We start from the raw sequence: 72,089 nt of genomic DNA, 5'->3' as shown, positions 1-72,089 counted from the left end.
TTGCAATTTATGACAATCTTGTTGCAGTGAACATGAATTTAATTTCACAAATCCAAGAACAAATTAAAAAAAAAAAACTAAAGGTGCATGAGTGATGATCCTTTGTATGATTGATTTTGGATTGAATTTGTTACGCACGGTGCGTACTAGAAGCAACTCTATGAGTGAGTTCCAACCACAAAATGAGCGTCATAGACAAGAATTGATGGAGTACTTGGTTCACACTGAACAATGTCGTGATATTATTCACATGGGACCAGAAGCTTTCCTTCAATTATGTCAACAAATACGGGGAACTGAACTTGTTAAAGATGCATATCGATCAACCGTGGAAGAACAAGTTGTGAGATTTCTACACATTATTGGGCATAATGTAAAGAATCGCAGTGTGTCATTCTTTTTCCATCAGTCTCGAGAAACAGTTTCTCGTCACTTTCATAATATTTTGAGTGCAATTTTAAGGTTGGAGGGGGAATTCTTAATTCAACCAAATGGAACGCTTGTAGAATTGCACATCCTTAACAACAATCGATTTTACCCCTACTTTAAGGTTTGTTTATTATAATATTATTTTAAATCATGTATAATGTTTTATTTATTTTGTGTTTAATTAAAGTTATGAAATTTGGTTTACATTAGGATTGTTTAGGGGTCATAGATGAGACTCATATACGTGTTAAGGTTGCACGTGCTGATGCACCTCGTTTTCGAGGGAGAAAAGATTGGCCAACCCAAAACATATTTGCAGCTTGTGACTTTGACATGAAGTTCACATATGTCCTGGTCAGTTGGGAAGGAACTGCCTTGGATTCAAGGATATTGAAAGACGCTTTGGTTGAGACGATCCTTTGATTATTCCAGAAGGTTAGTTTTTGGGATTGGGTGTGCACAACAATAAATAGGTTATAGTAGTATATACTAACGCACATTTCCACAATTTTTGTAGGAAAATACTATCTTGGTGATGCAGGTTTTATGTTAAAACCAAATATAATAACACCTTATAGTGGATACCATTTGAAAAAATATTTGCGAAGAGGGCCACAAAATGCTAAAGAGTTATCTAATCTTCGATATTCATCACTTAGAAATGTAATTGAAAGAACATTTGGGGTGTTGAAAAAATGATTTCCAATTATAGCTAGTGGGACTGAGCCACATTATGATGTCGATACTATGACAAAAATTGTTTTAGCTTGTTGTATTCTACATAACTTTATTCGCGGGGTCGACAATGATGAGTCTCTGATTGAAGAAGTAGATCATGAATTGTTACAAGAAGATGTACAACCAACCCCTACCCATGCTCGTGAGCATGATTATAGGGTAGGGTGTCATATTAGGGACACTATAACAAACAAAATGTGGAAAGATTATGTAAACAATTAATTTGATGAAATAATATATTTTTTGTTTTCTTCCAATGTTTGTCATCCTAACTTTATTTAAGTAAATTAAATGGATCGCGGGAAGAATGTTGCTCCAAATTCATCAGGTGGTTATCGAGAGTTCACTAAGTAGACGACGAAAATGGACCTAATTATGCTAAATTCAATGATTGAAGAGGTACGTCGAGGATCCAGAATTGACGGTAGCTGGACCACTCAGGGATATACTAACATTGTTATGGCTCTACACAAGGCTGAATTATCGGGTATTAAGAAAAACCATGTCAAAAACCGTCAAAAAAGTCTAAAGGACAAGTGGAGGGAAGTACATGATTTGTTTGGTGGATTGAGTGGTTTCGCATGGAACCAAACCAACAAACGTTTTGAAGCGAAGGACGAAGTTTGGAATGACTTAATCAAGGTACGATGATAAGTATATTTTACAACAAATACATTTGATTGCACATTGGACATAATGTACTAATATGTCACATGTATTTAGGGCCACACCATCTACGGCGAAATGGAGTGTCAATCTCATTCACCATTATAACCTAATGAAGGACTTGTGGTCTAATGAAAAAGTCACAGGAAGTCGGGTCTGGACAGCCCGTGACATCAATTCACCTCCTGACATAAGTAATTTCAGTGTCAACCTTAACGACAATAATATGGATTATATACCCGAGCATCCCAACTTTGAAGAGGCAGATGACTACGTCCCACGGTCACCTGCTCCTCATATTCAATCAAATGACACTCCTTCTGACACTCCCTCAAACACTCCTTCTATGCCTTCTGCGAGCTCTGCGGGCACATCCTCATCTTGAGGATAAAAAAGAAAAGGGTCCACCATGGACGAAATTGATGAACATTTTGCTTTGTTGAATACAAATCTTCAACAATGTGTTTCGTCAATGAAAGATGGAAATCATAATGCCTCTCAGTTGGTTGACATTGCTCGTGCACAAGCAACCGCAACACAAGATATAGCCGCGGAAATTAGACAAAGAAACGACTTATATGTTGAGCATGTACACCATCATCATCGCCATGCATCGTACCAATTCTATGAGTTTGATATTTGGGCAATGCTGGTGGAGCTTAACATCTAGGTCATGGATCAATGCTACGAGTTTTTGGGTAAGCATCCAGGAAGAGTTAAGCAATTATTTGGAATGCCATATGAGCGTCGTATGACAAAGTTGTTTGCATTTATGACTAGGCGTTGATTTCATATATTTGCGTCCACGTTACCTTCATGTCTTTAAATTACAAGTTGTCGTTTAATTTCATTTGACTTGTTGTGTAATTTGTCTGTCTATCTTTGTTATTGGATAATTATGATCAGAAGTTTTAGTATTCTACTTGAGGATTTCTATTATTGACATTTTTAAGGTAATGTAATATTTTGTTTGTCTTTTCTAGGGTAATGTAATATTTGTTGGGTTTAATAGTGCCAAAGTTCAAGAGGGGGGGTGAATTGACCTTTTAAAACTTCTTCGCAGAAACAGTGTTTAACCCAGTTTTACAGAAAATAAATCGATTTATGTAAAAATGAACAGATTTATTTCAGCACTGTTTTTGTTTGAAAAGCTTTTAATTCAGCAAGATTAATCACAAGATCATGCAGTGAAAATTTTCAGCAGCACACACACAAATATCTGATTTGAAAAACAGTGAAACACAAAACTGCAAGCTTCAATTTCAAGCAAGTGATTAAGGTTCAATTGATAGCATGCTAATTAATTGAGTGATCTTTGCACACAAGCTGTTCCAGTGGCCTTTAACAGACTATGAATGTTCTTCTTGATGTTAAGCAATTTTCCAGAAATTAAGAACACTTAATCACAGAACAGCAAGCTTCAACTTTTAGCAATTTGTTTAAGGTTCAATTAATGATATTGACAGTTTCTTGATCAGCCTATCACAATCAATCTGTTCCAGTGGCTTTTAGCAGATTTTATATGTTCTTATCAGATTAAAACAGCTTTTTCAGAAATCAAGAACAGTATGCACTGTGCCCAGAAAGAACAGATTTATTTTCAATTGAACAGATTTATTTCTTCGCTGTTTTATCAATTATGCAGAAACGAAATTGCAGAGAGAGAGAGAGAATGAACACAAGCAATTATACTGGTTCACTCAACCTGAGCTACATCCAGTCTTCACCAACAACAGGTGGAATTCACTAACACACAGTACAATCAAGTACACTTCCCACTGTTCTTGAAACCTACAAGAACTTAGGTACTCTTGCTGAAAAAACCTATTTCAGCACTCATACACACACATCCACTCTCCAAGAACACCTATCAAGAAGAGGATTCAACCAAACTTTTGCAAGTAATAAGAAGTGAAACGACTACACCTGATTGAGGTAACAAAGATCAGCCTTAAACCAGTAGGCAAGATTGCTAGAACAGTAGCTGCACCTCACACCAAGCTTTTGGAACCAAACCAAGAACAAGCACTTTGTGATTTTTGAAATCTTTGAAGAACAAATGCTAATCCTTGAAAACACTTAACTCTCTGCTGTCAAAACTTGTTTTTTGTAAATGTATAAACTGTTTGAATCGTTATTTAACTCAGAAACAAGTTTGCATTTTATAGACAACCAGCTTATAACAGAATTTTGAAAAACAGTTAAAGCTGTTATAAAATGAACAGATTGAAAATAAAATGAACAGATTTATTTTCAAAAGCAGTTAGAGAATCTGTTAAGTGAGGAGACTTAGTCAACCATTCTGGTGCTGAGATAAAACTGAAAAACGTTTAAGCATGACATGGCACCAGAGGCAAAAAGAGTCTATTCATTTACAGATGAACAGATTTATTTTTCAAAACGAAAACAGAGGAAGTTTAACTATTTGAAACTCAGTCGTTTTGAAAAGAAGAAGACTTAGTCAAAATACCTGATGCACAAAATCCAATTTTTACAAGACTTTAGCCAAGACATCAGTGAAGAAAATGAATCTGTTTATTTGGAAAAGAACAGATTTATTTTTATGCAGTAAAACGTGTTTTTGTGTAAAACATGTGAAAAACAGTTTTAGAAAACTTATGCTTGTTCTTATCACATGGCCAGTGATTATGAGGTGAGTTACCCAGCAAAAAGCTACTCTTAGACAACCTCTAAGCACTAACTAAGACACACTTAAAGCAAAGCACAAATACATGGAAAGTACATACAAGTCTTCATCAAACACTACATATAAGTCTTCATCAAACATAATCTTGAAGGGGCAGCAACCATCTTCAACAATCTCCCCCTGTTTGATGGAGACAAATCCCCATAGCTAACCTCATAGCATTGTTGCTTTAAGCACTTGTACTGCACCAGATTTTAAACCAAAATAGCACCTGCACTGCACCAGATTTTAAACCAGAAAAAACAGCAGTATTGCGTAGCATATGAATTGATTTAAAGGTGCAGAATTAACTCCCTGTTACAGCTAGCATCACCTAGCATGGTGAGCTATTTTTCTCCCCCTTTGGATTCATCAAACAGCATATAAGCATAGGGAATAAAGGGATATAAAGCAGAAACCACAATCATAATAGTTCAGAAACAAAAAACCAAATTGTTCAACATTACAGAAACTTGAAAACTGATAATGAAAGCATTAAAAACAGAAAACTACTAATCCTTGTAGTAAAGCTCTGCAAGTTGTGCCTGAACTCCTTCAATCTGATTATCAAGGTGTTGGAACCTTGCATGAGTAGCCTCAAAGTGTGCCCTTTGTTCTGCAGACATGACATCAAGACGGTACAGCACTTGCCTCTCAAACATAGACATTGGTTCTCCACGGTATTCTGGACTTTGATAGGCAACTATGGCATTTGCAGCAACTTCCTCATGTTCAGATTGGGCAGCAGGAGAGTCATCATCCATAGGAATAGCTTCATCCTCATCTTCATGTTCTGCTTGAGCGTCCTTCTCCTTGAGGACCACCCACTTGTTTTCAATTTTGTGAAAACCCATTTTGGTGAGAGTTGAAGTATCAATCTCACTTACAGCTTTGATAGGGTCATTTCTCTCATTTGTAACATCAATACCAAAGTAATCAATTAATTTGGAAACAAGAATAGCATAGGGAAATCTGTAATCAGCCAACCTTTTTGACTTGAGCATGTGTTCGTTGACAATGAACACCCAGTTTACCTTAATCTGGTTCATGATGCAATATAGGAGAATAAGATCCTCTTCATGTAAGACAGCATGGTTTGTCCCTCTAGGAATCAGTTGCCAAGCTATGATGTATGCAACTAGACGTGGAGTGAGGTTCAAATGCCCTGCATGGAATCTGTTTATGCTCTCTGTAGGATTCCTCATGCAACTTTTGTAATATTGCAGCTTGTTGAATTCTGAAATTCCACTGGTATTTCCTTTCCCTACTTTCAGTCCAGCATATTTTATTCCAGCCACAGAATTCCACACCTCACTTGTGATCTTCATCTTTGTCCCTTTCACATAAGAGACAACATTCTTCCCATCCAATGTGAGGTTAGTATAAAACACCTTAACCAAGTCAGGATAGACATTACCCGTTAATTCCAGCAACTTTTTCAGTTTCTGGTGCTTCAACACAGCCCTTGTTTCTACCAGTTTTTCAGATTTCAGCCAGTTGAAATCCAGCACCTTGGGTATGTTGATCTGCTTCCTGCTTGTTTCATGAATGTAGGCATTGATGCCTTCTTCATTTCCAGCGAACCATCCTTCTAACACACCTTGAGAAGTGGTTTGCTTTCCCTTGCCTTTCTGTTTTTGTCTTGAGGACGAGGCCATGGTAACCTGAATTCTTTTCTTGATTTCAAATGGTGAGAATAGAAAGAGAATGGCCAATGTGGGTAGCAAGTATTCACACAGATTTATAGCAGAATAAATGGATTGATATGGCAGTTATGAGAAGATATGCATGAAGATTTTATGCTTCTGAATTTTGTGCAGAGTATCTTTGAAAATAAGCACCAAATCTTTAGGGTCACGATGCATACACTCAAATTCTTATTGAGCACCCAAACCATCAAATCGGTTACATAACCATGACCAAAACTGTCAAAGGTACAGAGGTTAATGCCCTACTAAGTCAGTAAAGCAGTCAAAGATCAGAATTTCTCTCTCCTAGTCATCAATGCGTATCAGTGCAGAAAATAAACACATTTAATTGCGAATAAACAGATTTAATTTTTCACTGCTAGGTACAATTGACATTTAAAATACCCAATTCATTAAGCAGAAAATTAAACCTATCTTTGGCTAATGGTTTTGTGAACAAATCAGCAAGTTGTAAATCAGTACCAATGAACTTAATATCACATGTTCCATTAGATATGTGTTCTCTTAGAAAATGATGCCTTATTTCAATGTGTTTGGTTCTTGAATGCATGACAGGATTTTTGGTTAAGTTGATTGCACTTGTATTATCACACAGCAGAGGTATATGGTTAAGTAAGATACCAAAATCATTCAATTGTTGTCTTAGCCATATAGTTTGAGCACAGCAACTCCCTGCTGCAATGTATTCTGCTTCAGCAGTGGAAAGAGCTACACAAGCCTGTTTTTTGCATTGCCATGAGATCAAGCTTGATCCAAGCAAATGACAGGTTCCACTTGTGCTCTTCCTATCAATTTTGCAACCTGCAAAATCTGAATCAGAATAACCAGTTAAGCTTAATGAAATATTACCTGGATACCACAAGCCAACTTTTTTAGTTCCTTGCAAATACTTCAAAATCCTTTTGACAGCATTGTAGTGTGATACTTTAGGAGCAGACTGAAACCTTGCACACATGCACACTGCAAACATTATATCTGGCCTGCTGGCAGTAAGATACAGCAGTGATCCTATGAGTCCTCTGTATTTGGTTTCATCAACAGAAATTCCAGCTTCATCATGATCCAAATGACAGCTTGTTGAGAAGGGTGTGCTGATTGGTTTACACTTGTCCATTTCAAATTTCTTCAGCAAATCCTTGCAATACTTGGCTTGACTTAGGAAAATGCCATCCTTGAGTTGTTTGACCTGCAAGCCTAGAAAATAGTTCAACTCACCCATCATTGACATTTCAAACTCACTCTTCATGACCTTCACGAAAGCTTCACACAATTCTCCATTGTTTAAACCAAAAATGATGTCATCCACATATACTTGGACTAGAATTGAGTCATCTCCTTTCTTCTTAATGAACAAGGTCTTATCTGATGTGCCTCTGTCATAGCCTTGTGAGGTGAGAAAATCACTTAGCCTCTCATACCATTGCCTAGGAGCTTGCTTGAGTCCATAGAGAGCTTTTTGGAGTTTGAACACATATTCTGGATGTTGATGGTCTTCAAAACCTGGTGGTTGTGAGACAAATACCTCTTCATTTATATAGCCATTTAGAAAGGCACTTTTCACATCCATTTGAAATAGCTTGAACCCTTTGATGTAGGAGAAGGCAAGCAGCAGTCTAACAGCTTCTAACCGAGCCACTAGTGCATATGTCTCATCATAGTCTATTCCTTCTTCTTGATTGTACCCTTTAGCTACAAGCCTAGCCTTGTTTCTGGTGATCACTCCATGCTCATCCATCTTGTTTCTAAATACCCATTTTGTTCCAATTACATTCATCTCAGGTATTCTAGGAACAAGAGTCCAGACCTCATTAAGAGCAAACTGATTTAGTTCCTCTTGCATAGCTAAAATCCAGTTGCTGTCCTTGAGAGCTTCATTCAAATTCTTGGGTTCAACTTGAGATACAAAGGCCATTGCTTCACAGAAATTGTTCAAGGATTTTCTAGTTGACACTCCTTTCTCAATGTTCCCAATGACATTATCAAGTGTTAAATCTCTTGGGGTTTTCCACTCTTTTGGCAAACCTGCAGCTGCAGTAGATTCTTATGTAGCATGTGTATCAGCAGTATCAAAATGAATCGATTCATTTTGATTTAAAACAGATTTAAATTCATTACTGTCAAGGTCATCAGCAGTTTTAGATAGGCTATGATCAGTTTCATCAAAAACAACATGCATTGATTCTTCTACTATAAGCAACCTTTTATTGAAGACTCTATATGCATGACCATTCAAAGCATAACCAATGTGCACACCTTCATCAGATTTAGCATCAAACTTACCAAGATTTTCTTTGCCATTATTCAGTACAAAACATTTACACCCAAATACTCTAAGGTGACTCACACTAGGTTTTCTGCCCTTATACAATTCATATGGGGTTTTCTTAAGAATTGGTCTTATTAAGGTCCTATTTAAGACATAACATGCAGTATAAACAGCATCAGCCCAAAAATACTTAGGAAGCTTAGATTCATTTAACATAGTTCTAGCTAGTTCCTCTAGTGATCTATTTTTCCTTTCAACTACACCATTTTGTTGGGGTGTCCTAGGGGCTGAAAAGGTATGAGCTATCCCATGCTTCTCACAGAACCTCTCAAACTTAGCATTTTAAAACTCTCCCCCATGATCACTTCGAATTGATTTAATGCAGCAACCATTTTCATTTTGCAGAATTTTTGCTAATTTCTTAAAGGCGGTGTAAGCATCATGTTTATGTGCAAGAAATAAAGTCCATGTAAATCTAGAGTAATCATCCACAACAACTAAAGCATACAAATTTCCAGCCAAGCTAGCAACTCTAGATGGACCAAATAAGTCCATATGTAACACATCCAATGGATTTTTTGTAGAGACAATATCCTTTAACTTGAAAGAGGATTTGATTTGTTTACCTTTCACACAAGCATCACAAAGCCTGTTATCCTGAAATTTAATGTTAGGTAAACCAGAAACTAAATCTTTAGATTTCAATTTATTCAAGTGATTTGTGTGTATGTGAGCTAACCTCCTGTGCCACAACCAAGACTCATCACTTCTGGACAGCAAGCACTCATTTGAAGAGTTAGTTTCCATGATATTCAACAAGTAAATGTTATTCACTCTCTTACCAGTAAACAATGCCTTACTAGATGAATTACTTGAGATTGTGCAGCCACTTGACTCAAAATTCACTTTGTATCCTTTGTCACAAAGCTGACTTATGCTGAGAAGACTATGCTTGAGTCCTTCTACATACAGCACATTCTCAATGGTTGTTGAATTCCCTGTTCCAACAGTTCCTCTGCCCAAAATCCTCCCTCGGTTATTATCACCATAGGTCACATGTCCTTCTGCTTTGAGCTTTAAGCTGGTGAACTTTGTAAGATCTCCAGTCATATGCTTGGAACAGCCACTGTCCAAGTACCACTGGTTTTTCTTGCTCCCAATCTGCAAAACAGAATAAAAAATTCACAAATGGTACCCTTTTTCAGTATAGGGTCCAGCACAGATTAACACCTTCTCTTTGGTAGCCATTTAGCTAAGTTCTTAGGCACAAGATGTCTTCTAGAAATGCAAGACCTAGATGTATGACCAGATTTCATGCAGTAAAAACAGGTTACATGAGATGCCTTTTTGCCACTGTTAAAAGCTGAAAAAACTGATTTTGCTGGAACAAAAAAACTTGAAAGCTTTTTGACATTGGTTGTATTTCCAGGGGTATAACCAAGTCCATTCTTATTGAAAACAGCATTCTGTGATCCAAGGAGAGACTCAAGGTTTTCTCTTCCCTTGGTGAAATTGGAAAGGGTTTTCAGCAAATATTCCACTTGTTTTTCCAATCTTTTGCAGTTTTCACAGTTTTTAATAGAGGCATGCAAGCAAGTCAGTTCAAGGCTTACCAAATCTGTTTTGGCCTTATGCAATTCTTCCTCAAGTGTTTTTACTTTAGGTGCAAGCACATTATTTACCTTTTGCAGCTTATTGCATATTACAGCTAGCCTATTGGCTTCCTCATGTGTTTCCTTGAAGGCAGCAAGCAAATCATCATAGTTATCAGAATCAGCAGAAAAATTACTTACTGATTCAGAGCTTGACTCCTCATCCTTCATCATGAAGCACAAATTATTCTCCTCATCTTCTGTTGAAGAGCTGCTAGTTGAGGATACTTCATTTTCCTCCCATGAGATGTAGGCTCTTCTTCCTTTGTTCCTTTCAAATTTCTTGCTGACAGATTTGTCCCTTGTTTGATTGTCTGGACAATCTGTTTTGATATGCCCTGTTTTGCCACATCCAAAGCAAGTATATTTAGAAGAATTTGAATCATTGGGTTTAGGATACCTTCTTTTCTGCTGGTTCCTGTTTTTGCTTTTCTTCCTCAGGAATTTGCTGAATCTTTTTGTAAGAAGGCTGATTGTATCATCATCTTCAGCATCTTCTTTTTCTTCCTTGATCTCATCCAATTCAGTTGCTTTCAGTGCAAGCCCTTTGGGTTTTCTCTCTGTTGTTTCCTGCTCTTTAAGTCTTTTAAGCTCTAACTCATGCTCCATCAGCTTTCCAAACAATGCAGCAGTTTCCAGTTTTGACAGATCACGGCTTTCAGAGATAGCTGTCACCTTTGGTTGCCAGCTTCTGTCGAGGCACTTCAATATCTTTGTGTTGAGCTCCTCTCTGTCAAATTCTTTTCCCAAGCCAGTGAGGTGATTCACAATGTGGGTGAATCTCTTCTGCACATCAGCAATGCTCTCCTCGGGTTGCATTCTGAACAGCTCATATTCTTGGATAAGTGCATGTTTCCTTGACCTTTTCAAATCTTCAGTACCTTCATGAGTCACTTCTAAGATTTCCCACATCTCCTTAGCTGACTTACATTGAGATATCCTGAAGAACTCATCCATGGTCAATGCAGAGGTTATGATGTTCTTGGCCACAAGATCATGTTGGGCCTTCTTCCTTTCGGTCTCATTCCATTCTGATCTTGGCTTTTCAACTTGTTCATCCTTGACAACCTGCATTGGCACATAAGGTCCATTGACCACAGCTTCCCAAATTAATGCATCAATGGATTCCATGAAAATTCTCATTCTAACTTTCCAAAATGCATAATTCATTCCATTAAACATAGGTGGTCTATTAACAGCAGAACCTTCAGCAAAAAGCACATTGAACTCAGACATTATTACAAACAAACTTGATTAACATACAAGTCCTAGCTCTTGATACCAATTGTTGGGTTTAATAGTGCCAAAGTTCAAGAGGGGGGGTGAATTGACCTTTTAAAACTTCTTCGCAGAAACAGTGTTTAACCCAGTTTTACAGAAAATAAATCGATTTATGTAAAAATGAACAGATTTATTTCAGCACTGTTTTTGTTTGAAAAGCTTTTAATTCAGCAAGATTAATCACAAGATCATGCAGTGAAAATTTTCAGCAGCACACACACAAATATCTGATTTGAAAAACAGTGAAACACAAAACTGCAAGCTTCAATTTCAAGCAAGTGATTAAGGTTCAATTGATAGCATGCTAATTAATTGAGTGATCTTTGCACACAAGCTGTTCCAGTGGCCTTTAACAGACTATGAATGTTCTTCTTGATGTTAAGCAATTTTCCAGAAATTAAGAACACTTAATCACAGAACAGCAAGCTTCAACTTTTAGCAATTTGTTTAAGGTTCAATTAATGATATTGACAGTTTCTTGATCAGCCTATCACAATCAATCTGTTCCAGTGGCTTTTAGCAGATTTTATATGTTCTTATCAGATTAAAACAGCTTTTTTAGAAATCAAGAACAGTATGCACTGTGCCCAGAAAGAACAGATTTATTTTCAATTGAACAGATTTATTTCTTCGCTGTTTTATCAATTATGCAGAAACGAAATTGCAGAGAGAGAGAGAGAATGAACACAAGCAATTATACTGGTTCACTCAACCTGAGCTACATCCAGTCTTCACCAACAACAGGTGGAATTCACTAACACACAGTACAATCAAGTACACTTCCCACTGTTCTTGAAACCTACAAGAACTTAGGTACTCTTGCTGAAAAAACCTATTTCAGCACTCATACACACACATCCACTCTCCAAGAACACCTATCAAGAAGAGGATTCAACCAAACTTTTGCAAGTAATAAGAAGTGAAACGACTACACCTGATTGAGGTAACAAAGATCAGCCTTAAACCAGTAGGCAAGATTGCTAGAACAGTAGCTGCACCTCACACCAAGCTTTTGGAACCAAACCAAGAACAAGCACTTTGTGATTTTTGAAATCTTTGAAGAACAAATGCTAATCCTTGAAAACACTTAACTCTCTGCTGTCAAAACTTGTTTTTTGTAAATGTATAAACTGTTTGAATCGTTATTTAACTCAGAAACAAGTTTGCATTTTATAGACAACCAGCTTATAACAGAATTTTGAAAAACAGTTAAAGCTGTTATAAAATGAACAGATTGAAAATAAAATGAACAGATTTATTTTCAAAAGCAGTTAGAGAATCTGTTAAGTGAGGAGACTTAGTCAACCATTCTGGTGCTGAGATAAAACTGAAAAACGTTTAAGCATGACATGGCACCAGAGGCAAAAAGAGTCTATTCATTTACAGATGAACAGATTTATTTTTCAAAACGAAAACAGAGGAAGTTTAACTATTTGAAACTCAGTCGTTTTGAAAAGAAGAAGACTTAGTCAAAATACCTGATGCACAAAATCCAATTTTTACAAGACTTTAGCCAAGACATCAGTGAAGAAAATGAATCTGTTTATTTGGAAAAGAACAGATTTATTTTTATGCAGTAAAACGTGTTTTTGTGTAAAACATGTGAAAAACAGTTTTAGAAAACTTATGCTTGTTCTTATCACATGGCCAGTGATTATGAGGTGAGTTACCCAGCAAAAAGCTACTCTTAGACAACCTCTAAGCACTAACTAAGACACACTTAAAGCAAAGCACAAATACATGGAAAGTACATACAAGTCTTCATCAAACACTACATATAAGTCTTCATCAAACATAATCTTGAAGGGGCAGCAACCATCTTCAACAATCTCCCCCTGTTTGATGGAGACAAATCCCCATAGCTAACCTCATAGCATTGTTGCTTTAAACACTTGTACTGCACCAGATTTTAAACCAAAATAGCACCTGCACTGCACCAGATTTTAAACCAGAAAAAACAGCAGTATTGCGTAGCATATGAATTGATTTAAAGGTGCAGAATTAACTCCCTGTTACAGCTAGCATCACCTAGCATGGTGAGCTATTTTTCTCCCCCTTTGGATTCATCAAACAGCATATAAGCATAGGGAATAAAGGGATATAAAGCAGAAACCACAATCATAATAGTTCAGAAACAAAAAACCAAATTGTTCAACATTACAGAAACTTGAAAACTGATAATGAAAGCATTAAAAACAGAAAACTACTAATCCTTGTAGTAAAGCTCTGCAAGTTGTGCCTGAACTCCTTCAATCTGATTATCAAGGTGTTGGAACCTTGCAAAAGTAGCCTCAAAGTGTGCCCTTGATGAGTTTGGTTCAAGAGGGGGGTGAATTGACTTTTTAAAACTTTCTCGCAGAAACAGTGTTTAACACAGTTTTACATAAAATAAATCGATTTATGTGAAAATGAACATATTTATTTCAGCACTGTTTTTGTTTGAAAAGCTTTTAATACAACAAGGTTAATCACAAGATTATGCAGATAGATTTTCCAGATGCACACACACAGATATCAGATTGAAAAACAGTGAAACACAAAAACAGCAAACCTTAATTCCAATTCGTGTGATTTAGGTTCAGTTAAGGGCTTGACAATTAGTGAGACAATCTATCACACACAACCTGTTTTATTAGCCTTTAACAGATTATCAGTGTTCTTATTGAAACCAGACAGTTTTCCAGAAATTAAGAACAATGAATCACAGAACAGCAAGCTTCAACTGAACAGATTTATTTCTTTGTTGTTTTATCAATTATGCAGAAACAAATTGCAGAGAGTGAGAGAGAATGAACACAAGCAGTTATACTGGTTCACTCAACTGAGCTACATCCAGTCTTCACCAAAACCAGGTGGAAATCACTAAAACACAGTACAACCAAGTACAATTCCCACTGTTCTTGAAACCTACAAGAACTTAGGTACTCTTGCTGAAAAAACCTATTTCAGCTCACACACACACTCTCCAAGAAAACCTATCAAGAAGAGTGTTCAACCAAACTATTACAAGCAATGAGAAGTGAAACGACTACACCTGATTGAGGATACAAAGATCTGCCTTAAACCAGTAGGCAAGATTGTTAGAACAGTAGCTGCACCTCACACCAAGCTTTTGGAACCAAACCAAGAACAAGCACTTTGTGATTTTCGAAATCTTTGAAGAACAAATGCTAATCCTTTTTAAACTTTTGATTCTCTGTTGTAAAACTTGTTTTTGCAAATGTATGAACGACTATTAAACTCAGAAACAAGTTTGCATTTTATAGAAAACCAACTTATAACAGATTTTTGAAAAACAGTTAAAGCTGTTATAAAATGAACAGATTGAAAATAAAAAGAACAAATTTATTTTCAAAAGGAGTTAGAGAATTTGTTAAGTGAGGAGACTTAGTCAACCATTCTGGTGCAAAGATAAAACTGAAAATCGTTTAAGCTTGACATGGCACCAGAGACAAAAAGAATCTATTCATTTACAGATGAACAGATTTATTTTTCAAAACAAAAACAGAAAAGCTTAACAGTTTGAAACACAGTCGTTTTGAAAGATAGAAGACTTAGTCAAAATACATGATGCACAAAATCTAATTTTCACAAGACTTAGCCAAAGCATCAGTGTAAAAATGAATTTGTTTATTTAGAAAAGAACAGATTTATTTTTATGCAGTAAACGTGTTTTTTGTAAAAACATGTGAAAAACAGTTTAAGAAAACTTATGTTTGTTCTTATCACATGGCCAGTGGTTATGAGGTGAGTTACTCAGCAAAAAGCCCACTCTTAGACAACCTCTAAGCACTACCTAAGACACACTTAAAGCAAAGCACAATACATATGAAATGTACATAGAAGTCTTCATCAAACACAATCTTGAAGGGGCAGCAACCATCTTCAACACTAACAACGGGGATTGAAGAAGTACTTGATTATTCAAGATACTTTACTACAAAATGGAAAATGATGATGTTTGAAAATATGTTTCATGGAAGACCAGTCATATCTCCAAAAGCTATGCATTCTCCATTTTTTTGTTGCTCCAAGGTTTGAATTTCAAAACCTGTTTGAATTCCAAAACCTTCTGAATTTCCAACGTTTACAACCTTTCCTTGGAATGAAACTTCTGGTTTATGAGGACTTGGTTCGAGTGTTTTTATACAAATCTGAAGATCACACCTCTTGGTGACCTTGCCATTCAGATTTGTGGAAAGTGAATACACATTAATCAATTGGATTGGATGAACATTGTGGATCTCAGACATGACGGTGTTAAGTTAACCCCTAGAACAATCCCTGATTTTTTTCTTTGAAAATACAATAATAAATTATATAAGAGTTTTTAATCTAGGAATAATTAATTTATTAATACAATTATATAATTTAAAATGAAATATTTACATCTAAAATTCAAATATATAATTAATTTAAATTATAACTAACTTTTGTAAATAAATATAACTTCAAATTTAAATATATATCAATTAATAATTTCTAAAACATATCAAATAGAAACATATTCAACTTAAACTACAAACTTATTCACATAAACAACTGTGAAATAAATTAAACAAATTAAATTTATAATAAAATAAATACCTAAAAAATAAAGAAAAGTAGAATATAAATTTAAACCATAAATGTAAAGCAGAAACAAAAAAACACAAACAAAATATAAATTGAAAAAAGAAATTACATACCTGAACAAGAGAAGAAGAACACAACAAGGGAGGAAGATGAAACTTTATCTCAACAATTTCCACCAACAAAACACCTAAAAACACTCATATTTTATTAAAAAACAGAAGAAGAAAAATCACGAAAAACACAAACTGCAAAATCTAGAAAAAAAAAACTACGAACATAACCGATTATGTTATGTCTTAAAAATACAACTTAATCAATTAGCCAAAGTTTTCAGCATTATAATCGATTATGCCTTGTGTTATAAAACAAACCTAATCAATTATGTACATCAGTTTTATAACATAATCGATTAGGCACAATTTAACACACAGAAGATAATTGATTAGCCTAAAAAAAAGTAGATAATGATTATGTGTTCTGCTTAATCGATTATCAACTTATTTTTAGGGCATAATCGATTAAGTGTCCTGTGTTTTTTCATTGCTAATCGATTAGGCACGGTAAAAAATATCAAAATGACTAATCTGAGATTGAAGATGCATGTTCAACTCACTATCTTTCGCACTCTACTCACTCATGAAACTCTCCAAGGCTAGTGGAGCAATGCAAATGTGTGTTTTAATGCAATGTGTGTTTATGAGAAGCATGGTTATATAACAGCTCTCGTGAATGTAACTTATTTATGACCTAACCTACCCAGGAAATGCATTGAACACGTTCAACACGATCAAAGAGATTCCTTGTGCTAAAGTCAGGAATCTCTAAATGGAATAATTGTGGTGCATGGCATGGTAGTGCGATATTCATTGAAAAAAAAAAGTGAAGAAAAGCAAGGGCACAATGGTAAAACACTCATGTATTATGTGACTTTTTGTCCAATGTTAAGAGGGACCCTCACCCACTGACCTTTCGCTTTCACCATCGCTCCCCTACCTCTCCATTGCGTTGATTCAAACGAGGGGTGCACCCTCTCATCCGTCGTCAACTACAATGCACACCTAATCCAAACAGAGTGTAAAGGACTTTGATTCAACCCAGGTGTATTTTCAGCAATCACAAGTGTAATGAGGGAGGAGACAGTTGCCATCTTTAAAATATTTTACTTCGTGTTTTTTTATGTATAAGGTGTCCCTAACCTCATATTTTTATATCATTGTACACTAACTTCATATTCACCGTACCTTTACATGTATATGTATACATTCAAGTAAACTAATACACACACACACACACACACACACACACACACACATATATATATATATATATATATATATATATATTAAACGATCTAATGGTTGCACTTATGTTGTGTTTGGATTGAGGAATGGAATTGTGGGGATTTGAGAGAGTGGAAGTGTTAGGACTTGAGAAGAAAGTGTGAAGAAAGTTTGTGTGTTTGGATTAGAATATGTTAGAGTGAATGTGTGAGTAAATTTTATTGAAGTATGTGAGTGATGTGATGGTTGTGAGGCTATTTTGAATTATTTTTAATGGTGTAAAATGTAAGATTACAAATTTACCCTTGTGTATAAAAAAAATTGAAAATTGAAATAAGAGTTATTTTTGTGTAGATTTTAGTTAATTAAAATATTTTAGTTAATTAAATATTTAGTTAATTAAATATTTTTGTTAGTTAAATTTATGTATTTAGATCATTTTAATATATTTATGATTATTTCATTTGTATTATATTATGTTATATATATATATATATATATATATATATATATATATATATATTAAGTATATAATTTATTTATATAAAAATATTAATATTAATGATGATTTTCATTATTATTATGAAAATTTTAATATATTTTAAAAGTAAACGAGTATATAAAATTTAAAAATATTATGATATATGAATTAATAACATAAAAAAATGATATTTTATATTTCATGTACCATTGTTTATTTGAATTTGTATGGTATAAATAAAGAAAAAAAATCTAAAACTGGAAAATCTAGACAATCTAGAAAAAAGAAGAACATAATCAATTTTGATTTGCCTTAAAAAACAAACATAATTGATTATTCATAGTTTTTAACAACATAATCGATTACGCTTCCATTAACACACACAACATAATTGATTATGCTCGAAAAAAAGAAGGGAATCGATTATGCATTATGGATAATCGATTATGCACTGTTTTTATGGTTAATCGATTATGGATCATGTGTTTTCATATGGTTAATCGATTATACATTGTGGTATATGTAAAACATACCACATGTGTAAAATGTGAAAGAAAATGAGGGGCACATATGTAATCTAACGATGCAAATGTGGTTTCCTCTTCATTCCTTTATAAATATTTGCAAAGGTGATTATGTGAGTTGATTTTAAGATTGCACATTTTATGGGTTGCACTTTGTTTGAGTTTTTGTTTTAAGCATAATATGGTGAGAAACCCAAAGAAGATTCCCACTGAACACGAACTTAACCAAGTGGTTATGTAAGTGTGAAGGTTCACTTATATAGGGCAAAGAGAAAACACAATTATATGGTGAAGATGATTATGAGGTGCAAAATTAAAACAAGGAACAAGATAAAGAAAAGCAATGTAAAGGCCAAAATTAAAGAGTAGAGAAAGATATAAAATGGAATGGAAAGTGGCGCAAAGAAAAGAAAGGAAAATGTGAAGAGATGAAGACAACTTATGGAAAATGGAGTAAGGAGTCACGCCACTTGGAAGGGTGAGAGCTTCCAAGATGAGTGGTGAGGAGCCGCCACTTAAGGTGCACTACTCTCAAGATAAGGCCGAAGATAATTTAGGAGACAAAGCTCACTAATCAGTCAAGCAGAGTTTCTCTTCTTCATTCAAATTCAATGTGTGAAATACATGAGGCAATGCACTCTATTTATGGGAGAGAGTGTCTTGGAGAACAAGATAGAGGGATAAGGGTGTCATTTGTGAAAAACCTTCTAGAAGGTAAGTCAAAGAAACTATAACCTAGAAGCACTTGTCATGAAAGGTGGGTTTGGCACAAACCTAATTTATGCTAAGTACACCCCAATTTCTTCTATTTGAACCCCCAAAGTGAGCCCAATTTATTTACATAAACTTGTCTTTTAAAAATACCAGAAGAAAGTACATCTGATGCTCTGGCCTATGTCCAATTCTTCTTCTGCTGAGGTCCTTCTGAAGTTTGGTGGGATCTTGTCTTGTATGTTGAGATGGCTGACTTTATTGTGAAGTTTCTGTTGTGTCATTGATTATCTCATTGTCTAATTGGGTTATATCAGGTGAGAAGAACCACTTTGCCCCTATCCCTCCACTTCCACGCCCCCACATCCCTTCACATTCACATAAGCGAACAAGGGGTGCACCCTCATTTATGTCTGCATCAGCAACGCACTCCCTGATCCAAACATAGTGTTAGTCTTATTGATCCCTAGATTTATCTGCATTTTACATGTTTTTTAAAGTTTTATTGTAGTCTCAAATCACTTTTATATTCATGTCCTGTTTTCACTTAGTATAATTGCATTTTCATCGTCTAAAACTTCCTTTGTTTTTCGTTTCATTACTGTAATTTCATTTTTTCTTGTCATTTTAATTCCATTTTTTTTATTGTCATTAGTTTTCAATTCAAATTTTAAATTTTTCATTCAACCCTTTTTACACCTTTATTTGTGGGAACTCAAAAGTAGGTAAGGCAGGGTTATCTTGGAGAGATTTGAAAACTCTCCATTTCTTCTAAATTTTGGGAAATTATTTTAAAAATCACTCAAATCAGTGAAAGGCTAACAATAAGCTTTGGATTCCCTTTCCCTTGTAAGTCTCTTATCTAAACATACCCTTTGCATTATACATTGACTTTTGTTTATCTTCATGTATCTCTATTTATTGTGCATTCTTCCATATGACCAACTATTATCGAGGCTTCTGATTCATGACATGACGAAACATTCTTATCTGTGACTCTACAATTTGTTCCCCAATAGGTGTTGCTTTTACATTCTTTCCAATACATCCACATCCAGTCCTGATTCTTTTTTTCTTGTATGTCCTATGTAGCACATCATCTTCATCGATGCTACATTTAGGTTATGCTCACTACAAGAAAAAATAATTTTAGTGATATAAAGTATTCATCACTGAAACTTATAAATATGTCATTATTAATATCTTGTGATAATAATTAAATTGTCAATAGTGCACTTGTCACTATTATATTTGTGACAATAATTTTGAATGTAACTAAAACTAAGCTCTATTGTGACAAGAATACTTAAGAGTGACAACAAGAAAATATCATAAATATATAAGACAATAGTGATAAATTAATCATCACTGGTATCCCTAAACCTTAAAGATAAATTATTTTTCAGTATTATTAATTTATAATAATAATAATAATAATTAATATCCTTTTAATGTCAAATTTTATGTGATAATTATTTATTAATTAATTTTAATTATTAATGTTTTATTAATTGATTTTAATTATTAATATTTTATGGGACAATTGTTTATTAATTAATTTTACAACTTTCTATATTTATCACATTTGAATTGTTAATAGAATAAGAGATTCTATGAAAAATATGAAACTAAAATAAAAAGAGAATAGTAATTTTTTTTATCAACAAAGAATAAAATAAATAAAACAAATTATTTCATGATGTCCAACCTAATGCAAAGGATTAAAGGGATAATCCTTAAAACCATAATACAAATCATAACCAAAATCAGACAAACTATCCAAGACACCCTTAATCCTAGAAAGCTATAAACTGTACCAAATTCTTCTACAATTAGAGGGCAAAAGCTGTAAATGACTGGGATCCTACATTCATCACCCAATAAAAAAACCTTCTTAACTGACAACCCTCCAACATGTTTGTATTGAAAAGAAAACAACCAAATGGTGCTAGATGATATATGCTCTGGTTTGCTAGAAATAGTTCTCTAAAACCATGGCAGAGAGTTCTATTATGCTAGCAATTTAATGCAGCAAAAAGCACTAACTGCAGACATCACTTCACAACACCAGCAACAACCTACATGTTTCCTTCCTTTTACATACTATGTTACATTCACTGCCCCTGCTTAAACATTTCTTCTGCCACAACTCCAATCTTTCCACCTTTGGTTCCACCATCTTGTATTTATGTCAATCTTTCTTCCATTTTGACTTAGAATACGGGATATTGACGAAGTTCATCGGTGCTTTTGATCCAACCAGCTACAACAACCATACCAAAGTGCCCAAGTCCCTTTAACATTCTGCTACCTACTAAGTAACCTTTATTGCCCATGCTTCAACATGTCTCCTACCATTGCTCCATTCTTTCCACCTTTGGTTCCACCATCTTATCTTTATGTCCTTTCTTCCATCTGCTACACAAAAGAAAAACCCTTACACAACACCTATCTATAACATAACTTGTACATAGCGTACAAAATAAAAAAGCAGACAAAACAACACTCTGAACTAGCTTAATGATTATAGGCAATTTAGACAATAGTAGTTATATCTTGATTTCAGAGTAGAAGTAAGCAATAAATATTAGAGTAATAAATCGTAGAGTTGCCTATGAATAACCAATGTTTAAGTCACGAGTTGGTGAATTTTTCTTCAAACATTACGTAGAAGATAAACAAAGAAAAGACAAAACAAACTAGTTCCCACTTTTCAATTTTTGTCCCAATTTTAACATTTTAAATGCATTAATTGAATCATTGTTAGTATCAAGGGAAGACCAGAATAGTGGTGAAAAAAAATCCTTGCAGTCTGTTTCAGGCCAAAATGTTTACAGTCATTTTGCCTTGTGGTGGTGTTCTTGCAGACTTAGAAACAAAAAAAGTACATAGCAAATAGGAAGCAAAATTGCATATGTGGTATTTGGCTTACACTATATGATTTGGTGATTCTTACAACAATTTCAAAAGTTGTTGGACTTGTTCAACAGTGAAGGGATTATTTTCTTTTATCTTTTTATCACTCTTATTATTGTGAATTTGACCTCCATCATTTCTTAAAGTGAGATTGCAAGATTGGTCATTACTTTTCTCTCTTTCAAATTGATCATTTCTTTGCTTGTACCACGAAGGATACCCGTGTTTCGCTTAAGATTCATCAACTGTGTGATTCTATTTGTGACAATATGAGCATTGTGTCCCTTAATCATAACGTTTACCTCCACCTTTTCATCCTTTCCAATTATTGTTTCTACCTTGCAGTTTCCAACTCCCTTGATCTTGTAATTTCCAATTATTCTACTCATCAGTGTTGTTTCAATTTTGTTGTTTCTCAGTAACATTAATCACAACTCTATTCTCCAAATTTCCATTTCTAGTAAGTTGGTGTTCCTGTTAAATCACCAAAACAAACATACGATTAATGTTGGAAAGAGTTTCCATCAACAAGATTTCGATTTTTACAGCATTATAAACCTCGTTGAGTCATTTCAAGAAATATATAACATACTCTAAATCTCTATATTTGAGAGACTATTGAAATATCAAATTTGCATATACCACCACATTTGCATCTTGGTATAGGTCTCAAATATTCCAAATTTTCCTAAATAATTTTCAGATCTATATAAAATTGGGTAACCATTTTCTCACCTTGTTTGATGAAATGAATTTCTTGGAGTAAATCGGAGATGCGAAAATGGTTTCCTCTTGAAAAAGGTTCCTAAATCATCCCATAAACTCTTTGCAATGTCTATGTAAATCATGCTATTGACAATTTGTTTAGACAAGGTGCGATTATTCTAAGATAAAACCATCACATTACACCTCTTCCATGCTTCGAATAGAGGATCATTGCGCTTAGGCATGTTAATACTTCCATCAACAAACTTTAATTTATTCTTCGATTAGAGGGCTCTTCTCATATTCCTACTCCAATAGTGATAATTTTGCTCTTTGAATTGAAGGTTAACAAAAATAGTCCTAGGATTCTCAGTAGAATGAAGATAATAAATACTAGAAGGATTTACACAAAGGTCTTTGGAAACATTGCTCTCAGCACTAGAATAGTCCATAAAAAATAATAGAGCTTTTATTCAATGGATTCTATCTTTTACAAACACCATATAAAAACATAAATACAAAATAAGGACATCGGTAAGCACATATTACTGACAAAAATACGACAGACAAAAATCCATCGATAATATGCTTGTTGGTAAATTTATCAATAGAAAGTTTCCATTAATAAATTTATCAACAAAAATTATATGGACAGTATTTTTTTTATCAATAATTATTAATATTTTAAAAATATTATTTATGATTATTTTTTTCAATAATTATTTATTATTATTACAATATATTATTATTATTGAAATTCATTAACCAAACTCAATATATTATTATAATAATATCGTAAGAGAGCCTGAAACAACTTAATCAAAGTCATTTTAATATCATATTCTGATTTTTTATTTTATTATGTTATTAAAATAAAAAATAAAAATAATAATATCAATAATAATAATATTGATAATAATATTAGTATTAATATTATTATAATTATTTTAATTATTAATAATTTTATTAGTATTATTAGTGTTAACATTATAATCATTAATATAAAATTAATAATAATAAGTATTGGTATTAATAATAGTTTAATAATAAAATTACTAATGATAGAAATATTATTATTAATGATGATATTATTTTAATAATAATAATTTTAATATTAATAAAATTTATGATAATTATAATTATTATTATAATTTTAATTTTAATAAAATTAAGTATAAATAATAATAATGTTAATATTAATAAAATTAATAATAATAATGCTAATGTTAATATTAATAAATTAATAATAATTATAATATTAATAATTATAATATTAATAATTATAATATTAGTAATATAAATAATAGTTATAGTAATAATATTAATACTAATAATACTAACTTTATTATTAATAAAATTAACAATAATTACAATAATTATAATAACATATTAATAATTATAATTATAATAATATTGATATTAATAATAATAATTACAATAATATTAATATAAATCATATTAATAACATTAATATTATTATTAATAATATTATTAATATTAATAATATTAATTGTATTAATAATGAAACTGTGTGGTGGGTATCACCTCTCCAACTCTGTGAACCTGAGTTTAGTTTTATTACGTAACAAATGTACTTTTTATCTTTAATAAATTTGACGTTCAGTTATCAACAGAATTATTAATGAATTATGTTTCTTGTTTAATTACCAATAAATATTTATTCGTATTAAAAATATCTTTTTAATTTTTAAATTTGTTGATAATTATCAATAAATTTAATTTTATCAATAATGTTATTCGACTCAATTTTTCCTATATCACTATTTATATTTTTATTTTTCTATTTAGTACTATTTTGTTTTTATTTTTTTATTTAACATTTTTTTTTATTTTCCTATCTAACACCATTTCAAAAATAAATAAAAAACTTAATAAATAAAAAAAATGATAATTTTAATTTTTCATATATTAAAAAAATAAATATTTTTAATATTTAAAATAGTTAGAAATAAATTAATAAATAAAAAATAATTTTTTACAAAATAAAAAATAATAATAATAAATTAAAAATATTTAGTTTAATTTTTTTTTTAAGAATGAAGAAAATAAAAAATTTAACCCTACAACAACATAAAAGTTGAATCTATAAACAAAATTTAGTATTTATTTATTATTATTGGTGATGTAATAATGTTAATTTTAAGTAAAAAATACATGACATAATTATAAAAAATCCAAAGTCAATTACTATTAATTAGTAGTTGATACACATAATATTGAAGTGAGTAGACACTAATGCAAATGTAATACTTAATGCTTAAAAATGTGTAGACACTTTAATATTATTTGTGTGTCCACTACTAATTAATACTAATTGACTTTGGGTTTTTTTATAATTATTTCCTATATTTTTTAGTTGAAATTAACATGATTACATTATCAATAATAATAAAAATTAATACTAATTTATGTTTATAAATTTAACTTTTATGTTGTTGTGGGGTTTAATTTTTTATTTTCTTCATTTAAAAAAAATAAAACTAAACATTTTTAATTTTTTTATTTTGTAAAAAATCATTTCTTTATTCATTAATAACTATTTTAAATATTAAAAATATTTATTTTTTTAATGTATTTAAAATTAAAAAATTTAATTTTTTTATTTTTGTTTTTATTTTTAAAATGGTACTAAATAATAAAAATAAAAGGATGTCAGATGAGGAAATGAAAACAAAAGGTGCTAGATAGAAAAATAAAAATGTAAATAGTATTATATGAGGAATTGAGTCAATGTTATTTATTGATAATAAAAATTATCAATAAATATAAATTCGTCAATAAATTTATATTAGTAATTTAATTTTTTTATAGTAAATAACAATAATATTAAGATTAAAAGAAGTAAAGAGAATAATCGTATATTGTGTAGAAATTAATTCACAACTTGAATTAAAAAATATCAGGTCTAATATATATTTGAAGTCTGTAAAATAGATTTTAGAATTTCCACTTTAATTTTTAAAAAAAATCGAAATTGTTATATCTGTAGTTTTGTTTTTTAATACTTTTCCTTTGTAGCTAATTAGTCCACGGAATCATTCGAAAAGTATAGAAAACCTTAATAATTGGAAAATAATCCAGTGAAAAATTATTTTTAAATCTACTAAAATTCACTCCATCCACACGCATTCTTTTAGCATCATAATTTCATACTGATATGTTATGAACAAATTATATAAAAATTACATACTTTAACTTAAAATAATAAATTTGCTCAATCCAAATCCAAATAAATGGATTGGATTTAAAATCCATATTCATTTTAACTAAATCAAATTTAAATGGATCTTTTTTAAATCTATTTAAAGTGAATTAAATCTAGATTCAATCCATTTTGTTAATTAGATTAAATCCACTTTGTCAATTACATTAAATCCATTTTGACGACTTCATAATAGCCCGGGCCTGGATGATTCGACATCAGTCCGAGCTCGTTCGACTCAACATCGACACGAGTCCGCTCAACTAGACATTATCCAGGGCCCCATCAACTCAAGCCCGCTCCACTCGACATCGGCTCGAGCCCGAACGACTCGACATCGGCTCGAACTCGGACGACTCGATGGCCCGAACCCAGACGACTCGACATCAATCCGGGACCAAACAACTCGACATCGGTCCGGGCCCAAACGACTCGACATTAGTCCAGGTCTGGACGACTCGACAATGGTATGGGCCCGGACAACTCGACATCGACTTGGGCCTGCTCGGCTTGACATCGGCCTAGGCCTGCTTGGCTCGACATTGGACAGGTCCCAATCGACTCAAATAAGACCTAGGCCCGCTCCACTTGACATCGCCCCGAGCCCGTTCAGCTCAACATTGGCTCGGGCCCGGGAGATTCGACATTGGCTTGGCCCGGCTCGGCTCGACATCGGCCCGACCCCAATCAACTCGACATGGGCCCCGGCCCGGACGATTCAACATGGGCCCATGCCCAGACGACTCGCTCGGGCCTGGATGATTCGACATTGGCCTAGGCCCACTCGACTCGACATCGACCCGGGCCCACTCCACTTGACATTGGCTCGAGCCCGGACGACTCGACATCAGTCCGGGCCCGGACGATTCGACATCGGCTCGAGCCCGCTCAGCTCAACATCGGCCCGATCCCTCTCGGCTCGACATTGGCCAGGGCCCAATCGACTCGACATAGACCCAGGCCCGCTCCTTTCTACATCGACCTGGGCCCGTTTGGCTCGACATCAGACGGGCCCGGGAGACTCGACATTGGCTCGGGCCGACTCAGCTCGACATTGGTCCGAGCCTAATCGACTCGACATTGGCTCGGCTTGGGAGACTCGACATTGGTTCGAGCTCGTTTGGCTCAACATTTGTTAGGGCCCAATCGACTTGACATCGACTCATGCCCTTTCCACTCGACATTGGCCCGAGCCCAATCAACTCGATATCGGCCCGGGCCTGGGAGACTCGACATTGACTCGAGCGCGTTCGACTCGACATCAGCCCGGGCTTGCTCAACTTGACATTGGAATGGCTCGTTCGGCTCGATATCAGCCCGGGCTTGCTCAGCTCAACATTGGAATGGCCCGTTTGGCTCGATATCATCCCGGGCTTGCTCAGCTCGACATTGGACTGGGCCCGTTCGGCTTGACATCAGACCGGGCTTGCTCAGCTCGACATTGGCCTGGGTCGTTCGGCTCGACATCGATACGGGCCCAACGACTAGACATCATCCTGGGTTGCTCAGCTCGATATTGACCCGGGCCAGCTCGGCTTAACATTGGTCCGGGCCAGCTTGGTTCGACATCGACTCGGGAATGCTCGACTCGAAATCGTCCTGGGGCCCGAGACTGTTCGGTTAGACATCGGCCCGGGCCCGCTCAACTCGACATCGGCTGGATTGTCTTGGCTTAACTTGGATCGGGCCAAGTCACAATCTATCCCAAAATGCAATTTGTATAATCTAGAAATGTATCCAATCTATATCTAATCCATATCCAATTAAATGGATTGGATTTAAAATCCAAAAATTTGGATTTAGATTTGAAATAAATCCATTTAAATGGATTAAAACTAATATGGATATGAATAATTATGGATTGGATTTTGTAATTTGGATTTTTTGTCCACCCTTATTTATTTATATATATATATATATATATATTATTATTATTATTAGATTAAGTGTTATTTCATATAGTAAGTTATAATCTTATTTTTATAATAAAAACATTTTCTAAATTTAATCACGTAAATTTTACTTGTGAAAGTTACTTGTCAAAGTGAGGAGATTTTTCCATTTTATATCTAAAAAATTAAAAATTATTTCTGATTTTTCAATAATTTTTTTTGTTGTGTGACATTTTTCTTTGTAGCCAATTAGTCCATGAAAGCATTCGAAAAGGATAGAAAAATGTAATAATTGGAAAATATGCAGTGATTTTTTTTTAAATCTATTAAAATTCACTCCACGCGTATTCTTTTTAGATCACATTAATTTAGTACTGATAGGTTATGAACAAATTATATAAAAAAATACACCATTTTAAACTTAAAATATTAAAATAATAAATTGTAAGTTTTTTTTTATAATTTATTATTTTTGTTCATTCATACTTAAATTATTTGAAATATTAAATATGAATCTTAACTTTTACAACCCAAAATCAAAAATAGCCAGCTAATGAATGAAAGAAAATGAAGAAATCATAGCCAGCTAGTTCAAGCTAATATGACATTTTGATGTTGTTCTTGTGCCTCATAATCACACTCAAATTACGTTAAACACGGTTATGAAACCTCCCATTCAAACTGCCACTTTTAATGTAACTCCTCTTGTTTTTTCTGTACTTTTTTCCTTAGGAAATGCAAATCTTATTCAGTTTCTGTTTCTAGTCATTCATTGGAGTCATTTACTCACGTGATAGGTGATGCACAAGCTTACAAAAAGATAAACTTTAACAGTTAAAAAACATTATAAAAAACAATCTTTTTCCAACAAAACCAGCAACAATGAAGAACCTCAAGCTCTTCCAAACACACCCTCACTGCTATAAATTCATCAATGTTTCTTCACATCTACATCTCAAAAGTTCTGTAGTACCTACTACAAAAGAAAATGGCAGCAGCAACAGTTTCAACACCCTTCTCCATTTCAATGGTCATGATATTCATCATCACAATGGTTTATCAAGCCCATGCTCAATTACCTCTACCTAGGGCTCGTCAAACAACCTCTGTGTTCTATCTACAAGACGTAACAACAGGCCCTAATGCCACAGTTGCTGCAGTGACGGGCATTAAGGGAAGGGATTGGAACTACAACACCTTTGGAAGCATATTTGTGGTTGATGACCCAGTCATGCTGGGCCCAAACCCAGGTTCTACAATAGTGGGGCGGGCCCAAGGTTTGATGGTTGTTTCGTCTCATGATGCAGCTAATGTGAATGTTGTTCTTTCAATTGTGTTCAGCAATTCGCAGTACAGTGGTAGCACCTTGGAGCTGCAAGGCATTAGTCGGCAGAGAGAGAATTATAAAGAGCTCTCTGTGGTGTCTGGAACTGGCCAATTTCGTTTTGCAAGAGGCTATGCTTCATTGCAAACTGTGGTTTATGATCCTCAAACTACGCGCTCCATCATTCGTTTGACTGTAACTATACAAACTCAAAATTAAGAATACTTGGTCATGTATTACTGTTTGTCTGCTTCTAAATAATATCAGACGACCATTTTCACCACTTCAAAATACCATTCATATTATTTCAGTTTAGTCATTTTTACTTCTTAATTAAGTATTATTAGATATCCGTTATTTTCTTTAACTTATAATTTTTATCTCAAAATTGAGATTCGAATTCCTGATTTTTTTTCTTATTATTTTAATTAACAACTATTTAGTCTGATAAATCCAGGAAAATAAGAAAAAAATAGTATATCCACACTAATAACACTTGTTCCCCACTTCTTAGATTTTTCGGAAAAAACGAAGTTTATATGCAAATTCACTTGAAGATATATAACTAAACTAGGTAAGGAATAACATTAGGATTTATTTATAGAGAAACATTTTATTGGTATAATAAGTTTTCATCTAGTTTGTTTTTAAAATTCTTGATGAATAGGTATGCGTTGTTTTTGTTAACATATGAGTTTCAGTCTAATCCTCCATATTTTTTTATATTTTTTTATTTTCTTTCTTTTTTGTAATAATAATTTTTTTTCATGTGATGACAGATGATTGTTGTTATTTGAGGTGTCAGTTTAGTTGAGATATCAAGTTGTATAATGATGCATAACATGAGAGCTTTTATAAAAAAAACATGGTTAATTTTGAAAGTGGATGGTAGATACCAAATTTTTAAAAATTCATTCATTCATTAATATTTTTTTTTATATTTTAGACTTTTAATTTACTGTTTTGGGTTTAGGATTTTAATATTATTTTTTAATTAAATTTTCAATTAAAAAATAACTAAATATTTTTAATTTTATAAAAAAATTCAAATTAATAATTCAATTAATTATTACAATTTTTAAATAATAAAAGATAAACCATTTTCAAAAAAAATATTAACAAAGTTGTAGTTTGGTACAACATGCACAATTCTAGTGTAAATTTCTTACAAGTGAAATCGTGCATGGGTGGTACGACTTTAACTAAGTCTTAATTGCATAATCAATTAAAGTCGTTTTTGCTCATGACAACTCTAATTCTAATAATTTTGCACTCAAGATATGTCGTGGTGGCACGACTTTTACATAAAACGCATCCCGACTTGAAGTTATGTGTCCATGAAGTCGTATCCACAAGACATGACTTGTCCAAACTCATAATTTTTAAATTTCAAATTGCACCAAATTCGTGCAAAAACTCAAATTCTGGATTATTTCTAAAAGTAATAAATACAACACTACCAAATAATTTCAAAAATTTATAGAACTAAAATAAAATAAAGAAATGCTAATTAGTATCATCATGTTTATTAAAATGTGGTCCCTTAAGAGTGTTGGAGTAAATGATATTATTGTTGAGATAAATGTATTGCATATTTTTTATTACAATCATTCAATTAATTATTCCAATTTTAAAAGATAAAACAGAAACAATTTTTTAAACAAAAAAGATTAACAAAGTTGAAGTCTAGTTTTGCATGCACAACTTTAGTGTAAATTTCATACAATTAAAATTGTGCATGGGTGGTACGACTTTAACTAAGTCTTAATTGCATAATCAATCAAAATCGTTCTTGCTCATGACAACTTCAATTCTAATAATTTTGCACTAAAGTTATGTCGTAGTAGCATGACTTTCACATGGAACATATCCTAACCTGAAGTTACGTGTCCTTAAAGTCGTGTCAACAAGACACGACTTGTCCAAACTCATAATTTCTAAATCTCAAATTATGCCAAATCCATGCAAAAACCCGAATTCTTGATTATTTCTAAAAGTAACAAATATAATACTACCAAATAACTTCAAAAATTTATAGGAGTAAAATAAAGTAAAGAAGTGCTAATTAGTATAATCATGTTTATTAAAATTTGGTCCCTTGAGCGTGATGGACTAATTGATATTATTGTTCACATAAATGCATATATTTTATTACAATCATTTAATTAATTATTCCAATTTTAAAAAAAAAACATTTTTTTTGAAAAAAAATTAACAAAGGTGAAGTTTGCTTTTTTATGCACAATTTTAGTGTAAATTTCATACAACTGAAATTGTGTAAGGGTGGAACGACTTTATCTAAGTCTTAATTGCATAATTAATCAAAATCGTTCTTACCCATGACAACTTCAGTTCTAGTAATTCTACACAAAAGTCATGTAATGGTGACATGACTTTCACATGGAACGCATCCTGATATGAAGTTATGTGTCCTTGAAGTCATGCAATGAGATACGACTTGTTCAAACTCATAATTTTTAAATTTCAAATTGCACCAAATTCGTGTCAAACCCATTATGTCTAAATGTAAGAAATATAATTTTTACTTCCAAAGAATTTAAAAAATTTGTAGGTGTAAAATAAAATAAAAAAAAGTACTAATTAGTATATAATCATGTTTATTAAAATGTGGTGGGTGTTGGATTAAATGATATTAATGTTCACATAAATGTATTGAATGTATTTTATTACAATCATTCAGTTAATTATTCCATTTTTAAAAAAAATAAATAAAACTGAACAATTTTTAATTTTTTTTTAATAAAACTTAAGTTTGAAGTTCTATTCTACATGTAAAACTTTAATGTAAAATTCATATAACTAAAATCGTGCATGAATGACACGACTTTAACTAAGTTTTAATTACATAATCAATCAAAGTCATTCTTGTCCATAATAACTTCCATTCTAATAATTTTGAACTAAATTCATATCAAGGTGACACAATTTTTCATATTCAAAACAGAAATTCTTGATTATTTCTAAAAGTAATAAATATAATACTCGCAAAGAACTTAAAACTTTTATAGGAGTGAAATAAAATTAAAAATTATTAATTAATATAATCATATATATTTATTAAAATGTGGTCCTTAAAAGTATTGGAGTAAATGATATTACTATTCACATAAATGGATTTGAATATATTTTATTACAATCATAACTTCGCTAATATTATTAATGAATGAAAGACATAAATATTATTGTTTTTTAGTTTTGAAAAAAAAACGTATTTAGTACATTAAAAAAATCAACATCACTTGGAAATTGAAATTAAAAATGATTTCTGAATATATTTTTTATCCGTCAAAACATATATTTTCATAACAAAAGTATAATAAACCTATACCTAGTATGAAATCAAACCATCCTAGTAAAAAAACATGTATAAGGAAATTACACGTAATATTTAGTAGTAACAAATTCTTGTACAAATAAATCATTAAAATAGATTATCAGAATATAAGCAAACACGATTTTCTTCATGTTACATCAATGCAAACAAGAGGTTTGGAATCATAAGCAGTTAGCAAAAGAAAAAACAAAAAAGCTTTAGGGTGTGTTTGCTTTTGGGGTGATGGAGGTTGAGGATGAGGGTGAATGAGTGTCACCCTTGTTTGCTTCTATGAGAGGGGAGGTTGAGGGTGAGTTTGAGTGAAAAGTTGAGAGTATTTAGATCCTCTCATAATTGAAGAGAAAGGAAAGTGGAATGAGATGAAAAGACCATGGTGCCCTTCATACAATAATATTAATAATGGAAATTATTATTATTAATAATTTTATGTTAACATAATATATTTTAAAGAATTATAAATAATATTAAAATTATCTAAATAAAATAACTTAAGTAACAAAATTAATTTAAATTAATAAAATGAAAAATAATAAAATTATACTTACATTTAAAATTATATTTAATTATTTCTTTGAATTTTACATTTTTTTATTTATAAATGAAACTTAAAATTATTTTAATTAACTAAAATATGCACAAAATTAATAATTATTTATTCTTTTTTATATTTAAATTTACACTATTCAAAATAATTTAAAATACTCTTATAACCATTACATCACTCACTCACGTATCTCAATAAATTTTCTTACACATCCACTCTAATATACCCTAATCCAAACACATTAACTTTTTTCACACTTTCTTCTCACACTCTCATTTTCCCACACTCTCAATTTTCCAAAACTCAATCCAAACAAAAGCATTATTCTGAGCTTCTTTCTTTATACTATCTTAATATTATTACTCAGACAACTCACATGAGAAATGAGAACAATTTTGTTTAACGCATAAGGAAGCATTAAATTAATAACCTAATTTTTGGCTTAGGGCTATAAATATGATCCAATGTTAGCTTCCAAATCCATCTCAAAGCATAAAAATGGCAGCATCCAAATTCTTCTTCTTCACACTGCTACTTCTGATATCCACAACAATGCTTTACGAAGCTAATGGTCAATACAATGTTCCAACAACTTTGACTTTCTACCTTCAAGACATAGGAAAAGGGCCCGGTGCAACCGTTTCTCCAATCACGGGTCTCACCGGAAGGGATTGGACCTACGACCAATTCGGAACTATAATTGCAGTCAACGACCCTGTCATGATGGGCCCAGCCTCACTCTCTACTCAAGTGGGGCGGGCCCAAGGGCTGCTGGTAGTGTCAGCCCAGGATGGCGCTAACGTGAACGCGATTCTTTCAATTGTGTTCACGAATTCAGAGTACAGTGGAAGCACGTTAGAGATCCAAGGCGTAAGTCGGCAACACGAGAATTATAAAGAGCTTTCGGTGGTGTCTGGAACTGGGAGGTTTCGATTTGTGAGGGGCTATGCTACACTTGAGACTGTGCTCTATGATCCTTCAACGGCCCATTCTGTCATTCGTTTCACTGTAACTTTGAAAGCCTTTTGAGAAGATTTGTAAATTTACTAATAATAATAATTAAGGAGATTTTTTTAATCTACACAAATTATTTTTTATTTTATTCTTAACAATAAGTTATAATACAAAATCCACAATAAAAAATAAAATAAAATAAAATCAAAGATAGTAAAAAGAAAAAGATAATATTTATTTCTATTTTTTCAAGAAAAATAAAAAATATCCTAGTAATTTCTAGTATATTATGCTATTGAAAGATGTGTCATGCTATTAAAATGTGTATGCACTTGTTTATTTTTAAAATGTATATTTTTTTCAATTTTTTTTTAAAATTTTTTTTTGCAAAATATAATTAAACATAAAACATAAATGTGTAACTCTCCAACTTTAAACTACCTATCATATTGTGAACCTAAGAGAGTCTAAACATAACATAGAGTCATATTGTCTTCAAGATAATCTTTATCTGCTCTTGCTCGAAATAAACATTTATATACTTACAAAATAAACATGACACACAATGATATCGAAATAAATTTTCATAATGAGAGAGCATATAGAAATATATATAAAAAAAAACATTTCAATCAACAAATAATTATTTAATATTCTTCAAATACCAACTTAAAACAATCCTATAGAATTCATAATTTATAATTTAATATACGTTTATTATAATTAATTATGTCAAATAGAAAGTGAGACATAATGAATTAGGACTAAAATTTGGATGCAAGCACAACGTATTGATTGCCTGAAAAAGGAATTATGATTGTTTTCCTTTTTCAAATCAATTATACTTTCTTTCATCGATAAAACTATTTTGCACTTTAATTCTTCTTCTTCTTCTTCTTCTTCTTTCCTCTCCTCACATTCCATTATTCCATCTAAACAATGTTATCAAATTCTTATTTTCTTACCATTTCATTTTCTTTATCTTCCTGCCTTAATTAACTCTTACCAAACAATACTCAAAAATACATAAAGATATATAAATATTTTTATTGACAATTAAGAACATAAAGTATTTACATTGTTTGGACCATATACAAAATTCCTAAAGAAATATGAATATTATATGCAAAATGGTCTGTATGTATAGCTTTAAATGATACCAATATTATGAATAAGTTATGGCTTATGTTGAGAAGAAAACGTCAAAAATTGTTACTGCTGCATCCTCTCAAGTTTCATAACATATTCTCTCACTACAATGGTAGTGACACAGACATCAGTGTCATACTTTTTAACTAAGAGGTTAGGATGGTAAAAAAAAATTATTGATTAAATTGAAAAATGTTACTTTTTAGAACTCTATATTAAAATATATTAATTTATAATTGTGATTTGATTAATATAATTTTAAAATTATTTCATTTCAATAAAAAAAAATTCCAGTTATAATTTTGTGTAAGATTATCAACATATTAACATTCAAATTAAATAATAAGTAGAAAATAATAATATTTTTACTTGATTTTGATAATGAAATGTTTGTTCCAAATTATCAAAAGAAAAGAAAAGAAATGTTTGTTTTCTAACGGTTTGTTTTAGCTTTGAAGACTAGTGATCACCATAAATGCGAGAAGTAAAACTAATACACGAATAATCAACTAAAGTATTTTGTGATTAATTAAAATATTTCCCAAGTTATGAAATATCTTACTATACTTAATTCACTTGGAAAAGAAAATGTGTTTTAGTAGTAATTACATTCTTAAATATTGAAATCTATTAAAAAAATAGTCACATAATTTTGAAAAGTTTCATGGTGATTAAGACACCCTATAAATACATCACTCTCTTCTAAAAAACCACATCAAAATAATTTTGACACGAAGGTTGGAATGGATGACAACGAGAAACAACATCCACAACCCCATGTAGAGTTAACAATATATATTTCAATCTCCAAAACTGAGTCAAATGGTATCCAATTCCAATCTATTTCCTCTATTTTGACACAATTCCATGCAGGGTACTTTAGGATTGGTTTTTCTCTCACAAGCCAAGCTTTTCTATTGAAGATCCTCATTGAGCCAATCCAAGATGCTCTTGCTCTCAGACGTTTATTTTCATCTATACCCTCTTCTGTCCATACTCTTGCATGGTTCATGGCTTTGTTCACATTAGCCACACTTTCTTTTCTTTACATTCTAAAATGGCTTTTACACTTTAAAGTGAATTTATACTTTCTAACATCCTTTATCATATAAACTACATTAGATTCAAATCAAAACGTGTTTTCAAAACAAAAATAATGTCATTTGTTAAGTACCTCTTCTTCAAAAGTAATGTCTCTTCAGTCACTACATTGTCTTCCACTTTTGTGTAATCGATATAGTTCTGAATATAGAAGTTGTTTATACATAAAATTAAAATTAACATGTAACAGAAGAAATAAATCAAACCTAATAATTGAAAATAGAAGTAATATATGTTTAGTAGAAAAAGTGGAATTTGATTAATCCAAAAGAATGCCTCAAAAGAGCTTCACTTTGGCAAATTGGTTACTTATGACTACATTTTTCTATTTCACTAGCTGAAAGGAAAGCATTTAAGTCATCTACATAATTTTCGATCAGGGTACACTGAATCCTAAAACTACTCTAAAAAAAAGACTTTGTTACACAACTAGTTTACAAAAATAAAAAAAAAATGGTGGAATGAAGTTAGAAAATTATCCATCACAATCTATGGATATGACATTCGTTTTAGTACTTATGCATTCCTTTGTAACTCTCGTTCTGTTTCAACTCTAGTAAGAATTTCAATTATATCTACATAAAACAATACTGAATGTGATCATTGTAATCCTGTAGTGAACATGTATTAAAAAGAAGTATATAATTGAATTAACCAACTAAATAGGTAGTGTCAAAGCCAGGCGCAAAAATCACTAAAAGAGGTGTGTACAGTGAGGTAGTTTGTGATACCAGTTCATTATCCATTAAAGATACCTTTGTTCCATATTGAAAGTTTATTTTATAAGAATGTGTTGTTGTTATGTAAGAACCTCCATTTGATGCAACATTAAACAATTGAATGAAATACACACAACCATCAGATATCTGACTTTGAAATTTGTATATAAGCGTCCTTCTAACTGATGCATGGATTTGGACTCCCTTAAAAAATGCAAAACCAAAGTATGTTTAAATGTAGCACATATAAAATTATGTAAGTCAAAATTGAGACTTTTATGAAAAAATTACTTATTGGTCTCGTAGCATTATCTCCATTGAAAACAATATTTTTTTGCTTCGTGAAGTCTTGCATACACCATAGTCGTACCACTCTGACAACAACATTCTAGATCTCCTTTGTTGAGTTCACATCATTTAAGCCATAGAACATTTTATCCAATTTCACTATAAACATATTGTATACCAAGAAATGGAGTAAACAATTTCATTGAGAAAACACAATGACAGAATAAAAACATAATGTCTTTACAATGACGAAGTTGATATAAATAGTGGAATGCCACAAAAACGATGCTACATTTTGATTAATAGATTCACATGAAAAATTTAAATTTGCATTACGTGCCAAAGCTGCTGCCTAGTTAATTTAGTTTCTGTGCATATTATTCAAATTACCTTTTCTAAATTATTACACTAATTGAGCAAATATGGGATTACACAGAGCAGTTGTATAGCAGAGCTTCAGAATCCAGTTCTTGTGATGCTTTTCATATTCAACATTTCATGTGTCAGCCCAATTTTAACACCGTTCGGGCAAGCCCAAGGCACAACTTTTTCTCTAGGTCACAAAACTTCATTGTATTGGCAACTTTGGCATTTGGTTGACTTTTTCAAAATGATTTTTGTCCAACACATTTGGTTGCCTACAATAGTTGTGCTATGTAGAAAAAGAAATTTGTACAAAGTTCTTAGAGTGTTGGTATGAGTTTCGCAACTTTATACACTATTGCAACAAACATTCTTTAGTTTGTATTGCTTTATTGTTTTTTTTTGGTTGGGTATAAAGTTGTTTTATTTTGTAGATTACACACAATGTTATGTTTCTCCAGTATTTGTTTATTGCATTTGTCCTTAGGCCATCACTCAACATTGTGCATTCTTTCACGTGTAATGTGAGTGCACAAATTACCTTTTCATTTTTTTATTACTATGTTCAATGTCTTCTTAACCTGATGTGTGATCTTTTTATTCTCATTCTGATTATACAGAGTTGTTAATACAATACATTATAAAATAGAGAAAAACAATGACAAAATATAACTCCGTGAATTAACAATAATCAACTTCATATAAATAATGTGATGCCACAAACTTATAACTACTACTTAATCCATTCATAAAAGATATCAATTCTTTCTCCATTGGCACTTATATTTAAATTTTGTTCTGTGTAGATTCTGAAAATAAATTTATCTGAATTTTCACACTAATTTTACAAAACTTCTATTGCACATTTTTGTATAGTTGAGTTTAACAATGCATGTTCACAGATGCTTTTCAAATTCAAGTATCCATGTCTCAGACCAATTTGAACACAGTTCGGGCAAGGCTCACACATGTATCACAGTCTATTGTTTTTCTCTAAGTCATAGTACTTCATTATATTGACATCTTTGTCACTTGGTTCCCTACAACAACTGTGATATATAGCAAAGAAAATTTACAAATATTTCTTTACAATTTTTGTATGCTTATCTAAAGTTTATACACTTTATTAACAAATATTGGAATTTTGTATTGCTTTTTTTTTTGTTTCCCATTGTTCTGAAGATTATGTCATGTTTATTATTACTTTTTTTTTTGTTTAAGTATCAAATTGTTTTATTTTGCAGATTACATACCCTTTAAACTTTTTATTCCTATGTTGAAAGTAATGAATGTATATTACTTTGTGTTTGACACCTCCATCATTCACAATGCAATATTCAATGCAATAGAATATTTTCGTCTTGCAATCTAACTGCTATAACAAGTACCATAATATTGTCATATACTGTTTATTTTTCATTTATCTATAAACACTTTGATTTATACTTATGTTGGATATATGAGTAACTATTAAATGTAACGACAGATTATACAGTGCAATATTAAATCCATTAGGAATGATGATGAAGTTGAATTTAAATCATAATTATTTGTATACATTCATTTTCTTATGACATTACTTATTCTGGATCTATGATCAACTATTTAATGTTATTATCGATTATATATTATTCACATAATATTATCATTCTAAATGTTGTTTTTACTTCTTTCATCAAAGTATACAAAATGTGTCTTTACATAATCAAAGAAATCTTTGATCCTTGTATCAATCATATAAATGAAAGTTCTTTGATCTCACTGCTATAAGAACCACCATTTGAATCTCATACGCTATTTAACGTTCATTCTTCTATACACAGTTTGATTTAAACTTATGTTGGATATATGATTAATTATTTAATGTGACTCATGATTATATAGTATTCAAATATATCATCATTCATAGTGCAATATTCAATGCAATAGAAAAAAGTTTCCAAACAATGACAGAATATTCATATTATTTACCATTCTCAATCTGTTTACATCAAGCTTCAAAAAACAGAGGAAATGACCTTGAACATAATCTAAACAGTTTACATCAAAAGTTGATTTTACATTAATACAAATTTCTTTCATTAGAGTATACAAAATGTATCTTTACACAATCAAAGAATTCTTTGATCCTTGTATCAATCCTATAAATGAAAGTTCTTTGATCCTACAAATTTTTTTGATCCTTATATTTACATAATAAGCAGCAGTGTGTTCTTCAAACTCAACCTACACATAACAAAAAATTTAATGTTAGCATAATTTGAAAAACATAGAATGGTTGCTTGTGAAGAATCTCTAACACACTGCAAAAGAAAACTGTGAAATGTAGTGCAGAATGCATGCCACAGAAGATATGATGTACAAAAAAAAAAACAATGCACATAAACATTCATTTTTATTAGATAAAACAGACAACAAACTTCGGTAAAAAATCACAATCAGGTTAACAATGGCATGAGCAACAGCATAATAATGGATTGTGGATGCAATGTCAAATGAGGTATGAAGAGCAAATATATGTAGTGTAAAAAAGGTGCTAGACTCATCCGAAAATGCAATTCAAATTAAAAAAAAAATTATCTTTTAGGTTTCTTTGTGATTCTTCTGCACCATGTTCTCGAAAAGCAATGACCCCAAATACACCCAAAACAAAACCCTAATTGCTCCAATTTGTCCTCATTTTTTTTGGGCCAACTGAAGATTTTAGGCCTCTTTTGTTGCAATAGACCTCAAGAAGTTACTCATTGGGCCACGTGTCAAAAGTTTTTGTTTTAGTAATTTTTTTAAATTGTGGAAGTGACAAGTGTAAAACTTTATGTTTGTGCTCCCTTCAAATGTATTAAGTATAGATGGTGGGGTCAATAATGAGGTGTGATTAAAGTATTAAAAAAATTCTACTGCATCATGTTTCAAAAAATGGTCTTGCATTTATATTAAATAATATTTTTAAAAAATTTAACCATATACATTACAATTAGAATATATTTCCAGAAGTTGTATAATAACTTGTACAATAGAAATATTGAATTAAATAAAATAAGATTTTTCACAAAAAGAAATTATAAGTATATAAAAGTTATAATAAAATTTGGTCATTTGTAAGAAAAGTTTCTTTTATAAGAGTAAATTAATATTAGGTTATGAGTTGTTACAGGGCTTTATTGCTCTATTGGGCTTGGCCCATTATGTAGTCCTTTACTATTTTGTTTATGCTTTTCTATATACATACCTCCACCACCATAACTAAGACACGTGTATGAACTATTACAGATTAGATTCAATTTCAGATTTCATTTTCTCTTTCATTCTATCTTCTTCTTTGTTCTTCGTGAATAGGGTTCGCCTTTACCCATCTTTATGTACACATCGATTCCTACTGCTAATCTTATGTTCCATAAAATCCAATATGATATAAGAGCTCTTCAAATGAAGAGCTCTGATGCGCTACCCTGATTCCTTCGATTCCCCTTTTTCATTATCTTACCTTTTCTTTACTTTTCTTTTTTTTGTTCTTGAGTGCCTTGATTTTCTTCTTTCTTGTGTAGGATCAATGGCAGGCGAAGGGGTTATGTCGCTCACTCAATCGGAACAACCAACAAATAGTTTTTTTGTATCTGCATTCGAGTGAAAACCATGCAACTTCTCTAGTCTCTCCGGTTCTCGATTCCACCAACTACCATTCTTAGAGCTGCTCAATGATAACTGCTCTAAGCGCCAAGAACAAGGTAGAGTTCATTCTCGGTGATAACCCTCATCCGTCACAAGATAACCCTAATTTTCCTGCGTGGATACGCTGCAATAACATGGTGGTGTTCTAGTTAGTTCATTTTGTTTCTCTTCCCATTAGGTAGAGTATAATCTGGATGGATGTTGCTATTGATATTTGGAACGATTTGAAAACCCGTTACTCTCAAGGAGATTTATCCTGCATCTCTGATTTACAATTAGAAGTCGCATCTTTAAGTCAGGGTGATCTTTGTGTCACTGACTATTTTACCAAACTGCGTATAATTTGGGATGAGCTAGATAATTTTCGTCCTAATCCCCTTTGCACCTGTTCTGTTAAATGTTCTTGTTTTGTGCAAACTGTGATGACCCAAAGAAAATGTGAAGACCGTGTTATGCATTTTCTCAGGGGTTTGAATGATCAATACAGTAATATTCGTTCCCATGTTTTGCTTATGGATCCCATACCTCCTTTCCCTAAAATTTTCTCTTTAGCTGTCCAACAAGAACGTCAACTTTCCACTATTCTGCCTCTACCTTCTCCTCATAGCACTAATGTTAGTCGCACTACTTCGTCAAATCCTCTTTTGTGTGATTTTTGTGGAAAACTGGGCCATAGTGAGACTGTTTGCTTTAGGAAAGTCGGATTTCCTACTACTGATGTTAGAAATACTAGAGTCTATTCTGGTGGAAAATTTTGTACCTATTGCAATAAAGTTGGTCACACCATTGATACCTTCTACAAGAAACACGGCTTTTCTCCTAGATATAAAGTTCAGAATTTCACTCGTCACACACAGATTCATAATCTGATTACTACTGATGATCTCTTTATTGATAACATTTCAAAAGAACAGGATGTGAAAGATTTCCAGCTAACCTCTCAACAATGTCAATTCTTAAATGACCTCCTGCGCCATAATATTACTGCCGCCACTACTGCTCAAGCACAAGTAAATCAGCTTGGCACCTTTTCGGTTGATACCAACAATCCCAACAATCAGTCTCCAGCAGGTAATACATTGTCTTTTACACCTACTATTCATAATTCCTGGATAATTGATTCTGGTGCCACTGATCATGTATTCACTGATCTTTCTGTTTTTACACATTACACCAAAATTTCTCCTGTTTTAATTAATCTTCTTAATGGTCACACTGTTTTTCACACTACTCTGGATTAGCAAAATTTTCTGATAAATTTTATCTTCTTGATGTGTTATATGTACCACATTTTAAATTGAACCTTATCTCAACATCTAAACTTTCTTTACAGCTTAAATGTACCTTAACTTTCAATTCTACTCTTTGTATAATACAGGACAATTTGTCACACGAGAAGATTGGTATAGTTAAGGCTACTGCCGGGTTGTACCTTTTTAATGCTCTTTCTGTTCCCTCACACACAACACCACAGATTCACTTTCCTTCTATAATTAGCAATATTAAGGATAAACATCTATGTCATTATAGAATGGGTCATCCTTTTCATGAAAGATTAACTATCTTGAGTGCTCAATATCCTTTTATTAGTGTTCATAAACTTGATTTGTGTGATACTTGTAATAGAGCCAAACAAAAGAAACTACCTTTCTCTTTAAGCAATACTACTACTGCAAGTATCTTTGATATTGTACATTTTTTATATATGGGGTCCTTGCTCTATTACTTTTATGCAAGGTTTTAAATACTTATTGACTGTTGTTGATGATTATTCACGCTATACTTGGGTTATCATGCTTCGTAACCATATCATAAACTTTACTCTTTATGTGGAAACTCAATTTCATACGAAAATTAAAACAATACGTATTGATAATGGACTTGAATTTAGTATGCATGCTTTCTTTGCCTCTATAGGGCTTGGTCCATTATGTAATCCTTTATTGCTCTATTGGGCTTGACCCATTATGTAATCCTTTACTATTTTTTTTTTGCTTTTCTATATATGTACCTTTACCACCATAACTAAGACACGTGTTTGAACTATTGCAGATTAGATTCAATTTCAGATTTTCTTTTCTCTTTCATTCTATCTTCTTCTCTATTATTCGTGAATAGGGTTTGCCTTTACCCATCTCTGTGCACACACTGATTCCTACCGCTACTCTTATGTTCCATAAAATCCAATATAAGTAATTATATTTATTTGTTATATTGATGTGCAATGTAAAATATCGTGAAAAAAAATGTCTAAAAAAAACAATTATATGAAGTCAATCACAAGACACTAGAAGAAAAAGACGAATTAGTTGTCACGTATTAGCATGAGTTCATGGTTGGACACAAATAAAGTGGGTCAAGTCAAAATAAGCGGACAAAACAAATTAGCGTGGACCAAACTCACTCTACTTAGACATTAGATAAAAAAAAAATAGTTTACGTCGACTTATGAGACGCTAAAAAATATAATTTTAAAAATAATTAGATAAGTTAATGTGGACTAAGTCGACACTGCATGTTTTTTTATTCATATGTTATATACGTCTACTTATCTGTCACATAAATGTTTAATTTTTTATATTATATGTATTTAAATATTATAATTAATTTAATTATAAGTAATTAAATTAATTAAAAGAAGTACTATTATTTTTTATTAATTTTATAATATAATTAATAAGAATTTTAATAATTAAATTCATAAAAATAAAAATAAGAAAAGCTTAAGAAAGAAATGGTAAGAGACATAATAATAATTTAATTAAAAACATAAGATATAAAATAGTACTTAAAATAAATAAAAATTAATGAAAAAAGCAAATTTAAGAAAATTTGTAATATATTAAATATAAAATAAACATGTTTTTTAAGCATAAAATATAAATAAGTATTTATAAGTTTTAAATTTTTATATCAATTACTATACAAATTTTAGAGAAGTTAATTTGATATTTAATGTTTAATGTACTATTGAACTTGAAGTTAAAAAAAAAAAAAACTCTATTATTTGAAAACAAATATAAGAAATTTTTGTTTTTGTGATGTTGTTTAATTTTAAGGTTCTAAATAAAAAGAATTTGAATAGTGAAACTATAAATTGACAATTTAAATTGTGTTGTTCTTATAAATTGTTAAAATATGGAATTTGTTAAAAAAATTTGTTATAATTGTAAGTTTTATATTTAATTGTAAAGTATTTGAATATTTATGGAGGCGTTGAACCATTGTGACATTTACATACGATTTTTAGATAGGTATTTGTTGATTCACTACTATAAAATCATTAAATAGAAATCAATTTTATAGACAAAAAATTATTAGCTTTTATATTAACTAAATTAGATACTATTTTAAAGACTAAACAAAATTATTGATATCTAAATTAAATTCTATTATTGATAAATAGTTTCTAAATTGGTATCTAATTAGTTACTAAGTTCTAGCTACCAATTATTTATATTCTAAAGTTGGTATCTAATTAGATACTAATTTATAAATTATTTATCAATAATATAAATTAATTTAGATTTATCAATAATAAAACTAATTTAAATACCAATAATTTTTTTAATCTCTAAAATAATATATAATTTTGTTAGTATATCAACTAATTTTTTTTTTCTAAACTTGATTTCTATTTAATTATTTTCTTGTAACGAATGATGATAAATCAATGTCTAATATATATTTTAATACATATTTTATCATGGATTAAATTTTTTTTAAAATTAACAAAATTAGAAAGAAAATACTCATTAAATTAAAAATAACAAATCAAAAAATTTATTAAAGTCTTAAAAAGTGATTAAATATTTGTTTTGGTAATATTTTTAAGATGTACTTTAATCAAAATTTGGATTTAGCACTGTGGTTTTAAAACAAATTAATTTAATCTTATGCTTTTTAAAAAATATTTAAATTGGTCCATTCTTTTAAGTTTTCATCAACAGTTATCTAAATTGGCACTTACACTTATGGTATTGGTTTGCAGACGTGGGGTTTATTAATTCTTCGCCTTCTCTCATCCCTTTTCCGCTTTCCCCTTTCTCCATTTCTTCAGACCCTCCCTCCCTCCATTGTCAATGCTTTACCACCCCAAAAATCTTACACATTCCCAATATGACTGAGCTGGGAAAGTTGCAGCAAATGGAGGAGAAGAAGCTGGAGCAGGGGTGCAGGTACTGGTGTTGCTGGGGCAGTGATAGTGGGGTGGTTGTGGGAGGCTGCGTGGGTGCACCACCTCGCTTGTGCTATGCATGATAATACTATTAGTGGGATGCCAATACTGGCCCTTATAGGTGTGCTATCTGCTAAACGGTGGAGAAGAATGCACTGTTTCCCACGCAAAATAACTGGCGAGCACGGCGGAGAAGAACACCAAGATAAACCTCAAAGGGCACATCTCTCAACAACCACTTCGTGACTTTGGGAATGAGAGTTGTTTACAATGTCAAAAGCTACCTTCTCCAACTGCTTCTTGCGTTTGCATATTGGGTCCGTTTTTATGGCCAATGATACACAAAATTCGCAATATAATATTAATAATGTATAAAGATTTTATTTCAAAATTATCTATTATTATGGCTAGATACACGGGATGTTAGTTAATATTTGCAATAATATTTATCTTTTAAATATTTAGCAATGAGTTTTCAACTTTTTGATTGGTTCAAAATTATTGGATAGAAAAATGAGTACTTAAAAAGAAAATTCTATTAAAACTAGTAATTAGTTTTTGAATAAAAAAATTAGTTATTGATAAACTTGATTGAAAATATTACAATATTGGTAAAAATAATGAAATATATTTTTCACTTTATAAATTATAAATTATGTATAGATATCTATAAAGAGAAGTATACCTATCTATCAAGATAAGTAATAATTTTTTCAATATTCAAATATATCTATCAAGATAAGTAATAATTCTTTCAATATTCAAACAAAAGAGTAAGGGTAACAATAATGAAATACATTTTTTGGTGTTTGAGTGAGTTAAAGTAAATGTCTATCAACCCACATTTCAATTCAAAGTTTTACTTACTCATTCTTTTCAAATGAACACAATTATTTTTAATTTATTTAATAGAAAAGAAGATCAATTTGGAACAGAAAAGTAACGTACCAATATTTTCACTCTCCTGCGTCCATATCTAACAACAAATATTAACAAATATCTTTAATTTTTATTTAATAGAGAAAAAGATCTTTAAAACAGAAAAGTAGGGTAACCAATTTCTCCACTCCCCTACTAGTTAAATGATAACAAATAAAATAAATTTTAAAATTAAAAAAACTGTTTTATTAACTTCTGAAATTACAAAATGTCAAAATAACAAAAATAAATCAATAAAATAAAATATTAAGTAAGGATAAAATAAAAAAAAAAATTTAGAACAGTTTTTTATCAGCAATAAATTAATAGAATAAATTAAAATGGAGAATCCTTTATATAGATATAAATAAGTATAAATATATTATTACTTAAAATATGTAGTTGGACATACTCATTTAAGAATGAATTTAAAACAAACTAGATTATAATTTAATATGTCAATCTCAATTTAATTAATTATACGAAAATTAACCTAAGTTTTTTAATATATATTTTTATTACAATAATTTTGTTATTATACCACAACTTTAATACAATAGATATATATGAATAATATATTTAATTATGTTATTTTTATATAATGAACAAAATAACATAATTTGTTGATTGAAGAAGGATTGTCTAGTATATATTTTAATACATATTTTATCATGGATTAACCGTTTATTAAATTAACAAAATTAAAAAAAAAACTCATTAAATTAAGAATAACATGACTCAAAATTTATTATTGTTTTAAAAGTGATTAAATATTTGCAATTTTTTTAAGATGGATTTTAATTAAAGTTTTTCTCATCCCTAGGTTGATGAAGGGCAAGATTTTCACAATGATACAGTTTTCATATCTGAATATTACAATCCTAAAATATAATATATTTTATTCTATCAAATATATATTATTACTTAAGAATAAATTTAAAATAATTAGATTATAATTTAATAATCTATCTCAATTTAATTAATTGTAGGAAAATTAACCTAAATGTTTTTACATTTTTTTTTATCATAATGATGTGTTATTATACCACTATCTATAATATATTTAATTGTGTTATTTTTTACATTTATTTGTATAGCCTAACCCAACTCACTTTCTTCATTGCGCACTCAGTTTCCAAATCTAAAATCCCAAGGTACGCTCAATTTCCTTCGCCCCTCCTCCTCTTGCAACCTCTTTTGTTGCTCTCCTAAGTTAGCTCCGACCTCGTCGTTGCCCTCCGTCGCCCACCTCCTCCTTCTGCAGGTGAGTCTCCTCTTTCTCTCCATTTTCTTCTTTCCCAACTACAACACCGCAATTCCATTTCACGTCCTCAAACCTGTTATTTTTTTAGTTTTTTATATTTTATTTTCGTTGAATGTAGATTTTGGGATTGCAGTGGGATTGAAGGGATTCGTCTAAGTTGGTGAGTTGTATGATTTTTTTTTTCAATTTTAAGTTTGTTTCTAGATTTTGAATTATTTGTTGGGATTGGCCTACACCACTGCAACTCCATTTTAGTCCTCACAGCTGTTATTGTTTTAGTTTTTTTTTTAAAAATTATTTTCGTTGAATGAAGATTTTGTGATTGCAATGGGATTGAAGGGGTTCGTCTAAATTGGTGGAGTGTTTTCAAATTCCTGAAAGGTGAGTTATATGGATTTTTTTTATTTCAATTTTGAGTTTGTTTCTGTATTTTAAATTTTTTTGTTTGTGGTGAAATTGATAGATGATTTTTTAAATTGAAAATTGATTAGTTGAAATAGAAATTAATCAGAATGGTTTTGTTTTGAATGTTTTTTAAAAGGTTCAAAACTAGTTTCTTGCAAATTGAAACTTTTTTTTTATATTTATATTTACATAGGATAGGATTTTGTATCGGCTTAACCCTTAAATTATTTTTAATATTTTCTTTGTTGTCCAGGTATCTGTCCAACCCACACTTAATTTAAACTAAAAAAATGTTTTGTTCAGCTTAGCGTCTTTTTAGTCCGCGCTAATTGTGTCTTTCACTAAGTCGACGCTAAAATCCTTTGTTTTCAGAGTTTTAGCGGTCATTTTTGGGTGATGCATAGTCCACGCTTAAGTGTTTTGTAGGGAGATAAAAAAATATATCGATTGAAACGTTGGTCTTTCGTGCACTAATAATTGTGATTAGGGCAATTAAATTATTGCTTACAATTATCATGGTTTTTAACCTTTTCTTTTATCAAGTCATGGTCACATATACATAAAATATTAAGAAATAATGTATTTGAAAAATGAGAGCTTATGTTTGTACAGATTTGGAAGGTTGAGAGATAAAGCAATGAAAAGTTATGCATAGATAACAATGCATAATACATGTTTTATTCCATGGGCAAAACAATGAAGTAGGAATGAATCTCACAAGGTTTCCTCTTTCAACAACTTGAATTATAGAAAGAAGCCTTATAGTTTTATATGGAAATAATTAACACGCCCTATACAAACATGACATTCTTTGAACAAATATATTAAAAATATTACACATGTAATCACATTCTTAGAAATTGTTTAGCATTTAGTGTAGTTAACGTTAGTTTCTGGAAAATGGAGGAGATTCATTTGTGTTGTTTTCGAAGAAAGTAAGGAAAGAGAGTAAGGCGCACAGTAAAACGACATGCATAAGTTTAATCTAGACTTTGTTGGCAAGTTAAGGAGTGTGGAAAATTAAATCTGTGAGTGACGAGGGATGAGTTAATTGTGCATTTTGTGTAAGAGGTTAGTGTGTCTTAACTCCCTATGGTTGATGGTGTATGGTTTGACCAAAGAATGTTGTCTTATAGGGTAAGAAGGTGAAGATATTTATGTGCTACACTCAATCAACATGAAAAGTTTGAGAAGGAAGGTTGTTAGTAAGTTGTGAAGGTCTTGAGAGGTAAGTGGATTGGGTTATGGTTTCAGTAGTCAGGATTATGGAAGGTTAATGATTAATGTTATGTTTTTTTACATGGACTCAAACAATATCATCACTAGCAAAGAGTTTGAGAAGCAAGGTGAAATAAGTGCTCCAACTTCCCTAACGTAATGAATCGAAGTACGATGTGGCATGAGGAAGGTGATTTGGGGTTGTATTTTTGCATGAAGGCTTAATGGATTATGGGTGGTAAAATAATCTATTATGCTATCAACCATAATTTATTATGTCTTCCTTTAAAAAAAAATTGTGTTGAAGCTACTTTCATTTCGGTAAAATCCGAAAAGCATAATGTGAGGTTTGATTTTACACTAAATTTATGGTTATATTTGTAAGCACCTATGTCTATCAAATAAATAAATTTTTTACTATATTTATCACTAATTTTATGCAATATTTTTAAGTATGACATATTTTTAAGTATGGCATGGAGTTATTCATGAAATAATATATTGTATAATTGCCTCAAATGAAAAAAAAAACGTATATTAATTTATTACATATAAAATTATATAAATAATTTCAACCTTTTCCATTCGATATTTGATTATTGAAAATATAATTAAAAAAATGTTTTCAATCGGTATAGTAATGTGTGTAAGACCTCTAAGTACTTATATTATATTGTGTTGTTTATTAGAACAAAAGGTAATGTATAATTGATGGCGGAATTGTTAAGTCCCACTTCTTTTATTTGGGAAGTGGATCGAGACAATTGTATTATAATTAAGGGTTGTTGAATCTACAAGGAGTTATTGTTTATCACAATAAATATAACTTTTAAGATGAAGTGATCCAAAAATAGAGATGATTTGTATATAATTTTATAGATAAGTAATTGATAATAATAATAATAATACTAGAATATTTAGATCGAGAGGTGAAATTAGACAACTAAAGTAAATGAATATTTATTTTGTTATTGTTATTTATAAATGCAATGTATGTCTTACTGAAAGTTATAATAGCTCTATTAATAATCCTTTTACTAAAATTATAAATTTTTGTAGTGAATGTATGGTAAATTTGATAGATGAAATTTGTGGGTTATGACTCACCTTTCCGTTTTTTTTTTCATAATTGGGAGGTTACTTGCCACAATCAATTGCAATCAATGGGAGGTTAATTGTCACAATCAATTGCAATCAATGAGAGGTTAATTGCCACAATCAATTGCAATCAATAGGAGGTTAATTACCATTAATTGTATTTATTATTGTTGTCTCTTAGAACCACTATATATAGTGGCTTCCTTCAAGCAATGTAACACACAACAAACAAACAACACACACTTGCTTAGTACAAGGAAGATTTGTTGTAAGAGGTTTTGACCAAGAGAAAGGTATTGACTTTAATGAAGTATTTTTTCCTGTTGTTCGTCATACTTCAATACGTATATTACTTGCTTTAGTTGTCTTGTATGATTTGGAGCTGGAACAGTTAGATGTGAAAACTGCTTTTCTTCATGGTAATCTTGAGGAAGAGATTTACATCCAGCAGCCTGAGGGCTTCGTTGTACCTGGAAAGGAGGACCATGTATGTCGTTTGAAAAAATCTCTTTACGGCTTGAAGCAATCACCAAGACAATGGTATAAGAGGTTTGATTCTTTCATGGTTGGACATGGATACTCCAGAAGCAACTATGATAACTGTGTTTATTTTCAAAAGACATCTGATGGGTCTTTTGTATACTTGTTGCTATATGTTGATGACATGTTGATTGTTGCAAGAGATAAATTTTTAGTTAACAAGTTAAAGGCTCAGCTTAGCAGTGAATTTGATATGAAGGACTTAGGTCCTGCCAAGAAAATATTGGGAATGGAGATCAACAGAGATCGTCAAGCTGGAAATCTTTTTCTATCACAAAAGAAGTATGTTCTTAAGATGCTTGACAAATTTGGAATGCGAGATTGCAAAGCTGTTAATACTCTAATTGCGCCCACTTCAAGTTGTCATTAGATCAGTGTCCAGAATCAGACTAGGACAAAAGACGCATGTCACATGTCCCGTATTCAAATGCAATTGGAAGTCTCATGTATGCTATGGTATGTACTAGACCTGATTTAGCTTATGCTGTTAGCATTGTTAGCAGGTTCATGCATAATCCAGGCAAGGCACACTGGGAAGCCGTTAAATGGATACTTTGTTATCTGAAAGGGTCTCCAAATCTTGGTTTGGTATTTGATCAACATAGAGCCGATCCCGGAGGAGCAGTTGGCTATGTTGATGCTGACTATGGTGGTGATTTAGATCGAAGAAGATCACTTTCAACCTACATTTTTATCCTATGTGGGTCTGCTATCAGCTGATATTCTTCACTTCAAGCCATTGCGGTTTTGTCCACCACTGAAGCAGAATATATTGCTACTACAGAAGGTATGAAAGAGGTTATATGGCTTCGAGGCTTGGTAAGTGAACTTGGTCTTCAACAAGATGTTCTTGTTATATTTTGTGATAGTCAGAGTGTTGTCCACTTAACCAGGAACAATAAGTATCACTCAAGGACCAAGCAATTAAACACCATTTTATCCGAGACATTGTTGATACAGGAGATATAATTGTTGAAAAAATTCATACGGCTGAAAATTCTACAGACATGTTAACCAAGCCACTTCCATCGGCTATGTTTGATCATTGCCTGAACTTAGCTGGTATTATCCATACTCAATCAAGACTTCATGGCGAGAGAGTGTTCCAGTCAAAGGCAAGTCAAGGTGGAGATTTGTGGGTTATGACTCACCTTTCCGTTTTCTTGTCATAAGTGGGAGGTTACTTGCCATAATCAATTGCAATCAATGGGAGGTTAATTGTCACAATCAATTGCAATCAATGGGAGGTTAATTGCCACAATCAATTGCAATCAATGGGAGGTTAATTACCATTAATTGTATTTATTATTATTGTTGTCTCCTATAACCACTATATATAGTGGCTTCCTTCAAGCAATGTAACACACAACAAACAGCAACACACACTTGCTTCATCTCTCTTTTCCATACTCTCTTGCCGGTGGTTTTTACCTCTATTTAAAGGGGTTTTCCACCTAAAAATTCTGGTATCATTCTCACTTTACTTGTTACTTTAATTTCTCATAATCTTTTGTTGAAATTATCACGCTTCCGCACACGATATCCCTACAAAATTCTATATTTTTTTTTAGCGGGGGAAGATAGTTTTTTAACAATTTTATTTCAACAAGTTATTTATATTAACTTTATAAAATAACTCGTTAATATGTAAGTTCTATTTACCAATTTTATTTTTTAATAATATTAAAAAATCTTAATGTTTAAATCATGTTTATGACTATAATTTTTAGATTATTATTTAATTGCTACACTCTTTTTGAATTATTTATTTAATGTTATATTTATTTATTATTAATTTGATTATTCTTTGTTTAATAAAGTATTTACTTTTATTGAGAAAAAATAACTATTTTAAATGATAATGAAGAATAATTTTTTACACAAATTTGACCTGAAATTTAATTTATATAAATTTTTAGATTATAACAATTTAAAATAAATTAAAAAATAAAGTTTTAGTTATTAAAATATATAATTACTCAACATTTAAGGTGTGATTTAATAATTAGTTATGCTTATTTGATAGCTTTGAACTGATTTTGCTAAATATTTGTATGAGAGAATTGTTTGTAAATCAACTTATACATAAGTTAATTTCAATTAATTAAAAATAATTCTATATTTTGTTTCAGTTATCCAAGGTGATTCCAACAAGATGTTGAAATGTTTATGATTCTCACCCTCATTTTCAAGACCTCTCAGAAAATTTGTCATCATTTTTCTCGATCGGTTCAAACGCGGTCATGGCCCCATGGTGGTGTACACTTTCGGCGCCACATTGATGGTGATTCTCTCTTTCAGCCTTTACAACATGGTCAAGTTTTAGCAACACACCCTTGTGGCCGCTGTACTTAACCCCACCAATCAAGTTTTTATGTTCAAGTCCATGCTGGAAGTTTCTCTTATAGGTATCTCAAAATAACCTTTATTTTGTTTGTTTGAGTTATTTATTTACTTTTGTCGATTGTGATGATTTTTATAGAAGATTTCATTGTGTTGTTTTTAGGGTTTAATTACTTACTCATTTTGCCTCCATATCTTTTTATATCTAAACAATCTTTACGTTTTAGTTCTTGTATTTAAAAAGTAATCGACTTTGTATAATATGGATTTCTATTTATATATTGGTTCTTCAGTACTATTTAATGTTTTAGAAATGGTGCTCATGGATTTCACTTATTTCTTATCTTATGTAGTAATTGGTGTAGAATTATTCAGTATTAGGTAGGTTGTTTCTAACTTTCTCGTGTGAATGGGTTTTTATTTTGGATGGAGGTGATTAAGGGTGTCTTAGGAAAGGGATATGGAATTACTGAAATGGCCATCAGCTTCCCTTATATAATGATTGCTTGAAATTTTAGGAAAATTGTCTATTTGAATTTGAATTGTGAGATGTTAAGTAAAAACTTGACATGGATAATCATAAGAAAAAAAATGGAAAATTACTCTTTTAAGAAAATTAGAACAAAAAGAGGGAAGAAGCAACATGCAAGTAAAAGTTGATAGCTCAAGGTATGAGGCAGCTCCGCAGAGGACGCCTTGGCAGTTAAGAGGAAAATAGCATCCTTGGAAGCCTATGGCTTTGTGGTTGAAGCTCGAAAGAAGAAGTACACGGCGAGAACTAAGTTAGCAGAGTTTTAGGCGATGACATAGAAATGTGCATGACACTTAGCAGTTCAGGCGAACGATATTTCAGATATTAAGATTGACCCAAGCCTACTGCCCAGTAAGTGATCTTGCATTAAGTGTTATTGCTACGAACTAATAGTTTGTTCAGTTATCACTCAAGGTAATCGGTTATGGGGGAGAAATACTGGAGGGGGACGGTGGAACGTAAACAGTACCCTTCATCAAGCTCATCTACTACGTTCTTTTTCTCAAATTTTCCGGATAGTCATGGAGAATATGATATGTTCAAGTTGTTCCAGAGATGGGCAAGGGTCAAAGAAGTGTTCATATCCAGGCGTCTGAATCGGTGGGGTAGAAGGTTCGATTTCGTTAGATTCTTCAACGTCAACAATGCAGCGAGCCTGGAGAGGGATCTAGACCAGTGTTATATTGGAAATAGGAAACTGTATGTTAACCTACCAAGATACCAGAGAGATGAGTTTGAACGTAAACGTGTTGAGCATAAAGATCCTAAAGGATTAAGAAGTGGTGGAGATGTCCATCCTTTTGGGCAGAGGAAAGGAAAGGAGGTGTGGAGGGAAAAAAGTGGGAAGGAAGGTCACAAGAATGGTATTGTCACCCAGTCATATGCAGATGTAGTTAGAAAGAGAACACAAGACCAGTGGAGGGGCCCGAGCCTAACGACTAAAATGGTAACTCTGCCATGGATGACTAATAGCTTGGTTGGTCGTATGACAGCCGAGCTTAACTTTGAGCTCCTACAGGAAGAGTACTTTAAGGGAGGAATGAACATGTTTATGGTAAGATATCTGGGGGATAATCTTGTCCTAATGACACCTAAAGCAGAAGAACGTAAGGCAAACTTTGTCAAGCTTAATAAGGAATGGTTTGAAGGCTTGTTTGAAGATATTAAACCGTGGACAACTTCATGTGTAGCAGATTACAAAGTAGTGTGGGTTAGGTGTTATGGGTTGCCTCTTTCGCTGTGGAGCAAGGAGTGTTTATCGAAAGTTGTAGGGGAAGTCGCAACTCTGGTGGAGGTTGATGAAGCCACGCTGAAATGGGAGTGTTTAGAGTATGCTCGGATTCGGGTGCGTGTGCTTCAGTCAACAAAGGCAGAGATGTCTAAGGGGTTTAGGATTAATGAAGTGGTGTATAATATTAATATTGTGGAGGAGGTGGAGCCCCATGGTGGTGCTGAATTTGTATGCAAGTGTGCCCTTAACCATTATAGCTCGTCGGATAGTGTTTCGTCAACAGAAACCTTTGTTGAAAACAAAATCTTTTCAGGTGATTCAGGCAACCTAGAAGGAGGGGATGAGGAGGTGAACCGTTGGCGGCCGAAGAAGACCGACGGAGAAGGAAGTGGTGGGTCAACGACAGGGACAAAGAAAGCACAGGAAAAGGAATGTGTAGACTGGTTGGAGGTTTGTCAGAAAAAGAGGTCTTTACCTTTCACAAGAAAGGAATTGTGTAAGCAAGGTTTATCTGAGGACGGGTCAGCTCTGTCTGCAAATCAAAAAATATCTTACGCATGTGCCCTTATTCAAAATTCTGTGGCTAAGTTAGTAGAGGAGGTGGGGATATCAAGTTTTTTGAACTCCAGGCCCAAACCTATAGAGGCCCATTTCAGGGAAAGTTGCCAACAAGCCCATGGGGTAAACAACGGTGATTGTGGAGCAGGGGAAGGAGTAGCCGCGGGACGTGTCCAGAATATGGAAGTTAGTGGGAATCAACCAGCGGCGTGTGAAAACAAGGAGTTCGCGTTCTCTGCGATTGTATGCAACACAGTAAATAATAACTTTGATATGGTGGAAGGCGTTTGTAAGGTAGGACAAAAAGAGAATAAAGAAGCTTTCGCTCGGGGTGGGGAAGAGGCAGAACGACAAGGAATAGAGGATGCTTTTGGTATGGCTGATTTGCAACAGAAAGAGGACAAGTCGCAATCTCTGTTAGAAGGAAACGTCCCTAGAACCCAACCGCTAGCAGAGCAAGTAAGTGAGTCCTCTGAGGAAATAAGGATGAAAATGACTCTGATTTGCCTTGTGTGCTGGGTGCGGAGGATACAAATTTGGTAAGCAAATGTGAAACTCCTCTTCGCCTGAGGAAAATGAAGGGGCTTCGCGACCTGGTGGAGCCAAGCACCCATCCAAGGAGGTCCGTAAGATTGAGGGAGAAGTCATCTCAAGCTAGGAAGGATTTGTTCACCAGAGAAGGTTCGTTATCTAAGCCTTTATCGGATGGGGATATTGGTAATTGCAATTCTCGCCTTCGAAATTATGAATCTAGAGAGGAACCAACTATGTTATGGGATCAAGGAAAACAGATGGGGTTAGTCTGCCGTAGGGAAGAAGAGGAGGTGATCCAAGAATACCAATGTATGGAGGACAGAGATTTGCAGTTTATGAAGAGCATAACAGGGGGTAATCTGAATGGTTTTTTATGTTGATTTTTAATATGAATATTAGAGGACTGGGGGGAGGAATAAAAGTCAGATATCTGAGGCAGTGTATATCTTCAGAGGAGGCAGAGTTTGTGTGCCTTCAGGAAACAAAAACAGTGGAAGTCACGGATGCTAGGTGTTTCTCGCTGTGGGGGGACAACAAAATTGGGTGGATTCATAATGAAGGGGTAAATTACAGTGGAAGTCTTCTCTCAATGTGGCATAAAGAGGCTTTCGTCTATGAGAGTCATTCCTTGGGTAAGGGCTACATAGCTACAGTGGGTAGTCATGTGAAATCGGCCCAAAGGTGTTGTGTGGTAAATGTTTATGCCGCTTGCAATCTGAGAGAAAAGAAACTTCTTTGGGAGGAACTCTCTAGTTTCAAATTGGCCTCCCAGGTCGAAGTGTGGTGCTTTTGTGGAGATTTTAATGCAATTAGAAGCAGGAATGAAAGGAAAGGGGTGGATAGGGGGGATTTCTCCAGTGAGATAAATGGTTTTAATGACTTTATAGAGTCAAACTTGTTATTGGAGGTGCCTATTGTGGGGAAGAAATACACATGGTTTAAAGCAAATGGGACGGCGAAGAGTAGGATTGATAGAGTCTTAGTTTCCGAGGAATGGTTGCAGAGATGGCCGATGTGCAAGCAATATGTCCAACGGAGGGAAGTCTCAGATCATTGCGCTTTGATGATTAAGTGCATAGACAAGGATTGGGGTCCCAAACCTTTTAGAACTATTGATGCTTGGTTCTTAAAGAGAGGTTTTTTGGGGATGGTGGAGGGTAAGTGGAGGTCCTATGAGGGCCAAGGAAATGTCATAAAGGTGCTTAAGGAGAAGTTTAAACTCCTTAAACTGGATCTAAAAGTATGGAATAAGGACGTTTTTGGGAACTTGAATTCTACAAAGCAGTCCTTATTGCTGGACATTGAAAACCTGGATTGCCAGGATAGCCGAGGCTGTTTGGATGAGAGTCAGAAGAAGCTTAGATCAGATTTGGTAAGGAGGTTTTGGGAGAATGAAGCAAAGATTGAATCCCTTCTACGTCAAAAGGCTAGAACTAATTGGCTCAAATATGGTGACTCCTGCACAAGGTTCTTTCACTCGTCTTTAAGATGGAGAAGGCTTAGGAATGAAGTGAAGGGTGTTGATATAGGGGGTGTATGGTGTGAGGAACCATGCACTATTCGGCATGAAGCAAAGAATCTGTTTGAATCCAGATTTAAAGCAACGAAGGACCTTGGGGTGAGACTGGATGGGGTTGAGTTTAATTCTTTATTGCCAGAAGTAAGCCTGAGTATGATTGAGGCCTTTAGTGAGGAAGAAATCAAGGCAGCTGTATGGCAATGTGAGGGTATGAAGAGTCCTGGCCCAGACGGCTTCAATTTCAATTTCATCAAGAAGAGTTGGAATTTTCTAAAATCTGATTTTGTGGCAACGTTGAAGTGCTTTCATGAAACAGGTGTGATCCCGAAGGGGTGCAATGCTTCATTCATAGCATTAGTACCTAAAGTACGGGACCCGTGTAACCTTCATCAGTTTAGACCCATATCCCTAGTGGGTGCCATCTACAAAGTCATCTCAAAAGTTTTAGCAGGGCGAATAAAGAAAGTTCTACCTGCTCTTCTAGATGGTAGTCAATCGACTTTCATTGAAGGAAGAGGTCTGGTAGACAGTGTGCTTTTGGCAAATGAGGTGATCGAAGATATTAGAAGGAGAGGGAAGAGGGGTCTGTGCTTCAAGGTAGATTTTGAAAAAGCATATGATTCTATCAGATGGGAATTCCTGTACGATGTGCTTCGAAGGTTGGGTTTCCATAATGTTTGGATAAATTGGATTAGAGGATGCATAGAATCAGCTACAGTATCAGTACTTGTCAACGGAAGTCCCACAGAGGAGTTTAAACCCACTAGAGGGTTAAGGAAGGGCGATCCCATAACACCTTTTCTCTTTATAGTGGTGGCGGAAGGCCTAGCTGGACTTGTTCGACAAGCAATGAAAGCGGATCTTCTATCCGGAGTTAAGGTGGGAAACAAGGAGGTAGAGGTGTCTTTAATCCAGTTTGCAGATGACACTCTCTTCTTTTGTGAGGACTCATGGAGCAATGTGGTTGTAATGAAGTCTATCTTAAGGGGTTTTGAGGTAGCATCAGGGTTGAAGATCAACTTCCACAAATCAAGCCTAGCAGGTGTAAATGTGCAGTCTATTAATCTCCTTTGCTATTCAAAGTTTTTGAAGTGGGATTAGAAGTGGGAGGGAATCCAAGGAAGAAGGCGTTTTGGGAGCCTGTTCTCAACAAACTCAAAGCAAGGCTAAGTGTGTGGAAGGGGCGGTTCTTATCAATGGCAGGAAGGACGTGTGTTATAAAGTCTGTTCTCAATGCAATCCCCCTTTTCTATCTTTCAGTTTTCAAAGCGCCAGAGTCAATCTACAAAAGCATTATAAGTATTCAAAGGCAGTTTCTGTGGGGATGGGGCAAGGAAAATAGGCCTATTGCATGGGTAAGTTGGGAAGATCTTTGTAAAACGAAAGAGGAGGGAGGGTTGGGGTTAAAAGACATTAGAAAGTTCAACTTTGCTCTCTTAGGAAAGTGGAGATGGAGGTTTATGTCTCAAGAAAAAGGGAAGTGGAAGGAGGTGTTAGAGTCAAAGTATGGGGTGGAACTAGTAAGTCCCCATCTACCAGTAAAATACCAATCATGGTGGTGGAGAGATCTAGTAAAGGTGTGTAGGGAGGGAGGTGGTGAAGGATGGTTCCAAAAGGAGATACACTGGAAATTAGGTAGGGGGGATAAGGTCAGGTTCTGGGAGGATGTGTGGGTTGGTGACACAAGCCTCAATTTCTTGTTCCAGAGACTATATTCTTTGTCGGTTAATCAGGAGTACAAAGTGGAAGATGTAGGGGTGTGGGAAGGTTCGGAATGGAAATGGAGGCTAGAATGGAGACGAGATAGATTCGAATGGGAATCGGAGCTGGAAGTAAACTTTGTCGAATATCTTGCAAGGGCTGATGTAAAGCAAGCCAAGAATGATATCCGAGTATGGGGGACAGAGGATCTGGAGACATACTCAGTCAATGCAGCTTACAATACCTTGTCTAATGGAAACGGAGGCACGTATCATGCAGCTTTCGAGTCTTTATGGAGAGCAAAAGCGTTTCCCACTGTTTTGTCAACAACTTGGAGGGTGCTTGTAAATAGGATCCCAACTAGGGAGGCGCTGAGTAGAAGAGGCGTTCAGATGAGTTTTGTAGTTTGTGTGCTATGTGAAGATAATGAGGAATCTTGCAAGCACTTGTTCTTAGAATGTGTGTATGCACAACAGGTGTGGTCTCTATGCCTCAAATGGTTAGGTATCACGTTAGTCCAACACAACGACCTTAAGGACCACTTTGTGAGTTTCCACGTAGCCCAAAGCAGTAGTAAGCAAAATTTGGTCCTCAAAGGAATTTGGGCCGCTATCGTGAGGTGTATTTGGGATCAGAGAAACTCAATTTTGTTTAAACAACAAGTTGTTGATGCTGAAGAGATTCTACAGATGGCACAACTCAAGTCTTGGTTGTGGATGAAGCATAAAGCTGCTTTCCATTCATATTCGTTTGAGGATTGGTTACTTAACCCGTTTGTTTGTATTAAAAGTATAAAATAGAAGGGCACCACTATATAGACTGAGGTCGGTGTGGGAGCTTCTAAAAGGAGAGGAGATGGTTTCAGGGTGATGTGATCAGGAGGTTTTGGGTACCAAGTTTGATCCGAACATGTAGGTGCCTAAATCTGGTTCGTGTTGGAGGTCAAAAGTATATGTCTGGTTCTGTTTTGGTGGTTCGGATTGTTACCACCATGGTAAACACTTATAATAGTTGAAGAACAGAAGATCAGATAATTGGAAGTGAGGGGCGATGTTGATGAGTTACGGGCTGAGTTGCAGGTGTATGGTTAAGAGAAAGGAGCGCAGTTGAGAAGGCCAACATGATCGTCGGTCGATGAAGCGGCGATCTCCGTGAGTGCGTAGTCGGTGGTCGCCGTAGGTATGTATCATCGCTGTACTTGAAGAACTGAAGATCAGATAACCGGAAATCGCCGTGGTAGGCACATCGCTGGGTTTTCCAGAAAGCCTAATTGAAGCTGTTGGAGGTTTACGTATAAAACTGAAGAACTTGGCAGGGGGTAATTTATGTTCGCTGTTATAGTAGGTTGAGAGAGGCAGCACTAGCCATTGGGTGTGGAGGTTGCGGAAAGTCACTCTTCAAGTAGTAGTCAAACTGGTGGGAGGACCTAATGGTGTTATGGTGGTGTGAAATTGCTGTTTAGTGTTTTGAAGCAGTCCAGCATTACAATAGTAGTAGTTTGGGGCTGTTTTTATGATATATCTTTTTTCCCTCCTGTTTTGGGATGCCTCTTAGAGGTCCTAAAAAACAGGGTTTGGGTTATGTAAAGGGTTGGGATACCCCTTTTGTATCCCCTTAATTTAACTTAATTCTTTGCTGATAAAAAAAAAAAGCAACATGCAAGTGATGTGGTTTAGTTACCCTGGGTTATTTATTTGTTTTATGATAACGCTTTCAAACTAGATATCTGAAGAATGAAGTGATGGTATGGTGACCGTTGTAATCTGTAGCTTTGTGATAAATATGATATCAGCGTATTTGTTTACTATATAATGTTATGCTAAGATCATAAGAGTGACGGTCCTTTTCTACTTTGTGGAAGACGTAATATAATATTATTTGATTGTGTCAATTACTAGCTTGATTTGCATTGTTTTGTTTCCTTTTAATAAGTGTTTCAAACATCAAGAAAAGCCTGTTCCACTTGGTAAGACAACTAAAGTATTCATTGTGTTTTGTCAAAATCTATAAAGGCATTAAGATCTAGCTTTTTTGGGTGTGATTGGGAGTTACAAAGGTAAAGGGAGATGGAAGGGATAAGGGGAAGGAATAGTAAAATAAATAAAGTGTAAAACCTTACATTTCTTCTGATGTTTCCAATTTACTGGGAGAAGGAATTAGAGGCTCCAATAAATTTAAATGATTTAAAGTAGTACAAATCTTGAAACTTACCTTTCCTTTTTAATAAAAACTACCTTTTATTCTTTTAATATAATATAAAATTTAACTCACTAGGAATAAAAGGTATAAATTGTTAATTGATATTTATTTTTTTTAAAACTATTAAATTTTAATATTGTATTCAATTACACCTCAAGTAACTTCAATTTATTAGATTTTATATGTCAAAAGTGCTTTCGGTGGGTTAAGAGTGTCGTATATAAAATGTGCAGGATTTTTGCTGTTCCTCTATGATGATTGATAGATTGCACCATTGCATAAGAGAGTTATCTTTACTAAGGAAAACTATGGAAGTTATTAAGAAACAAAACCGAAGTTTTGAAGATGACAAAAGTGACAATACAGAGGTACAGACTGTCACATCGAAGTCCAAAATTGAGAAACTAGAATCTGAATGTGAGGCAAAAAAGAAATGAGGCTAAAAATTTAGAAACAGAAGTAGATGCTCTTAAAAGGCAGTCAGAGACTCTTAAAAAGCAGTCAGAGACTCTTAAAAAGCAGTTGAAAGATTTCCTTAAGGAATATGATCGCATCTTCAAAGTCAATCGGAATTGAAAGAGTCAGTAACAAATGAGAGGGTGTCATAAAGAAAATAATAGGTTTTAGAAATTATTTTTAGTTAGAATTAGTAAAAATGATGACATTATAGAGTTTATTTTACTAAAAAAGTTTATAATTTCTTTGTGATTTTATTAAAATAAATTATATTTTTTAAAAGCAAAATTTTAAAATAGAAAAATTATACTAAGCACAATTTAATATAAGGTACAAACATGGACACAAAGATACGTATAATATCTAAAATGTATGACATATATTTATATATTATATAATTATAAATTATATAATTATATAAATTGATATAAAGATTTATGTATACAAGTATGTTTTAGTTTTTTTTAGCATAAATATGTTTTTCATGGTGATTCAAAAGGATTTGTTCCTTATTTTTATAATCATACTAAAAATTTATACAATAAGTTTGAATTTTTAAAAAATTATTGTATTTCTCCTTAACTGATACGTGTTGTATGAGTGTTAGTGTCCGATATGTGTATCTGATATGGATACGCCACATTTAAGAGGAGTGTCTGAGCCTCGTATGCTTGCTTAAGAGGATGTTTTAATTTTTTTTTTAATAATCACTATTTTTAAATACAATTTTAATTTTTTTTATAACTTTATTTTAAATTCGCATTTCTAAACATGTTTTTATTTTTTTTTTCTTATATGGATAAATCGTATATTGATAAAAAAAAAAGGAAATCACTTTTATAGTAGAAGAGCATTTATGTATAACTTCAAGATAAAGAAATAATATTTGACAATTCACTGTATCAACATATAAAAATATAATTTTCTATTTTAATATATGAAAATTTTATTCCACTGTCATTGTCCTTGTCTTATTTAGACAACTATTTAGGTATATAATTAATTATACATAATTGATCAGTAACCTCCATTATAATACCTCACCCCATGACCAATGCCTCTTATATTATGATTATACTATTATTTATCAAGGGTATACACTAACATTTTATAAGAATTTTTAGAAAAGTTTTAAAAAATTAAAAATTAACTTTTCTACAATGGTAAATAAGATCGATAAATAAAATTCTATAAATTTTTTTTTGGAGTGGGGGAAGATAGCTTTTTAATAATTTTATTTTAATAAGTTATTTATATTAATTTTATAAAATAACCGCGGTTAATATGTAAGTTTTATTTACCAATTTTATTTTTTAATAATATTAAAAAATCTTAATGTTTAAATCATGTTTATGACTATAATTTTTAATTTATTATTTAATTGCTACACTCTTTTGAATTATTGATTTAATGTTATATTTATTTATTATTAATTTGATTATTCCTTTTGTAATAAAGTATTTATTTTTATTGAGAAAAAAATAACTATTTTAAATTATAATGAAGAATAAATTTTTAGACAAATTTGACCTGAAATTTAATTTATATAAATTTTGAGATTATAAAAATTTTAAATAAATTAAAATATAAAGTTTTAGTTATTAAAATATATAATTACTCAACCTTTAAGATGTGATTTAATAATTAGTTATGCTTATTTGATAGCTTTTACCTGGTTTCGCTAAATATTTCAGTTTATGAGAAAAAAATTTTAAATCAACTTATACCTAAGTTAATTTCAATTAATTAAAAATAATTTTATATTTTGTTTATATATTGCTTAATATTCTGATGTAGAAATTAGTCTAAAGAAATCCTATATTAATTTAAATGAGAAATAAAAGAAACAAAAATATCCAAGAATGAATACCGAAATTTTTAAATAATAAGTATAAATATTTGAAACCAAAAATAGTTATATAAAATTTTCTATAATTGTTTTTGTCGGTAATATTTTACTTATATAGAAAGTTATAACTACTCTCGCATGCATGACGCATGAGTTAACACATTATTTATAGAAAGTTATAACTACTCTCGCATGCATGACGCATGACTTAACACGTATTTCTTGACTTGTTTAGAGATTGAAATGAAGTTTTGAATATTGAAAATTCTAAACACATGCAGGGGCTGAATTCAGACCCTCACTGAACCCACACATTTCTTATTTTTCTCTATTTATCCTTTCTTCTATTTTATTCTCTTCCTAATTCTAGTATTTTCTGTCAGTGAATTTAAAAAAATGTTGCAGTTACTATACTGCTATTTTCAGCAAAATGCTTCGGATTTTCACCTTTGATTTCAAGACACTTCGCGTCACACCGTAGGGGTTTTCTCTTCCACCTCTACAACACGGTCAAGATGCAGCAACTCACCAAGTTCTTATGTCCAATCACATGCTGAAAGCTTCTCTCATGGGTATTTTTCAAAACTCAAAGGTCAATATTAGGTTAATTTGTTTGAGTTATTTATTTATTTTCGTTGATGGTGAAAAAAAACCTACGGTGAAGGACTAATTATTTATATTGATTTATGAATCGATAGTGGATTTTCTGTGCTATTATCCATATATGCGGTTTTTTAGGAAATTCGATTGTGATGGTTTAATTACTTACTCATTTGGCTTCTACATCTTTGTATCTAAACCATCTCTATTTTTTAGTTTTTTTTATATTTAAAAAGTATTCAACTTTGTCCATACGTATAATATAGATTTACGTTTATATATTGATTATTCAATGTTATTTGATATTTGATTATGTTAATCACTAGCTTGATTGACATTGTTTTGTTTCCTTTTCTTAGGTGTTTCAAACATCAACAAGAGCCTCTTCCTAACACAGTTAACACAACCGTGTAATAAGTACTTATTAACTGATGGACAAAATTCTTTTGAATAGTGAGAAAGAATAATATTATGTAATTTAAAACTATTAAATTTTAATAGTATATTGTTTAATTTTATTCAACTACACCTCAACAGGTTCAATGTTCAATTTATTAGATCTTATATGTTAATTGCCTTGTGTGCACCACTCTAATTGCTTCAAATCTTGGAGATTCATCATATTTAGATTTTCTCCTATGTTATTGTTTGGTATATGTAAGTACTTGGTATATTTAGAATTTGTATTCATGATTTCGCATATAAAATGTGCAGGAATTTTACTGTTCCTTTATGTGACGATTGATAGATTGCACCATTACATAACAGAACTCCCTTCGCTAAAGAAGATCGTGGAAGATATTAAACAGACCGAAGAAATTGGGACATTGAACTCCAAAATAAAAAAATTGAAATCTGAACGTAACATAAAAATAAATGAGATTAAGACTTTTAAAACTGAACTAGAGGTTCTTAAAATGTACGCGGAAGCTATTAAAAAACAGTCAGAGACTCTTAAGAAGTATTTGGACAATATTCGGGTGTAGTCAGTTGATATGATATGAGAGTGTGTTCGTTTTGAAATCCGATTCTAGAGAAGATGACATCATTTTTATTACTTAATAAACTTTAAATCATAATAATATTTATTGGTTTTTAGGTGCATTGATTCCTCATTTTAGAAACTGTTTAGTTTTTTTAAATTGGAAAAAAAAAACTTATTTGATGGATCATATTATAAACACAATGACCGAAATTGCATTATTATAGGCTTGGACCAAAATCATGATTTGATATTGAAAAGATAAACACGTTTTCACATATTTATTGTAGTCTCAGGAGAAAAAACTGTTTAATCGAAAACAGAGAATCACTAAATTCCTCCATCGACATTATCATTTTGTTAAAATTGGAACAGTTTGGATTTTAAAATAGCTTGAACTATTTCCATTTTGTGGTTTATTTAGATTTTGGACGGAGAAGTAACTGTGTGTAATGAAAAGTTAATTTTTAGAATAAAAAAATTACTCTTGCCCTAGATTACAAGATTACAATCAATGACTAGGAGAGAGATAGTTAATGGCATGACAGTTTTATCAAGTGATGAATGCAGATAAAATTGAAAACCGTGGTGAAACAAAACATTAATGTGATCAAAGATATAAATGTGAAGTTAAAACTTTTTCTTTCACATTTTAAAAATATCATTTCAATAATTACTTTTAATAATATAACAATATAATAAAATATATCATATTTAAATTTAAAAATAAAAAATATAATTAAAATTTTGATATTATTAATTGTTAAGTAATTAATTTTTTAAAATATTAAAATCATATTCAATTTAAACAAGACAAATGTTTGATAAAAAAAATTCAAACTCAAAAAAATCTCATATTTGTGTAAGATTTCTATAAACTAACGATTTCAAATAAATTTATTATGATTCCAAAAAAAAATATTTATATAAAGATATGAAAATCTATTTTTTCTCAAAATAAAATAAAATTTGAATAATAAAAGTCATATGTTATTATCAATATAAAAAAATTTATTTATTTATTTATTTATAATTTATGAGATTCATAATTTTTAAACATAAAAAAATTCGTATAGGTATAAACTTGTGAAATAGTTATATATTATTAATATCGTAAAACTTAATTGTATTTTTTATTGTTTACATCCTTATTTCTTTCTTGTTAGAATGTTAATAGCATTCTTTAGAAGTTTTTCTTAAATAATTACAAGAAATTTACAAAGTTTGACCTCGTAACCTAATTAATAAAGTACATACTCATAATAATATACATTGAGTACATGTAATATAACAAAATACTATCATCAAAAGAATCACAAAATTTACAAAAATAAAATAAGTATTAAAAAAAGAACAAAATGATGATATGGATTACAAATTTTAAAATCATTTATTCAAAAGGGTTTGAGTGCATTCATTTGTATTTAACAACCCTTTTACACGATTGTCATTTTCAGCACCACCACAAACATCTCTTAGCTAAATATAAGTGATATATAGTCAATTACTCCAAGCAAATTTAACCAACCATATATGAGTGTTTCTTGTTTCAACGGTTTTATCAAGAAGGTAAAACCCTATACAAAGGCTACCACTTATGTTAACATGTGAGCTTTGTGTTGTTCTTAGGCAGAGTGGTGCATGAGGTGTGTGTAACGTGACCTCAATGGAGGAGACCAAGGTACAATTATCTAATCTCAATGTTAATAGTTAATCAGAGTAAGTGGTGACTTGTGTCGGAATAAGTGGTGACCCCTACCACCAACTTTTTGCACAGTTAATTAATTTTAAAAATTTTGAGATTTGTGTTGTTCTTGTGTAGGGTGGTGCAGTGCATGAGGTATGTGTAAAGTAACCCTAGTGAAGGACAAAAATGTCAAGTTCTCTAATATGAGTATTAATGTAGTTAGAGAAAGTCATATTAAATGGTGACATGTTGATGTGTGTTGATTTTAGGATTGTTCATTTTAAGAGGTGACACTTTACTTAGATTGAGATTTTAGCACTTTTAATGGTGAAACCTAAGGAAGATTCCCATTGGATACGAACTTAACCAAGTGGTTAAGTAAGTGTGAATGTTCACTTCACAAAGGCAAAAGGAAAACACATGATATGGTGAGCATGATGATGACGCGAAAATGGAATAACTTGAAAGGAAACAAATTAAAGAGCATATAACCGGATGGAATACAAGAGAATAACAATTACATAAACTCTAGGAAAGGAAAACATAGATGGAATTGGAAACAAGATGAAGGAGAGGAAACTTATGGAGATGGCAATGGAAGAAACATGCCACTTGGAGTATGGAGGTCCTACAAGATAAGTGAAAGTTGGCCGCCACTTGAAGAACTCACACTCTCACAAGATAAGACCTAAGCTAACAAGCTCACAAATCTCACACAAAATATGCAGAGTTTCTCTTCTTCTAAAAATTTCAACATGAAGGCCTCCTATTTATAGGTGAAGGAGCCTTTGAGAACAAACTAAAGGGGTAGGATGAGAAAAGGGAAAAAAAAGGGCAGACTTAGGGTTTGACTAAGTCAAAACTGCATCCTAGACTTGTCCTTCTAGAAACTAGGTCAAAATGCCTTCCAAAAGGGCTAGGAACAAGCTAAAATGATAACTACACCCCTATTATGCTAAAGGCACCTTATTCTAGCCTATATTTGCTATTTGGACCTCCAAAGTGAGCCCAAATTATTTACAACTTGTTTTATTCTTAAGAAGACCAGGAGGAAGAACTTGAGATTGTCTGGTCTTTGTCCATTTCTCCTCTGGTGAGGTTTTCACTTGAATGTTGAGACGACCTTTCATAGTGTACATCCTTGGTCATCTTCTTGTTGTCTTGGTTTGTATCACATGTGTAAGAATAAGTGGTGACATGTGTAGGAATAATTGGTGACCTACTACCAAGTTTCTACACAGTTAAGTAATTTTAAAATTTTAAGCTTTGTGTTGTTCTTGTGTGAGGTGGTGCATGAGGTGATGGAAGAAGACCAAGCTCAGGATAACCACTAGGTCAATGGCAAGGAAGATACAAGAAGACTGAGATTCTGCTCCTGATGACAAAGACACCCTTCTATACATGTTAAAAAATGCCATAACCTAGTGTAGTTTTCTAGAGTAGAATTTATTTTTCTTGCAAAAAGTAGAGTAGGAAAAATAGTTGTAATTTTTTTAATTGTAATTAGGGTTGAATTAGGCACCTAAAAAACAACTTAGATTAAATTAAGGTTTCATTAAGACCCTTAATTTAACCTAGGTCGGTCATTAGACACATGAAGCACACCTAGTCATGTTTTGCCATGTGAATACTCTTTAGGCGTCAATTTTAAACCTATGCCTTTTGAGGTGTGTTTAAAGTGACCTCAATGGAAGACACCAAGGTACAATTATCTAATCCAGTGTTAATTATTCAAAGTAAGGGGTGACCTATGTATGAATAAGTGGTGAACAATTACCAACTTTTTGCACAACAAAGTAATTTTAGAAAGTTTGAGCTTTGTTTTGTTTTTTTGTGGGACAATGTAATGCATGAGATGTGTGTAAAGTCACCCCAGTGGAGGACATGATGGTCAAGTTCTCTAATGCATTGTTAATGTAGTTAGTCACAATCACATTAAGTGGTGACCTGTGTAGGCATAAGTGTTAACCTACTACTAAGTTTTTGTACAGTTAAATAATTTTAGAAATTTTAAACTTTGTTTTGTTCATGGGCAATACATAACATGTGTGTAAAGTTACCTCAGTGGAGGACACGAATGTCAAGTTCCTTAATCTCAATTTCAATGTAGTTAGTCAATATAAGTGATGACCCGTGTAACAATAAATGGTGACTGCTACCATTTTTCTGCACAGTGATGTAATTTTGGATATTTTAAACTTTGTTTTGTTCTTGGGTGGGGTGGTGCATGAGGTGTGTGTAAAGTGACCTTAGTGGAGGACACCAAGATCAAGTTCTCTAATCTCGATGTGAATGTAATTAGTCATAGTAAGTGGAGATCTGTGTAAGAATAAGTGGTGACCTGCTACCAATTTTCTGCACACTGATCAAAATTTTGAAAATCTGAGCTTATTGTTGTTTTTGGGTGGGGTGTTTTATGAAGTGTTTGTAAAGTGACCTCAGTACAAGACACTAAGGTCAAGTTTTTTAATCTTAGTGTCAATGTAGTTAGGGACAGATACACTAAGTGGTGACTTATGTAGGAATAAATGGTGACTAGCTACCAAGTTCCTGCACAGTAAAATAATTTTAGAAATTTTGAGCTTTGTGTTGTTTTTGGTGGGGTGGTGCTTGAGGTGTGTGTAAAATGACCTCAATGGAGGACATCGAGGAAAAGTTCTCTAATCTCAGTATCAATGTAGTTAGTCACAATAAGTGATAACTTGTGTAGGAATAAGTGGTGACTTGCGTAGGAATAAGTGGTAACTTGCTATCAACTTTCTGCACACTAAACAAATTCCCAATATTTTGAGCTTACCATTGTTGTTTGGTGGGGTGGTGTATGAGGTCTGTGTGAAGTGACACCAAGGTGAATTTCTCTAATATCACAGTGGACCAGTCGAACCTGTAGTTGTGTACAATATTTATAATTTATGTTTTAGGTTGGACAATTTTATTAGTGAGTGTCTATGTTATCATTGTTACATTGTTCAAAATGTTTAAATTGATTTCATTTTTCATGTGATAAATAAATTTCACAAGTGATAAACAAACTAAGTTTACATTATTCAGCATCCTTCTTGATCACTATGCAAAAACTTACATCGGGTCACGACATCCTAAACCATTTTTGTGAATCACCAACACATTAACCTCAACTATACTAAAGTCTAATTGGCCAATACTTCAATAAATGAAATCATTCATACTAAAGCTAATCACAATCTATTTAAGCATACAAAAAAACATTTTGAATAAAATAATAACAATACTGTCAAGAAAATCCAATTCAAAAGTATATTTACGATATATATTTATTTTATTCAACAACATATTTGACTACTCTAAATTAAGATTGTAAGAATATAAGATAAATAAATAATACTTACTAAGTTGGAAGAATATTATTGTAATTATCATTAATATTATTAATCTTAACATTATTATTATTATTATTAAAATTAGTATTAATATTAAAATTAAAATTAAAATTATTATTATTATTATTAATATTAGTATAGTTACTGTTATGAATATTATTATTATAGATTTGTCCATATATGACGATTCGTTTTAGAAACTGTTGTTTTTTTTACGAAAAAAATTTCCAAAACCAAAATGTGAAAAGGGAACGAAACCTGCCCATTTGTGCACACACGGTCTTACACATACCTCTCTCATAATCCTTACGTTTTACAGTTACTAGTAACTGCAATCACATTTCATTTCACGTGATACATCTTCATTCTTGAACATTTCTTATTATTATCATTGTCTTTGGCTCGCAAGACACGTGGCATGAGAAATCATTTAGCTAATGAAAAATGATGGTTGAACAACTGGCAATGAAGTTGCCCCACCATACAACCGTATATGAAATTAGGGCATAACAAATTGGGGGATCGTTCCTCTTTCACATTTAACTCTGTTCTTCACTTTCTTCCTCTTTCGTGCTATTCTTTTCTTTCATCTTCATACGTTGCCTTTCTGTCCTCTTTCATTCTTTAGTGGGTGTGCATCCCCTCCCACCTTCTTCTCAAGCTTTCTCCTCCACCTTCTCTTCCACCGTTCGTCACTTTTGCAACTCTTTTCACGGTGGTGGGTTTAGGGATTGGTGACCAAAGGTAATACATTTTGTATTCATTTCTTTATTAAGTGAAACATTCATGTTGTGTGATTTGTGTTGGGTGATCTTTGTTATTTGCCATGTGTTACTTAGTTTGTGTAACTATGTATGCTTTTTTAGTATTTTTTTTTCTCCAAAAAAGACATTTTCTGGTTGGGGTAGGGCATGATGTAGGGACAAAGTGAGGTAAATCAGGTTTTTAGAGGCCAAGAGTGTAGGGCAATGTCAAGGAAGCACAAAATTGACTGAACTTAGAGGGTGACAGTATGTGGTGACCCTAGTAGGAATATGTGGTGACCCACATTAGACTTCATGCAGATACCGAGTGAAACTTTTTTTGGAAATCTGAAGTGAGTGTTCGTGTTGGTTGGGATGAGCATGATGTGGGGAGAAAATGATTTAAATTAGGATTTTAGAGGCCATGAGTTTAAGGCATTGTCAAGTAAGCACAAAATTCACTCAACTTAGAGAGTGACAGTATGTGGTGACCCTAGTACAAATATGTGATGACCCACATTACACTTCTTGCACAGACCCATAAAACTTTTTCTGAAAATGTGAAGTGAGTGTTTGTGTTGGTTGGGTGGGCATGAGATGGGGAGAAAGTAGTTTGAATTAGGTCTTTAGAGGCCGTGAGTGTAGAGCAATATCAAGTGAGTACAAAAATTCACTGAACTTAGAGAGTGACAGTATGTGGTGACCCTAGTACGAATATGTGGTGACCCTAGTACGAATATGTGGTGACCCACATTACACTTCCTGCACAAACCGGGTGAAACTTTTTTCTGGAAATGTCAAGTGAGTGTTCGTGTTGGTTATGGAGGGCATGAGGTGGGGAGAAAGTGGGTTAAATGAGGGCTTTAGAGACCATGATAGTATGCCAGTGTGAACTAACCACAAAATTCACTCAACTTATAGAGGGGCAGTATGTTGTGACCCTAGTAGGAATATGTGGTGACCCACATTACACTTC

General features: G+C 32.3%; 4 protein-coding genes, 1 long non-coding RNA gene and 1 pseudogene across 10 annotated transcripts; all 6 read left to right on the top strand.

Annotated features, from left to right (window-relative positions):
• Nucleotides 1-160: 160 nt before the first annotated feature.
• Nucleotides 161-852, top strand: LOC150023061 (uncharacterized). The gene is made up of 2 exons (XM_090297693.1): nt 161-550; nt 640-852. The coding sequence occupies exons 1-2, from the start codon at nt 161-163 to the stop codon at nt 850-852; spliced, it is 603 nt and encodes a 200-aa protein (XP_090153819.1).
• A 27,821-nt stretch (nt 853-28,673) lies between these two features.
• Nucleotides 28,674-29,349, top strand: LOC137824420 (pterocarpan synthase 1). Its single transcript, XM_068630065.2, has one exon. It carries the CDS (start codon nt 28,723-28,725, stop codon nt 29,275-29,277), a length of 555 nt encoding a protein of 184 aa, XP_068486166.1. The 5' UTR covers nt 28,674-28,722; the 3' UTR covers nt 29,278-29,349.
• Nucleotides 29,350-33,455: 4,106 nt separating this feature from the next.
• LOC137829974 (pterocarpan synthase 1) lies at nt 33,456-34,034 on the top strand. The gene has a single exon (XM_068637032.2). The coding sequence runs from the start codon at nt 33,456-33,458 to the stop codon at nt 33,984-33,986; it is 531 nt and encodes a 176-aa protein (XP_068493133.1). The 3' UTR covers nt 33,987-34,034.
• Nucleotides 34,035-40,790: 6,756 nt separating this feature from the next.
• LOC137834136 (uncharacterized) lies at nt 40,791-43,201 on the top strand. Of its 5 annotated transcripts, none has more exons than XM_090297581.1 (3): nt 40,791-40,868; nt 41,077-42,271; nt 42,579-43,197. In XM_090297581.1, the coding sequence occupies exons 2-3, from the start codon at nt 41,395-41,397 to the stop codon at nt 42,611-42,613; spliced, it is 912 nt and encodes a 303-aa protein (XP_090153707.1). In that variant the 5' UTR covers nt 40,791-40,868; nt 41,077-41,394; the 3' UTR covers nt 42,614-43,197. The 5 variants fall into 5 exon arrangements, 3 of the variants coding, with proteins under 3 accessions (XP_090153707.1, XP_068498303.2, XP_090153706.1); XM_068642202.2 differs by having other exon boundaries at nt 40,796-40,890; XR_016517627.1 differs by having other exon boundaries at nt 40,803-41,256; nt 42,110-42,271; nt 42,579-43,201.
• A 4,221-nt stretch (nt 43,202-47,422) lies between these two features.
• Nucleotides 47,423-49,559, top strand: LOC137826661 (uncharacterized). 2 transcript variants are annotated; one of them, XR_011083567.2, is made up of 5 exons: nt 47,423-47,559; nt 47,678-47,719; nt 47,873-47,940; nt 49,101-49,192; nt 49,291-49,559. It is a non-coding gene; the product is annotated as an uncharacterized LOC137826661 (long non-coding RNA). The 2 variants fall into 2 exon arrangements; XR_016517647.1 differs by lacking the exon at nt 47,873-47,940.
• A 1,699-nt stretch (nt 49,560-51,258) lies between these two features.
• Nucleotides 51,259-62,013, top strand: LOC137830505 (uncharacterized; annotated as a pseudogene).
• Nucleotides 62,014-72,089: the final 10,076 nt, after the last annotated feature.

This window comes from Phaseolus vulgaris, chromosome 11 (assembly GCF_051622355.1).
Source record: "Phaseolus vulgaris cultivar YP4 chromosome 11, ASM5162235v1, whole genome shotgun sequence".
NCBI classification, from domain to species: Eukaryota; Viridiplantae; Streptophyta; class Magnoliopsida; order Fabales; family Fabaceae; genus Phaseolus; species Phaseolus vulgaris.
Note: the sequence above shows the minus strand (reverse complement) of the source record. Positions and strands in the feature narration are given on the sequence as shown.

Excerpts from the sequence above, each read along its gene's own strand:
- LOC137834136 (XM_090297581.1), top strand. The coding sequence starts at position 41,395 with ATGGATGTTGCTATTGATATTTGGAACGATTTGAAAACCCGTTACTCT. Across the intron at positions 42,272-42,578 it reads CAACAATCAGTCTCCAGCAG|GACAATTTGTCACACGAGAA; the intron begins GTAATACATTGT and ends TGTATAATACAG.
- LOC137824420 (XM_068630065.2), top strand. The coding sequence starts at position 28,723 with ATGGCAGCAGCAACAGTTTCAACACCCTTCTCCATTTCAATGGTCATG.
- LOC150023061 (XM_090297693.1), top strand. The coding sequence starts at position 161 with ATGAGTGAGTTCCAACCACAAAATGAGCGTCATAGACAAGAATTGATG. Across the intron at positions 551-639 it reads GATTTTACCCCTACTTTAAG|GATTGTTTAGGGGTCATAGA; the intron begins GTTTGTTTATTA and ends GGTTTACATTAG.
- LOC137829974 (XM_068637032.2), top strand. The coding sequence starts at position 33,456 with ATGGCAGCATCCAAATTCTTCTTCTTCACACTGCTACTTCTGATATCC.